This window comes from Ptychodera flava, chromosome 17 (assembly GCF_041260155.1).
Source record: "Ptychodera flava strain L36383 chromosome 17, AS_Pfla_20210202, whole genome shotgun sequence".
Taxonomy (NCBI): domain Eukaryota; kingdom Metazoa; phylum Hemichordata; class Enteropneusta; family Ptychoderidae; genus Ptychodera; species Ptychodera flava.
The window spans coordinates 29,865,465-29,936,309 of NC_091944.1; the positions used below are offsets into that span (position 1 = coordinate 29,865,465).

At 36.3% G+C, this 70,845-nt stretch overlaps 3 long non-coding RNA genes across 4 annotated transcripts; 1 reads left to right on the top strand and 2 right to left on the bottom strand.

Annotated features, from left to right (window-relative positions):
- Positions 1–39,075: 39,075 nt before the first annotated feature.
- Positions 39,076–40,902, bottom strand: LOC139116522 (uncharacterized). Its single transcript, XR_011548326.1, has 2 exons — positions 40,778–40,902; positions 39,076–39,402 (listed from the first exon to the last, which is right to left on the bottom strand). It is a non-coding gene; the product is annotated as an uncharacterized lncRNA (long non-coding RNA).
- Positions 40,903–48,656: 7,754 nt separating this feature from the next.
- On the bottom strand, positions 48,657–58,348 carry LOC139116019 (uncharacterized). Of its 2 annotated transcripts, none has more exons than XR_011548217.1 (7): positions 58,017–58,348; positions 56,030–56,121; positions 55,371–55,489; positions 53,789–53,959; positions 52,119–52,189; positions 49,864–49,947; positions 48,657–48,790 (listed from the first exon to the last, which is right to left on the bottom strand). It is a non-coding gene; the product is annotated as an uncharacterized lncRNA (long non-coding RNA). The 2 variants fall into 2 exon arrangements; XR_011548218.1 differs by lacking the exon at positions 58,017–58,348 and adding an exon at positions 57,704–57,938.
- LOC139116020 (uncharacterized) lies at positions 48,790–53,945 on the top strand. The gene is made up of 5 exons (XR_011548219.1): positions 48,790–49,047; positions 50,004–50,211; positions 50,658–50,738; positions 52,153–52,268; positions 53,807–53,945. It is a non-coding gene; the product is annotated as an uncharacterized lncRNA (long non-coding RNA).
- Positions 58,349–70,845: the final 12,497 nt, after the last annotated feature.

Genomic DNA, 70,845 nt, shown 5'->3' on the forward strand with positions numbered 1-70,845 from the left:
AAAAACGTGTTCGACTTGTACAACGCCACTTGAAAGAATTAATGATAGCCATAACTAGCGAAACTATGTTCCTTCAAGAGTATAAATCTCTGCTCAAGTGTCACGATAAACGGTATATTCTTTCCTTCCTCTTCAGTGTATCTGCTATCGAACGTACTCCGTTACCGATATTTAAGTTTTAAAAGGTACATCCAGCCATCAATGCTTTAGATGAATGACAATTTGTAAGGGATACGTAAAACAAATTGCGGTCTCAAGCAAACTCTGACACTATTCAAACAAATCATTGATAAAATATTTGAAGGAATTATTGCCTAGAATATATAAATATCAAGTTTCAAAGTAAATTCGTTCATCCTGATGCTTCATGAATTAATGCTAGCCTAATCGACAAAATTGAATTATAGTGTGAGTTTCCTTGAGACCGTCTTTCTTCTTGTTGAATTTGTGTTTCCGTACGCGTGTTATTGTCGTGTTGAATGATGTACTTTGTATTCGATAGTGCGATGTCCCTCGAAGATATAGGCTTAGTGCCCCAACAACATCACGTGCCAAGGAGTTCCCGATTGTCAAGCAATTCCAGTGCTGTGTTTAGATGAAATCACGATCGACTACCTTGCAATTCCAGAGCTGCAAGATCGCATGTACAAGTAGTGTAATGCACGGTAAGTTACTCTTGTTTGTGTTATGGTAAGTGTTTCAATACATTAATCCATGTATTGCTATTCTGTGACCCTCCCCCCCCCGCTATAGCTATTGCCACCATCCTCAATACGGCGAACCTCTAGCTATTTTCTCTAACTTCTCCTGAAATCTTTACAGGCTTCTTTTAAGCTATGTTTATGCGACGTGTTGCCAGCACTGATCAGAATTTGTATTTCAATACACTTTTGGACGTAGAATAAGACAGTGTATTTGATTTAGAGAACACATATTAAAAACACATTTTTACATAATATAGCACCAGCACGTAGATCAGATTTACTCGCAGCATAATACACGTCAAAACATTTATAACAACCAATGGGTATGAACACACGCTTAATGCACCTGTTATGCTGAAATGTACAGGACCAAAATGATGGATGAAGGTCTTTTAGCCCCTATGATGGGTAAAGTTACTTCATTAGAAGGATTGCGGACGTACTGTTCAACGGACTTAAATAGCTAGTGGCTATATATCTCAACCAAAGGAGTTCAATTATCGACCATGCATTGGTATCATTAAACGGTACAGGTGCAGCCAACTGGTAAATTTGGTCAGTTTTACAAAATCATATCACAAAACATGTTGTGGAGGACTACAATTTTAGAGCTGTTCGTAACTTCCCTCCAACTGGCATATGTGGAAAATATGCCCTCTCACGAAATTATGGTGCCTACTGCCCTCCAGTATCTATGGTCTACCCGCTTCTCGCTGCCCAAAACTGCTCGAGCTCCCAACTACCTTTACAACACCACTGAAATACCCCATTGCCCACTAAATGTACATATTCCAACGTAAAAAATCATTTTACGCAACTATGAGCGCAGCTGTATCTTTTGATCAGACGTACGTGTGTGACAACCAAGATAAACGCAAAAGTGTGCGAGCAAAAATCCATCATTTCAATCTTTGGACTTTTCTCCCTTCTACGTTAGGCGCTAAATCTTCCCTAAAGTTCTATCAGCCACTGCATTCCCATTCCTCCATTACCGGTACAAACTACCAGAAATTTTCTCCTATTGTAAAAACTTAAATTTCCTGCCTGCCAACTGTAAATATTGACTTTCCCCGCCTGCTGATCATTTTCATTTCATTTGTTCGCCCACTGAAAAACTGCGCACGAACACCTTTCGAACGAACAGCTTCGTTGGCGGCACCTGATAGTAACTGCATTGGTTTTGTCGAAGCTTTTATTGTTTGCCGACTTGCGTTGTTTACGATAGTTTGAGAGCACAAACCTGCTGGCCTCTCACACAAATCATTTGGGGGGATGGGTTAGGGAACCAAAGATGTACGATATCACCACAATATCCAGGTGCTGTGTGTATACCTGAGATAGACAGAGAGATAGAGACAGAGACGTACTGATACGAAGACTGATAAAAAGAGGTTCAATTCTACTTTGAATCAATGTGCTTTACTCAGCCTTACGAAGTAGCTTCTATTTATCAGCCTCTTTTAACGGTCAGTAAGCCTGATCGCCCACCATCATGGAAGCAAACTACTTTACGACATGTTCATGTCATTTGATGGAAAGCAGTCAAACCCTTTCGCTTTAACGCACACACCTTGGGTTTATGTACAGTCAACGCCAAGGAGACCGCAGTCATGTAATTCTAGTATCCAAATGATGGAGTTCGTTGCGGTATATCATTATGTCAAATAAGTAAAGCATTAAATGAATTATCCCCTAGAATAAAGCACATATTGGTATGGCTTACGGCTAAATATCTTCGACCGTTGTAGCTTACTATGATCATCCCTTAAATTTCTTTGACGTGTGAAAACAAATATAAGGTATCTTTCGGTGCGATTATATAATTATCCATAATGGGTTTGCAGTTACGTTTAGACCCTGATAGTTTGTTTCAGAAGAGTAGTATTGATGATAATTAGTTGCATCGCTTAACAAAGTCCTTGGCAATCGATACGTACTAACAGTGTGGTTAAATCAATTTTGTCTCTTGAGTAGACATTCAATACATGCTGATGAAAATAAAATTTGTAAAACAAATAGTCAAAAAGAAACAAACCATCTTGAAGAGTAAGGACAGTTGTAAATTGATTGCTTATCGCCATCACTTTTTATTAGTCGCTGCGAATGACAAACTAGTCACAGTGCATTGTGAAAACACCCAGTGACATACTTCTGCGCTTGGGCGCAATTTACACGTAAGTGGTCGGGTGTTCGTGACGATATCTAAATGGTACGAGTCCACCAATTGGTCATTTCTTGCTCGTGATGTTTAGTATGGACTTGAATATTTTCCATTATATACAAACTTTTCAATCAACAAATGCATTATTTAAGAAAGACTGTTGAGTAAAATCATCCATTGGTACAATGGAGAATCGACTAATCGTCGTTTAACTACGCTTCATTGGTAACCAACTGAACAATACTGATGTATTTCGTGCCGTAACGTAAGATATTGAGTTCAGTTAACGTTCGTGTTCAATAAAATAGGGCTTTCCAGCCCTTACGGACATTTTTGACAAAAACAGCGTTTCTCTTGTTTTCCGAAGTTGTGAAGTGAGATGCTTTCTTTGTAGTCCTCTTCTGAAAATGGTATTTACAGGTTTGCAATGATTTTATCATATCTCAAATAGATCTTTTTCATGAAATATTTCGTCGTGGAGTTTCTTCATCTTGCCTGTCAAGGCTAGTCGCTTCGTGTCTTTTCAGAATCTACGTAAACTTCTGTGATGTTACACGCAGGTAACATTTGAGATAGATCCATTTGGTAGTTGCACTTCTAGTTTGGTTTAGCATTTTACTCTATATGAAGTGAACTTTTGTAGGAGCAAAGGATAGAAAAATAACCCGCTAAAATTTCACTCGTTAGTAATATGACTTAAAGATAAATTTGATAAAATATACATTTAATTCTCATGAATATTAACATAAATATATGAGTGAATACGTTCGCCGGTTGTTTTGATTTAAGTGACTGAAGTTAAATGTGGAGACACTGACACTCAACTGTAGTCAATTTTACAATAGACATGTTGCCAATTTAATTATGCATTTCACGCAAATTGCTGCTTTTCGAAAACTAATGAAAAGACTCACTCTCAAGGTTTATCCTGATAGAACAGCTTTTCTGACAAATTTCAGTCATTAAAGTGAAAAGGACGACATTACATTGAAGAGTGAGCGGAGCTACTTTTTGTTGTCTACTGTTAGCATGCGCCGGTACCTGCATAGTGTTAGTTTAGTCTATTCTACCACTGTCAACGTCAATAACCACTCTCAAAGCGTTTGACTTATCAATCCAAGATAACGACAAATGGAAAGTATTGTGCACTCCGTCAGTATTTATTAAATTATGTACGTTGCATTGCAGTTATGGCATTTTACTATGGAAGGAAACTTTGTCATTAGGTACCGTTCAGTTTTACGGCCGGGGGGGGGGGCCGGCAAAATCCCGGGGGGGGGGGGGTCATCATAATTTTGGAATCCGCAAAGGGGGGGGGTCATCGCTTTTTCACTGGTAGGAAAGGGGGGTCACCACATTTTCAAAAACATAATACCAACAATAAAGTTCACTTTATGCCATGGCCATGATCGACCCTCTTTACCGGCGGGCCGCCTTCGGCGGCCCACTACAATAAATATACATTATGTATTACCCATGACCCTCTTAACGGGCAGACGCCTTTGGCGGCCCACTTCAATTAGGTTTACTTCATGCAATGGCCATGATTGACCCTCTTTACCGGCGGGCCGCCTGTGGCGGCCCACTACAATAAATTGACTTTATGTAATACCCCATGGCAATCTTACCGTAAAATTCCCAATTGAAGCCGCGGCTTGTATTAGAAACATTTTTGAGGGACCCCTGGGATCACGCACTGAATAATGGTAATGGCCGCGCGCCTTCAGCGGCCCTGTCCAGTAAAGTCTACTTTATGCAATAGCCATGATCGACCCTCTTTACCGGCGTGCCACCTTTGGTGGCCCACTAGAATAAAGTTGACTTTACGTAATGGCCCATGACCCTCTTAACCGGAGGACTGCCTTTGGCGAACCACTCCAATAAAGTTTACTTTATACAATGTCCATGGACATGAGTTGTCTATGGAAATGAAGTTAAAAATTGCCTTACAGTCGTCCTAATTAACAGACGTTTCAATGGATGTGGCTGAGAAGTTTGTGCACTGGCATCGAATAAAGTGCGCTGCGTACCGGAGTTCAAATCCAAACCATGCGGGTAAATTTGACATATGGGTTTTGGTTATTTTTCAGGGGGGGGGGGTCATAAATTTACTGACAAAGGGGGGGTCATCTTTTTTTCACAAAAAATGCAGGGGGGTCTATATTTTTTTGAACACCGGCGACAAGATTTTGCCGCCCCCCAGGCCGTAAAAACTGAACGCTCCCTTAATGTACTTCTAATGATTTCCTTGCCTTCAAAAAATATAGTCCACTTATATTCTTCTTACCAGCTGTACTTGAAGAGCATTACTAAGGTAATAATAATTTGGGATTTTTAGAGGTGCATTAGTAAAACATCATTGCTCTGGTGTATTTTCAAATATTTTCACCGACGAGGGAGTACACCAACCAATTTACTTTTAATCGTGTTGTCTATACCCGAGTTCTAGTTCCCTGACAAATGTATGGAATAAGAACAAAGCACAATGCATTGTGGTTATTTTAATCACTGCGTTTCAAACAAATCACCGTGTCATGCTGCATGGCATTGTGCAGCAATGAGCGGGAAACTTTATTCATGATGAATATGTTTCGTGCATTATTGATGGTGATGAATATGGACTATATTTTTTGAACGAGGCGGATATGATTCAAAACGGTACTTTCTCGTAGATTCGTTCACCTCACGTAGATTACGGCGATTTCTCCTTATCTCCAGTTTGAATAATCCTTACTCAATTCTAACGAGATGCTTCGTGTTAGAATAGTATACTCGTAACAAACAGATATTACGACATGTTGTACGGCACAAGGAACAGTGCTTGATATCGAGTGTATTGCATTTCCAATCACTGAATGATTTGAACCTTTATTTGTTTATCACTCATCCATACGGAAAAGAGTTATCCGGACAAATTATGAAATTCTGCTGTCCCTACACTGTAAAAATAGCGGACGCTAGACGCGTCTTTACGCGTTCAAAATGTACGTGTCGGTGTTCAAATTTGAACGGCTAGTGTTCATATTGTTAACACTAGTGTTCATATTATTAACAATGGTGTTCTTAACCTGAACACGTAGTGTTAACAACCGTCTCCTTAAAGTGTTCAAAAACTCAGCATCACAGAAATTTTACAATACTGTAAAACAATTAACAATCTTTTGGGGTTTTTTTACTTTACAATGGCTATATTAAATTTACTACAGCCTCGCTGTCTGCAAACGTACACGGATTTAGGTGTGACGAATTTCCCACTAAGTGCAAAATATTTCCGGTCTACAATTGCTGAAAGCATGATTTTTCTAAAAAAGGAAGTATACAAAATAATTTTATACGTTTATTACATGTTGAAATTTTGAAAATTATGAAAAGAAAATCAGAAAATCATCATGAACGTTTTAATTTTAACATCGGCGTGCAAGAGGCGTTCTATTTCTAAACACTTGGTGTTCAAGTTTGGTGCTTTTTCCTATCCCATGATGCATCAAAACGGAAGTTGCGACATTTTTCTTGTAAGCGCACCCTGAAGTCGTGATCGTGCGGAAGCAAGACCAGAAAGGGTAAGTTTTCTCTCCAAAATAGTAAAAGGTATTAGATTTTGAAGCATCTATATTAATATCCTTCGAAATTAATCGTATTATACTTTGAAATAGCTTAACTACGTGAAGAAACCTTTTTTCTTTTAGTGGCTGGTATACCAACAAGAAGCTGTGAATACGCAGTGGTATTTGGCCATGGCCTATCGATCGATCTCACTCGGGTCAAGGGTCATTGCAACACAATTGTATCAATAACCCTTGACCTGAGCGCGATCGATACGCCTTGCATAGTATCGCTGCGTAATCACAGCTAACACATGTCTTTTAGTAGAGACAATCGCATGTAAAAAATCAATTAAACATTGTAGAGTATACAATGTATTGTTTCAGCATATGAGAGTTTGGCTTTTTTATTTTAATCAGTTAATGACAAGAAGAAGCCAATATTTTGTACCAGTATTGAAAAGAGGCACTGTTGTATATGAAAGTCTCCCCTATTCCTTAACTAATCAGCTCTTGTCTTTCATTTAAAGTCTCATCTCGCCATATTACCTATTGTTGCATTATTTTCAGGATGTAAAAAGTTGGATATAACTGAAAATCGAAGAGTTGTTACAGAAGCTGGTGGTACGTACAGATAATGAAGAAGATGAGTATACAGGTAGCTGTCTGGAAACAAGCTTGAGAACCTCAGTTCATCTCTAATGTAGATTTAAACTTCCGAGGGTCAGTAACTGAATTTTGATAAGTTTCTGTATTTTCTTCTGAATTAATCTAAGCTTTGGTAGCATGCTATGATCAACTAAATGTTGCCGGAAAATAAGATTTCACAGACGAGTAGTCTCCCTTATAAGATGCAAGGGTGGAAGGGAAAATAAGAGCTGAAAGCGACGGAAAATTCAGAGTAAAAATGTCCACTCTGAATTACTGAATTTTCTGAAATTTTCACTCTGAATTTTCTGTCACTTCCAGCTTCAATGTTTCATTCCCCCTTGCATCTGATAAGGAGACTTAACGTCTTTGAAGCTTATGCCCTTCTAACATTTAGTTGATCATAGCATGCTACCAAACCTAAGAGAATTTTGTATTGTAGATCAACACGTCTCTTGTTCTAAGCGAGTGGTTTTAGCTTTGCCGTCAGCTAAATAGGTGGATGTGTAGCATTGTTCTCAAATTTGTACATCCAAGGTTTTTCTTCAAAACAGCCTGTACGAATCCTTTAATATTTGGATTACAGGTCCCCAGGGATTACCCTAATCACATATGTTCAAATTATGATGAACTATGCAAATTTATATTTTTGAGGCTAATTTCGCTAATTTTGGCAAAAATCTTCTTTTTTTTTTACTGACGTCTTCAATATTGTGGTAAGCATGTCCCTAAGAATGACCCTATCCAAATTTGTGCTAGTTGTTATGAAATATTCAAATTTTTATATTTCATGGCAATTTTCGTCATATTTGGTCAAAAGATCTTTAAAAATCTTCTTCAAAACTGCTAATTGAACAGCTTTGATATTTAGGACATAGATCTCTACTGATAGCCTTTTTCAGATTGTTCAAATTATGCAGAAATTTGGAACTTTGTATTTATAAGAAATTAAAGACATTTCAGACATTTTTAAGATATGAGGGATTACCAGAATGTGATATATATACGTTATGATGAAATCTACATTTTTTTATTTTAAGGGTGATTTTTACCATTTTTGGTAAAAACATTTGTATAAAAATTAATAGCAAGGTACACAAGAATTTGAAAGGTCTTTACCAATATGGTTTTAATTTCTGAGTAGATTTTGAAATGTCACCGATTTATTTCATTGTTTATGTAAAGATATTACAAACAAACAAACCTTTTGTTTATGAAGGACTTTGTTGGACAAGGAAATAGGTTTTACCCTGCCAAGGACCAATTTTCCCCACTTTCTGCATGTTTTGCCTTACTGTGACACTTTGTTAACTTGACATGTTGTGTTTACTTTAATGCGGACAACTATATACCATGTGCACTAGAGAAGCCTTGACTAACTTTTTTCTCTTCAAAATTTACAATTGTCTATATACAAGAGGAAATGTCTCGCCTTAAGAAACCATCTTACAACAATAAAGTATGCATTCCATACATATATGTATTTTCAACACAATAAGTAAGCCAAATTTTGAGCTTTGTCAGATGATTTTTTGTACATTTTAAACAAGTATGAACCTTAAAACGTAATCCACAATATTTAAGTAAAACCTGTTTGTCATTACTTTGTTCATATTTTTAAAACGATCTACAGTGTTCATGGGGATTTTTATTGCTTATGTTTTTGATAGGAGGGTGTTAACACCGTTGGTATGTTCCTCTGACAAACTTTACATACAAATTGGCAATGTTTATTTGCCCAAATTACAGTAACTTATTGTATATTACTCTAGAAATGCTTTGTGTATTTTTAGAATAAAATAATTTTACTGAATATTAGTGGTCTGTAATGTTATTTCAAGGCTTGAACACCCCCTGAACGCCCAAAATTAAAGGTGTTCAACAAGCGCGCATTATGTGTTCTAGCCTTTAACACACTTATCGTTGAACGGCGTCCATGCGTTCAAAAAGTGTTACAGCCCTTTGAACGCGTAAATGCGTTCAATTTTTTGAACACATTTCATGTGCAACGTGTGTTCAGATATGGAACACCATGTGTTCAATATAATGTCTGATGAACACGTACCGTTCAAAATCTGCACACGTGTGTTAAAAATTGAACGTTGTTGAACACGTAGTGTTAAATTTCTGAACGTCTAGACGCGTTCAAAAAGTGTTACAAAAAGGCGTTTAATTGGTGTCTATCCTTGAACACTTAACTTTACAGTGTAGTAATCCAGCTACAGATCTATAATATTAAAGCTTACGATTTACGAGGGCATAAATCCCGGTATTTTTAGTCCAGCTTTACAAGAAAAAATCAAAAATTAAGGCGTTTTTGGAAGCCCGTCGCGCACTGTACTGAGCGATGGCTAGCAGACTTGGAACGCGGTGAGCACGTCCGCTAAGCGCGCAGAACGAAATTTTAACCGCGCTACGCCGTATTGATTTTGTAGGTCAGCAGCATAATTTCACTCAAAATCACAGGGTTTTGACTGACAATGATTTACTTTCGGAAGAACTGAATGTTGAGAAGTATATATTTTTGTAAAAACTGTAAAATTTTCTCTTCTTTTTCCCCGTGTTGACGTAAAGGTGTTTTGAGGTCAAAAGTCAAATAGCGTCCAATAACACCTATAGTTATTGGACTTTGCGTCTACTGATACCGAAACTTACTGTACGACGAAACTCCATAGGTTACGGACGCAGGTGTATATTAGAAAGTACTGGTCTTGTAGTTAAAGGGTACCTAGCTGTGCTGTGTTGAGTCATGACAATTATCTTTTTGATTCCCTAGGGAAACATTGTGTAGTGAAATGAAGTGTAGTGTAGTGTAGTGTGATGCAGTGTAGTGAAAAAAAACACCATTGTGCATCGGGCCAATTTGCAATTTGTACTCCACATATCTTCGGCAAACCTGTTGTATTTCCGTCACACATTTCTCGACTAGATTTACAGCGGTTTAGGTCGAGCTTAAGCGCCGTCAAATTGTTTTATTTTCTACGTAGTCAATGAGCGATCATTGTGTATGTCCTTTGACAAAGCTGGAAGACGGTTTCCCTGGATATGAATCCTTGATTCTCTCCGTCAATTCAAGAAAGTGGTGTTCCTATGACAGGTATCATTCACTGGGTAAACTTGTTCGGTAAACGTAATGAAACTCGTCATGCAAACGTATTAAGTTCATTGTTGTTTGCTTCTGTAGATTGACAAAAGTGTTGTGAGAGACATCGCCTTGGGCATTACTGAACCCGGAACAGGAAGTGTAATTCTGAGATGGTGTGATACTGAAGATGTTTACTATCAGGGTGAGGTCGTCAGAGAAATCAACGGAACTAACGTCACTGTTATCGAGGACATCTATAACTACACAGTATACAACGAAAGATGTGCGTATTTGCTTTTGGCATTGTCCATTTTTTGTACTTAAAGGTTGAATGCGCATTGAGGGGGGTTGGATATTCGGACTCTCAAATATTTACAATTCTTTTCTGAAACACATGTGGGGGCTCATTGTAAAACTCTTGAAGTCACAAGAACATGTTTTTATCCTACTTTTTTTTCAAAAATCGAAAATTTCATTTTTTGGCACAGAATTAACCTAGGGATGAGCGTATTTTGAATTAAAGAGATCGGTATGTTGAGTATTTTGTGTCTTTAGTTCGAAAATTTGTACGGTGACCCTTTTTATATTCTTAATTTGGTGGGAGAATGGTTGAAAGTGTCATTTCGGGAAGTTTGTGGAAAGTTAGTTTTTCACTCTCGAGGCGCATGCCACCTTAATACCTTTTGATTGTCAGTGTAAAGATGACAATCTAGTTATATAACAACTTCTAATGGAGGAAGATCATCAAAGTTGTCAGCTGATTGCTAGCGTTATAAAAGGCTAGCTTGAAAAGAAGCTAGGCCACTTGCAGGCTTGATGGAGTAGAGAACATGGAAAAAAAATCTGGATGCATGGATCGATGGATTGATGGGTTGATTGTTTATCAAGTGACCCGATGACCTGTTGAAAGAATGGACGTTGGCAGGGTATGAGGCATGCCTACGAATAGACCAGTACATAGGGTAGACACAGATGGCGCTCTTGTGAGAGCTTTCTCTCAACATGGGCTCCTGGTTTATCTGCTATTACATGAGTAATCTATTAGACGGTCTATGAAATTTTGGTAGCGTGAAAACGTAAAGGTAGTGTGATTGCATTGGTGAACTGTGGCAGAAATGGGCATAACTGTACAGCAGTGGCGAGGCAAAATTGGTTGCTTTCAACAACCACGGTCACGAGCAGTAGCGGGCCATATTGGTCTCACTTTGAAATCGGTTTAACCTTTCGAGAGATTCCTTGTCCCATTGTTACTTGTCATGTGTGGTGACGTGGAACCGAATCCATGGCCCAAGCACAGTACGGCTAGTAAGCAAGCAAAGTTGACGGACACCGGGATTTTATTATTATTATTATTATTATTATTATTATTATTATTATTATTATTATTATTCATTTCAAGAGGGTAATCTTATTACAATAGATAAATATTGTAAAGTTACATCAGAGCCCTAAATGCGGCGAAACAGTTGAGTCTATGCGACCACGAAGTTCTCGTTCATCTACTAAATGCTGGCAGTAGAGAAAGTGAAACACCGTGGTTACCATTACTTAATAAATTGACAGAACTAAATGGTAAGATGGACAACTTATCAAAAGGCTTGAATACCTAAACAGATGAACTAATTGAAGAAGTACAGAACCAAAGCGGACAGGCGAAGGTATCTAATGAAAGAATCAATAGTTTAGAAGCTGAAAATGCAGGACTGAGGGACAAAATTGATAAACTGCAGCTGGAAATGGAACTTGATAAACAACGAGAACAATCTAAACGAGAAAATCTAATATTTTACGGGATAGCGCAGAGTGATAACGAGTCCTGGGAAGAATCAGAAGAAAAAGTACATGAGTTTATCAAAATAATCTCAATGTAGTAGAAAATATCGAATCTGAGAGAGTTCATAGAATATATGCGTCCCGTGCCAATCTACAGCCAACCATAGTCAAATTTAGTCACTACAAAGATAAAGTGAAAGTAATAAAACAAGCCAGAAGTTTGCAGAATTCTAACAATGCGGATAGTAACGTAAAAGTCGGAGAAAATTTTTCGGAAATGGTTCGCGAAAAGAGGAGGAAACTGTGGCCGATTACGAACCAAGCAATTAAAGATGGCAAACGAGCAATAATGCGCTATGACAGAGTAACCATTGAAGGCAATATCTACGTGTATGACAATAAACCTCAGGAAGTTGTACAGTTGAAGAAAAGATAGCGAGGGGGCCAAGGTCGTAGAAACATCAACTCAAACCAAACAAGACTGCATGACCATTCTCAGAACACAGTCGACATAACGGATGAGAAATTTAGCGATAATTATTTTGGTAATTCTATTAATATTTTATATTGGAATGTCGACAACTTGAAGACGAAATGGTCATTTCCAGATTTTATCAAGTATCTTAAGCAATTCCATATTGTATGCCTAACAGAAACATGGGCTACAGCTTTAGATCAATTTTCATTACATGGATTCAATTCTATTTCTCATGTCTGTGCTAAAAGATTTCACTTTGGTAAATATTCTGGTGACCTGTTACTTTTGTATTCAAATGATTATGTTTTGTCTATTTCAGAATTGTCTAGTCAATCTGATGATGTAATGTGGGTTAGAATGATAACAGTAGATGATATCTTACTTTTAATAGGTGTTGTTTATATCTCAACAGAAGGTTCTTCATCTTATGCTGAAGATTCTACATTTGAGATGATAATGGATAATTATGCTATGTATACACAACGTTTTTCCGATCATCATTAATTTTATTTGTGGGATTTCAATGCACCAACAGCAACTTATATAGATCGTTTATATTTTGATAATATGACCTCTTGCCATGTGATAAATACTATGCAACAGACGATATCTTGCATTTAAGGAATTCATGTGATGCAATTAGCAATCGTTATGGGCGATGTCTGTTACAGTTTTGTAAGACATCTGGATTGAGAATCATGAATGATCGTTTTTCAGATGAGAGTGGTCACTTTACATGCATAAAAAGTGCAGGTGCCAGTGTAGTAGATTACCTACTGTGTAATTCGACTGCCATAAAAGAGATTGTGCATTTTTTATTGATGATAGAATAGAATCTGATCATCAACCATTTAGTTTTTCGATTACGTAAGCATAGTATTGTAACTTTAAATTCTCTCACTAATTCTACAAATGTACATGTTATTAATGAACACAGTGTCTCTGCTTTAACGAAAGTTTGGAGTGACGTAAAAGTTGTCAGTTTTATGATTATTGGAATAGTGCAGGAGCTGACAGATTATATGAAAAATGTTCAGATGCACTTGTAAATAATGATTACGACTCCAGTCTTGCTGTACTTCTTGAAATGCTGTATACAGCGGCATCTAGTATGAAAATGGAATCGCAGACTAACATAAACAGACTTGCTACGGGTATTGTTTACGGCGTGAAGCGGTTACGTAACCCATCCATGTTCGCCTCGCCTTAGGTTGCTCTCGCCTCTCTTTTCCGAAGAGTGCCGACCATGCATCCTTCGGTAATTTTCGGATTTTCGCCGATTGTTAAGCGAAAGTATGTTCGGCAAAGTTTGTGTTGTTGTTGTCGTGTGGTGCTGAGCGGAATTGACGTGTTGGCGAAAAGGGGAATGTTTTGAGCTTCAGGAAAGTGAGTTTTACCGTTTTACAAATGCCTCTCGTATTCGTATGACTATATAATGAGTGTGTTTGAACCAAATTTGAAAGTCTTTTATCGATACTGTCTGGTTTTACTCAATGGTTTACGGTCAGTCATACCGTCTTTTACACGTGCGTCAAGGAAGGATATGTTTATGAAACTGCTGGCGTGTTATGTTTTGATTGGCGTGAAGCAATGTCTCTGGCCTGAGAGCAGTACGAAGCCATCTCGTCGTATTTTTCGCATAATCTCGTGCAATTATCAACCACAAACAAAGCCTCCAAAAATTTTAACACCCTTGAAGCTCATTTTTATATGAAAGCAATAGTCTACCGAGACGACCATCGAACAAAAGGCATACCGCGTTTCCAGTCTGTCTATATTTGTCTGTGATGGAACGTACAGTGTCCGAGTGTAAAGGTTTTAATTTACGTAAAGGTTGGTATGATAACAATGTGTCGACGTCAAAGTCAAAGCGACAAGAGCATTGAATGAGTTCAGACATACTAGATCAAAAGATTCATTGGCTATCGCAAGCTGGTAGATAAATACAATATCTCTCTTCGACAAATGATCACTGATGGCATCGGTGACATTGGGCCTTAGTTAGCGACCACTACCTATCTGACTTATAGATTGATATATGGCGGGTGCCACATGTGGGGGAGGATGCGCTTACTATTTTTGAAACACCTGACATCACTTCTTTGTCTTTTGGCCAGAGGGCCATATATCTTTTTTTTTTGAATTTGACTTTTTTTGTGTACCGTCTATTTTCTTTCTGTTCTTTGCTGTTTTGTGACTTTGTTTGTGTACCGTCTATTTACTGTCTGTTCTGTGCTGTTTTGTGTCTATGTTTACAACTATTGTCTTACAAATTTTGACCTAGTGTTATTGGATTATGGATTGGTATGATTGCGATTATTTTCAAATGTACAACTTAAAAAAGAAAGGACGTGAAAGAAATGAGAAAAAGAAATTAATGAATGCTGCTACTGAGTCTGATTCTAAACAATTCTGGTCCCTCCTGAAAATTAATGGGGGGGGGGGGGGTGGTTCCTTCACCTAATATTTCAACAGATGACTGGTTCTCAAATTTTCAAGGTTTGTTTAACTTCGAGAATAATTCTGGAGAAAGTGATGAGTTTTATACCGAGATTAAAATATTGTAGACGAGTTTGATCCTCTATTTTGTGACAGTGGTTGTGATCATATTGACTGTAGACTGTAGTCTGCTTGATGAAGAAATTACTTTTGATGAAGTTGAAAAAAGTATTTTGAATTTAAAATGTGGAAAAGCACAAGGTTATGGTGGTATTCTAGCGAAATTGCTTAAAATTCTTCTAGAAAGTTCAAAGAACTTCTGGTTAACTTGTTTAACAAATAGTTCTTTGCAGGTTATTGTTCTTCAGAATGGGCTTTGGATTTGATAGTTCCATTGCATAAGAAGGGAGACAGTGACAATGTAAATAATTACTGTGGAATAACCCAGACTTCTTTTTTATCGGGAAAAGCGCTCTCATCATTTTTGTAATAGCCTACAGATATGGGTCACTTTGTCCCCTTTCTGAAAACCAAGAAGCTTTTCGCAAAGGCTACAGTTGTATTAGTAATATTTTTATGCTTGAGACAATTATTGATAGATATTTTTCTTATAGAAGTCATTTGTATTGTGCTTTTGTTGATTTTGAAAAGGCCTGCGATTGTTTAATCACCATTTGTTATATTATGAATTGACGAAGTATGGCCTTCATGGTATAGTATAGAACAATTCAATGTATGAACAAATATATCCGTGCATATGTTCGAACACCTAATGGTGTTACTCAAGCAGTTGACTGCATCTGTTGAGTCCAACAAGGGGCCATATTATCACCTTTGCTTTTTGCACTATTTGTAAATGACTTGAAGCAACACCTCGAACACAAATTTTCTGGAGTTCATGTGAGCGTCTTGAGACTTATACATCTTTTCGCCGATGATCTTATTTTATTTAGTTATAATGTCATCGGCTTGCAGAGATTATCTATTAATTTGTCAACATATACAGCTAAATGAAAATTGAAAGCCCATGTTAATAAAACTAAGATTATGGTATTTAGGAAAGCTGGTGGGTTGAAAAATTATGAGAATTGGTTCTATAACGGTGAAAAATTGTTAGTTGTAACATATTTTAGTTATGTCGGTATTACTTTTTCGTCCAGTGAATTTTGGTATATGGCACAGGAAGTTATAGCTGATCATGCAAGTAAATCAATGTTTGCTTTGAATAATACTTTGTCTTGATTCAATACACTTGATGTAAAGATATCAATGAAGACTTTTGATTATAAAATTTTGCCAATTTTAAGTCTGGATGTGAAATATGGGGCTCCCGCATGGCAGAGAATGTTGAAGGAGTTCATCGAAAATTTTGCAAGTATGTGTTGCAATTGGGTCTCTATAAAATGTATCAAACCCATTTATTGATGGTTAGCTCGGTAGAAAACTCTACACTGTTTGAGATATGAGCGAATTATTAAGTATTGGCTCAAAATTTTAAAAAATGAGCAACAGTCGCTTTGTGTATGAATGTTATAAATATCAATACAAATCACGGGCATTCTGTTGTTCTTAAGTGATGGTGTATAACCGTGTAGCCTAAACATGATTTCGTATTTTAGTTTCCGTTTGCCGCTGGAGAACTTCCATCGTGATTAAAAAAAATAAAAGCCTCAACAAAAATGAGGTATTCTTAATACAAAAGAAACAGTCGCATTCTGCTGGTTCACCCAACTGATTATTCTTTCTCTCACATCCGGTCACTCTGCACCGCGGCATGCACGGCAGAGTTCTTACCAGCGCGTATTTACCGCAATCATCAAGCGCGTAGAATGACGATGGTACGTTGCTATGACTGCCGTGTACATGAGCGCGGTGGCTGGAATGGAACGTGCACGCGATGACAGCTGCGGCACGCGAGCGCCTAGCGCCTCTGATCTGTTAGACTCGTTCCTTGCCCTTTGGCTGGTCCCCGCCTCAGTGACAAGCATAGTCTGGTTCCCTGACCCTTTCCCCGGTAGAGGGCGTGGGGAAATATAGGGTCAGGTACCGGGTAGCCATCTTGAACAGAATTTTGTTCAAGATGGCGGAGGTTAGTCACCTGACAGAATATGCTACAACAAATATGGCTGCTACCAAGAAAACGCCGGTCAAAATTCGACTTGATCAGAATTATGTTCGAACACTGGTATCCGAACCAAAAACATTGGCACACGAGGCGGGAAACATAAACTGAAAGGATTAATCCAGAAGTACGGGGAAATAGAGATGATTGAAGGCTGGCTGTGATATCGCAGCAGTACTTGTTGCGTGTATCGAACGCGCTACTAAGGGTCATTGGGGTCATCGCCGACTGTGGCGATGACCCCAATGACCCGAGCACGTTCGATACACGCCACAAGTACTGCTGCGATATCACAGCTAATTGAAAGCAAACTTTGTTGGAACTGTGAACGACGATTGATTTCGATGGATAGAATGGTGTCCGAATTTCATGAAAAATGCCAGGCATCATGTGGACGTTCTAAAAGTATCAAGAGGTGTGCTAAATCACAGTGGCTAAATCATAGAGGTAAAAAGTCTTTCTTTCTACCTCCACGGCTTTGTGGTACAAACAAGAAGTTGGTGTCTAGTGAGCCTAAAAGTGCGAAACCCAAGAAACATGAGAAAAAGTTACAAGTGTTACTTTCATCCAATCACAGCTTGTTTTATTGTAACCCAATAGCGTCCATGTTTACATTAGCCGGTACCTGACCCTATATTTCCCCACGCCCTCTACCGGGGAAATGGGTCAGGGAACCAGACTATGACAAGCACAAAGAGGCAGGTAACGGGAAATCGCCATGTATCGAATTACGAAATCTGATTGGTTGAATCATGGGGCGCTGTCATTTGCTGTTCAATTTTACTTTGAAGTAAAGCTAAAATTATTACAGCGAACGTGGCTAGAATTTAATCGAGGATTTAATTAACATTCTTGCAAGTTTTGAAATATTGGCAGGTACCAGACTAGACTAAAAAGCACGCGATAAAAAATGATGCACTATGTGCGGGCATGCGCAATCAACAACTTCCGGGAGACCAAAAACTGTCTCATTTCAAAATGGCGGTTTTCCGGTATCTGCCACTCTCGAACCAGAGTTCTTATCGCGCGTACGCTAATAAGTATCTCTGGCACAGGCAGATTAATATTCATGTGACCCCGAGGTCATTCGCACTACTTTCGAACGAGGGCGCTCTGGGTACCATGGTGATGTTTACGGAAGTGACTGCCGTTCAAAGTTTGCATCGTCTACAACCAGCATTTTCCTGATATTGAGTAAAATTCTGTCTTAGAATTCGAATTTTGGTATGAAAACCATTTATACCTTTCAAGTTGGTTATCGTTAGTAAAAAAAAACAATGCGAGAGAAATTTTGAGTATTGCCGTCAGTATTTCTGTCTATGTATCAGTGGTCTTGCGTCAAAGTCATCTTTCGTGAACGAGTTAGTCATTTGCTGTGAAGTTCATGCTCTGAATCAGGAAACGTGTTAACGATGGTTGATATTGATGAGGTTGTTGGTGAGTTGTTCCAAGGAATTAAGCTCAAAGACAAACAGAAGAATGCCTGGAACATTGTGACCCGATATACCAATCTGGTGGCAGTTTTGCCGACGGGATATGGAAAAAGTCTCATATACCAAGTAGGTATCTGTCCGTATGATATATCCTCGATATGCTCTTGGATCATTGTCTGCATAAGCTGTGTGGTGGGAGGCGAAAACTCGGTTGTAAATACATTAAATCATTAATCAATAATTTGACAGAATCTAGGCCTGTCGAACAAATCGTATCAATGATGACTCTATGGGTTCTGTATGGGACTATTATAGTAGAGGCTTGGTAACTGTCAATGTGCAGTGCTGCTGTTTTCATACAGTTGTTTTAGTTGTGACAAGGTTAAAGTCGATACTTTATTGCAGTTACAAATGAAAAAAAAAAAAAAAAAAAAAAAAAAAAAAAAAAATGCAGGCTATATTTTTTATTTCGTGTTTGTTACTTTTACCATGGAGTTATAATCATGTCTTATTCCTAAATCCATACTATATAGTTCTATACATATATATATATATATATATTATATATATATATATATATTATATATATATATATCCTATATTTAAGCCTAACCATTGATGTAACTGGCTGACACCAGCAATACCAATAATAACAATAATAACAATAATAATGTTCACCATGATATTGACAACTGTATCTTTTCAGGGTTAGATTTGTACTAAATCACATCAATATTTATCAATAGACTGTTTATAAATAGTTCATTTCAGTGTTTCATATTTCATATTTTGCTGTAGAGTTGTTTTTCTCATTTTGTTTTTAGGTACTCCCTGAAATATTGAAACAAAAAATTCAACAAAAGCACTGCTTCTGTGCTTGTTGTGAGCCCTTTGAATGTAATCTATATAGATCTAATAAAAAGACTTGCACAGCTTCGTATTAAGGCTTGTAAATTGGATATTGGATGCAACATGGCTGCTGGATTACTGCCTTGTGAAGACGATGACTACCAATTTCAATTGACAACTGATGTAGAACTTGATGACATCATCAAAGGAAATTTTGATATAATATTTTGTCACCCAAAAGCAATCCTGAATACAAAGAGAGGACATTCCTTATTGGATAATGTTCACTTCCAACAGAACGTTCAGGCTGTTGTAATTGATGAGTGCCATACTGTGGAACTATGGTAAGTAAGTTTCAAGGGCTCATTACCTGCAAATCTCTTGCCTCTTTTTTGGCAAAATATTGCCCAGATTGTCAGACGAAATTTTGACTGGGCTTGACATATAAACATAAACTATAATTCAATTGTATTGAAATATTTATTTTATTTTTATGTCACACATTTCTCATTGAATGAAGATTTCAGCATGACAGTCACCATGTTACATGACTGTGTGGTTTGAGTGAGTGCATGTCAAAAATATTTGCCAGGAATTTATATTTGTCTACCTGGGATCACACTACAAAAAAAAGGAACATGTCAAAAATATTATTAAAGCCATTTAACCTTAAAATTGGCCTTCATGTAAATTCCCTTACATTCTAATTTATCAGGATGTTTCTTTTGAAACTAAATATGTTGGCAAGACGTTTCTTAAAAGAATATCGTTGATAATTTTATAACAAGTAGATACAGAGTATTTTTTTGTAGTGCTGTCGGTTAGGCCAAGTAATTAAATTATTTGTTTTGTATCCCCGTCCACTTGGTGTTTTAGTAAAAACACACAGAGTGTATGAAATGTGGAATTTTAGAACATATCCGCAAAGCTTTTCCAAGTTCAAAATTTCATAATATTTTTATTTGAAAAAATCAAATTACACATGTTCAATTTTCCTTTTTTTAGCTGTTTAACTTCATACCTTTCTCCATTTTGAGTGGACGCAAAATAAAGAAATTAATTACTTCGAGTTTTGCCTCATGAGCGTAGGAAAATTTACACTTCAGCAAGCATTTATTGATAGAGCGAAATGGCTGCAAATGGTCTCATACAGACTGGTTTCATTGTAATATGAGAGGAAAGAAATGCTATAACCGGTACATATACTGGCATGATAATGAAGTTAGTATTCAATTTTTTTCAGGGCCAAAGACTTCCTACGGGCTTTTGCTGTACTTCATACTTTACCCACCTTCTTTCGCTGTCCAGTGATTGCCCTCAGTGCAACAATAACAGTGAATGCCTTGGGTTTGATACCAAAGCTCCTAGGGATGGTTGATCCGTACATTATCAAGGAGAATCCATACAAACCAAATATGTTCCTTGATCGACGCAGGAAACAGTCCAATATTGATGTTTATGCATGTGCAGGTTCGGTATTTGAGCCAGAATTAAATCATCTGTTCCATGCTAAGAGAAGCTATCCTGTCACCCTAATATACATGCCAATTTCTTGGATGGCGGAAGCACAAACATATGCAATGGATCTTTTTGCTAACCCGACACTGGAAAATAGTTTCTTTGGTTGTATTTTTTCTACACAAGATATGTATGTGATCAATTATATAACAAATGAACTTAAAAGGGAAGAGCCTAAGATAAGGCTTGTATTTCGTACTTCATGTGTAGGAATGGGGTTTGATTCTCCATCAATTACGAGAATAATACATGCAAAGCCACCTCGCAATCTATTGATTATGTTCAGCAAATTGGAAGGGGGGGGCGGAATGGCCAAAAATCTGAAGCAATACTCCATTTTAACAATAGTGATATTGCAAAAAATTTTGATGGCATGACAGATGAAATGGTTGAATACTGTACAACTACAAAGTGCTTGCGACAGACCTTGTTGAAAGTGTTTGGGTTTCGGGAAGCCTTTAGAGGATGTTGTGCCTTGCCAGTGTTGCTGTAATTGTTCTGTTAGATGTAATTGTTTATTATGTTTACCAAAGCAAATTCAAATGTGTAGTAATTATGACATTTGCCTCTACCGTTTTAGTGTCAACTTAATGTTCCTGTTACACTCGGTAAGGAAGTCGGTTGCTGCTTTTCTATAGTTTGAAATTTGAGATATTCCCAATTTAAAGAGGAAATGATGAATATTTGTGAAAATAAACACAACTATTCTAAAGGTTTTACATGAACATTGAGAAATATGTGCCTTGAACTTTGCATGAATATAGCTACAACGTAGTGAGGCAATTTTTACATTAAAAAAATTCCTTGAGTCAGGAAGACAAAATAAATCGTTCATTAGAATTGTGTCTACTTTTGCAGATTTGGAAATGTTTTGTTTTTTTGAATATTGGTTCGCTAGATGCCCGCCATCTGGTGGATCTGTGTAAGTTATTGTTTGTATTTGCCATTTTTGTGTTGAACACATGTTTATCCTGTTTCACCCCTGTATTAAATTCACTCTGTTATTGAGGATAGTTGTAAAATTGTGACAGGGTTGTCAGTACCAGTGAAACTAGTGGTTTATTTTGCTGGCTTGAAAATAAAATAAAATATTTGCTTGCTGACCAAAGCTTGACCAAACAAAATTTGATGAATAATTGTTTTTCTCTCTGGCTTCAAGGTAGTTAGACTGAAAGATTCCGTTGCGTGTGGGCGCTCCGGCGCACTGCGACCTACGACCCTTACCACGTGGTAAGGGTCGTAGGTTGCAGTGCGCCGGAGCGCTCGCACGCGACGGAATCTTTCAGTCTACAAGGTAGTATACACCTGAAGTGAAGGATTTAATCTTTTGCTCAAACTTTCCTCAAGTAAACTTTCAACCATTGTCTCACCAATTCAAGAATAAAATTTAGGAGTCACCATGTAAATTTTGGTGCAAGAGAAACAACCACCCAACATTTACTGATTTTTAAAATTCATCATGGCCGTCATCCTTATGTTACCTCTATGTGGAATGACAAAATTATCAAAAAAAAATAATTTTCAATAACTAAGCTGGTGAAAAGTTTTCTTATTAAAAGAGCTTTAAAATGAACTCCTACAAGTGGTAAATCTGAAGAGAACTGTGAAAGCTGGATATAATTGTCATCAAAGTAAGTTGAAACAATACAGTACTGAAAGTACTGCCAATACCCAGTGACACCGAAAAAATGCTGTTATCCAAATAAGAATGGTAGAAGTAGAGGGTTGGAAACAAATGAGACAAATACACACATATGATGAATTCAAACCAGACTGAGATCTGTATTAATCATATGAAAAAAAAAACCTTGTATGTCAACCTTTTCAAGACAGGATGAAGTCAAAATGCATGAATTAAATTGACCTACTCTATCACCAAGGATTAGAACAGTAATATTCCAAAGGCATTGTGGCTTATCCTAAATGTCAAGCTCAAGATTTGATTTTTGTTTATGGTGATCAAATAAAAAAAAATAGTGACAATTGAATGACGTGAATGGTCTAAAGAGGTACACACAATAGCACTAGTTACCAGGTGCAGATTTTTTGAAACAAATTTTTTGACTACAAATGCCAGAAATACCATCAAGAACACTATGTGCTCACATTCGGTTTGAATTGGTCCATTCAAGAAATATTTAAAAAGAAAAACAAGAATGACAAAAGCAAATAAGGTCTGCAACTTAGGTACTGGAGGTCATCTTTAAGAAAATGCATATCAACTTCTATAGCAATGGGACAAGCAGATCCTAAATACATAACCAAATGTCAACAACAAAAAATTACCAGAGAAGGTTTCACAAAAAGAAAAAGTGGGAGAGTGGGGAAAAATGTACAAAGGCTTTGGTAAAAAAGTAATGCTACCTCATCAATCTTCTAGACTCTACCCCCTCCTTTCAGAGAAGTTTTTTAAAATAAAAACTGAAAAAAATATCCCCAAATATAAAAACATGCAAATTTCATCCACAGTTAAATACACCTAATGTAGAATACCGAAAGGACCTCCATTCAAAATTTATAGCAAATCTGACCAACGGTTACTGAGATTTAGAAATTTGCAGGATTTTTCCTTTTTTACCTCGTTTGTATGTTTTTGAAACTGACATGTTCATTTGAAGAAAGTCACATCTCCACCCCTGGGTAACCTGTACTCCAAATACTAAGATGGTAGCTTCTGCGGTTTAGGAGATTTTGATCTTAACGGATGTACATACATAAATACGTACATACATACATACATACATACATACATACATACATACATACATACATACATACATACATACAGACATGTAATGAGATGCAATGGAAATGATTCTTCTTATACGATAAGCTGTCTTTGGTATACCTAGTGAGAGCTGATAAACCAATATACCGGTAGTTTATATATCAGAAATTGAAACTGTCTGAAATACATCTTGTCTCAACAGTGATGAGTCAAAAGTGTCAATGATAATCACCTTCATGTGTAGTAATGATTAGAAGACAGTAAAATGTGCTGTATAACAATCAAAGGTAAAATTTAAATGTTATTCTTTACATCCTATGGTGGCATCTACTCTAAACTGCAGTGACATTGCAGTCTGTGTTTTGGGTGTACATATATACACATGTTAATTTTCAGATGTGGCAGTTGAATCCAGTATTATACTGTTTGATGCTGTAGAAGCAATAGAGAGCAGTAATTTACACAATTTTTTTCATTATTTTATGTCAGTGACTTCGATGAGAATATAGACCCTGGAGTGATAGTGAGTGAGAACTGTAGCTAATTCACAAGGAATAAAAGAGCTCTCTATTTGCAACCTTTATTGGAACTTTGGTGAACTAATCCCTTCATTTTCACACATAACACTAGTTTTTATACAGTGTCATTAAAAATCTTTGGATTCAACAAAATATTATCATATGTACCAAAAATACTTCTGTCAATTTAGTCTCAAGCATCAAGACAAGCTCATCAATTTTCCTTGTAACACAGACTTGGCCATGAAAAATGCATGACAAATCTGGTTGCCTAAATGATTTTAGCAATTAAAATTTTTACCTTGTCAAATACGTTGAAGTCAAAGAAGATTAAAGGACTATACAGGGATTATGGCAGGAGTATGATCAGGTAAAATTTATCTTTTTCCATAAGATTACAAAAAGAATTGCAAGAAAACTAAGCTCTATTATTGTCATTTTCATGAAATTTTTGCATATATAGCTAAACCAAAGGAAAAAAGTAAATTCAATGATCACATAAAGTTTGGTCACTGTGCTACATTTTTGGATAAATTTCTTTCAATGATTTTGATCATTTAAAAAAACAAGAAATGCTTACTTAGCACCTTTTACACTCTTGGCCTATAATTCAAAGCTATACTACTACAATAAGCTATATTTAAATCAGATTGTGGTAATGGTTACAAAGGATAATCCAAAAATCCACAGTTAAAAGAAATGACAATACTTCTAACTTGATCAATTTTATATCATCTTTAAAGGTATATGTCAGTTTTCTGTCCTACCTGCTTTGCTGTGTCCATGATGAACATCACAACTTTGCAGTGTAAAAATATGGCTAATGAATATTTTTATTGGAGACAGAAACAAATCTATTGTGTCAAATTTGGTAGGCCTCCCTGCTCAACACTCAGGTTATCTGCATCATCAACATGAACAATCTGTCCTCTACAAAGCTGGTAATGACACGCTTAAGTGACATATTAAACTCCTCCTCATTAACTTGTGAAATTGGTGATGATGGAACATTAGGCATAGATCTATATTTTCTACCAGGACAGAATTCAAATGGTTTCAGTTGCTTAGTGTGGTCTCGATTTTGTTCCTGTCATCTTCTTGAATAAGTTTTGAGTGCCTTCCAGATCTTAGTGCCACCCCAATCGTGTTATCAAGTTTATGTGTTATTGTTGCTACAGTATCTGCAGCAAGAGTGACCCGTTTTATGGCGCTCTCTGTTTTATTTGCCCTAAGATTCCTTATTAAATCTTTCTTGTTTCTGATTGAGTGCTCCATCACCAGATCAATTTCAATATTTTTTCCCGGGCCACCATGACTGTTAATGAAGCATGTGTCAAGTAGATGGAGGCGTGTTTGCGGGGAACAAATATGCTGTGTTTTTAAGAGAAAGTCGATACACTCTACAAAATATTTGCTTAACTTTGAATGTGCATAGAAGTATGGTAAATTACATTTACAGGAAAGAACAGATCGGTCAATGTCGCCCTCTTTAGCCATGTCATTCATGTGCGACAAATGCATGGCCCAGGCACACAAATTGGAAGCATGATTCAGCACCTCATCTACTTGAACATCTTGCTGATCATTGATAGAAACAGTGGCATCAAAGGGAAGCTTTGCATAATTATAATGCTTCAGTATACCAAGTAAGATGTTATTTGCATATGACATCTTAGTTGACTTGTTCAAATGGTTGATGTTTTGAGGGAGACATAGAGGCCATGAGTCATAGCCATCCATATCAAGGTAACTCATGGCTTGCTCCATCATAAAATACTCTCCAACAAGTAGTAGTAGTTGCGCATGCGCCTCATAATTGGACTTTACATTACCATTGACATCTGATAGTCTGAGGATTGTCTTGAAATAATTTAACGTTCCTTGGTCTCGTGTAGTGCCTCCCTTCCATAACTGCTTGTAGGCTTTCTAAAATTTGAGAAATATGAATAAGAAATATTTTGCCTCTTATTTAAAAAACTTGTGATAGGAAGGAAATATTTACATCAATGAGAATGAAAATAATTGGTCATTGTTCTCCTTCTACAATATGTTACGGTATCAATGTATTGTGAAATTTTGATGCATGTTGCTTTCTTATACTGAACTCACATAGAGAAAACAGAAAAGGATCAAGATTTTGATTTGAAGAAACTGATCAGTCCCTAAACAAATTCAGCTTGAAGCCTGAGAGAAAGTGCCGGTCCTAAAATCAACAGAAATTTCTGTAAAACTGCATGAAAATTTGTGACCAAAGTGTCAGCTGCATAACAAGGTTATTACAAAAATACAGCGAAGCATGCATTCAGACATAAGGACATCATATTGTACTAAAAAATATGATATGCTGATGTGTTCATGCATACTTTGCCATACTTTGGTAATAACCTCATAGACACGAATATACTCACATGCACAAAGTCTTGCTTCATGTGCCACAGTATACACAGGAATGGGCCGACATCATCAAATCGGCTACGTCGTGTCGGAGACAAACCACGTAACGTTTTAGCCCCTTGGAGTCTCACACGTGTAAGCTGGTCTCCATAAAAGGGCACTGAGCCTGTATCTTTACTAATACCTGTGGGTATAAAAGTCCATAACACGGGGATTTATCGAAGAATTCATCCATGGATCGTGAACTTCATTTGTTCCTGAGAGATTCCTAAACTGCATTGGCGTTTGATGATGAGTTGTTTCCATGTATACCGGTAGTTACCAATTTGTATGCTTGAGTGTAATATTTAGCAATCAGACACAAAAGAAAAAGTACCTCAGGAATTTGAACAATCTTTCTTTACACTGTTAACACTACTAGGTACTTCTATAGTACTGATTATTAGTCATCCAATGTTATTTTCATTATGAATTTGAGCCTTTTAACCAAACTATGGAGTAATATGTGTGTGTAGCCATAGACCACTAAACAATATTAGGGCAGAAATTTGAATGACTTCAATTTTTACCACAAATTACAAGGTTGCACACCGTGATTATTTAAATAAGCAAGTCCTACACTATTTACTAACCTGCACCATGATAAAAAGCTTGAATCATGTCAACAGACTCCTCAAGTATTGTCACACAGTCTTCGTATTTAGCCTCATTTTTCAGTATGATTTGAAGTGTTATGATGGTGGATTTCTTCTGCGCAGTATCTGAGTATGGATGGGGTATATGCCTTGGCAAAATGGTTTCCAACCATTTAAATGCTTTGAAATTCTGCATCATCATTCGCCCTAACATGACCTTAACATAAAAACATGAAACAGATACAATAAATATTTTGTCAAGGCAGACCAAATGTTTAATTAGTTGCGTTTGTTATGTATCATTGTACATGTACTGCCTGGCCATGAGCCATTTATTACCCTGTATAACAGTGAATAACAGAGAAAACATACTATTTCCTAACAGAAAAGAAAATTGACAAGAAAATCAAATAACAATTTGTCATAATATGGTATGAGGCTCAATTTTATCCTTCGGTCATTATCAGAAATGGACTCAGTTACAATTGAATCAAATTAAGTCATCTAAGAAGATGCATTATACCATGTATATTGATAATCACTGGATTTACAGCAGCAATCTTTGTTTCTATTTGAAACTATCCTAAATGTCAGAACACTACGATTTTGTATTGAGCTATCTCACTCTTTCCCATGTAGACAAGCATGACCGTTAGATATACTAGTTTATGTAATCCTACATACAACACAAACACGCGCATGCCAAATAGTAGAGCGGCATACAACCGTTCTGAGTGTTTGTGTATGTGTGTGTTATATATATAAATATAAATACATACATACATACATATTACATATATATATATATCGGTAACTTAAGTTCCGTGCATCCTGCAATCATCAGACAAATGAAGTTCAAAGTTAAAAGTAATAATATAAGGTTATTCCCAAATCCCAGGATTTATGTCTCAGTACATCTTGTAGCAAAGGTATTGTCCCAGACGCATAGCATCTCAGGACAATACCAAAGCGTACGATGTATGAGGACATAAACCCCAGTATTTCGGGAATAACCTTATTATTATACACCTTTTAGTCCAACTTTAAAGAAAAAAGTCGAAATTGAGGCCTCTTTTGGATACCCGTCACGCACTGTACTGAGCGATCGCGAACAGACTGGGAACACGTTTAGCGCGTCCTCTAAGCTCACAGAACAAAATTTCAACCCGTGCTGTGCAGTGCTCATGGTAGAAATTGTTTGTCAGCAGCAGAATTTCAGCCGAATTCACAGGTTTTGGACTGACCATGATTTAATTTGTGAAGTAAGAAGTTTATATTCTTGTAAAAAATGTAAAACATTTTCTACCTTCTCCCCATGTTGACGTAAAGGTATGATGAGGTCAAAGGTCAAATAGCATCCAATAACACCTAAAGTTATTGTACTCCGCGTCAGAGTTATTGGACTCAATGTCTCCTGATACCGAAACTTACTGTACGACGAAACTCCATAGGTTACAGACGCAGATGTATAATAATATATGTTACTTAAGTTTCATGCATCCTACAATCATTAGACAGATGAAGTTTACAATTCATCTGTCCAATGATTGCAGGATGCATGAAACTTAAGTAACATATTATTACTTTGTACGGAAGTGAGTTGTATTATTATTTATAACGCTCTGCTTCAGCATCAAGCACTAGCCCAAACATGGGACTAAGTTCCAGAGGGTGTGTGACCATTTGCCCGGCGTAAGGAGGGCGAATGGTCTCCAGCCCAGAGGGTATATAGTCCTTTGTTTGGGCTATGTCTTTATTACATGCCTCTCTTCCACAGTTCTCATGCATAAAAAAAAAGTTTTCTTTGGAAAATGATAATCAAATGCTTTATTTAAAGGGACATTAGCTGTAACTTTTGAATAATTTTTCACTACTATGTTTCAATATATCAACTACAGAATTTCACTACAATCCGATCATCGATTCATGATCAATGCCCAGTGTCTTGCTTGCCAACACAGCGTATGTATGAGAAACGACCATTGTTATTGTTGATAAATATCTTCTAGTCCGGACCTGAATACAAAATTTAAACAATAACAATGCAGACTATACTCATATACGGTATATTTTGAGCTAAATATTAGGAATTTCTCCATGGTTCTGGGATTCAAACCAGAAACTGCAGATGATACACAGAACAAACAAAATAAAAAAAATGACCAAAGTTACAGCTAATTGATCTTTAAATCATAGACAAAATCTGTTAACGATGGAACAATTTTGATCGTTGAACGGCGCAATGATATATTTAAACTACTGTTATGCAGTTTTTCAATTTTTTTCTGTGGGACTCGACTCGAACCCACACTCGCCCCGTATACATTACAGATACTCTACCAACAGAGCTAATGGATCAGTTGGCACAATATGGGCGGTACTGTCTCTTAGTTCGGGCTTATTATTCTGTTGTGCATGGAAGGTGAATAAGACAGCTAAACTCATCACCTAACCTTTCAGCCTAAAGATCCCACGGGATTCTACAGGGCCTCGCACACAAGTCACCAACTTAGGAATCGGTTTTTGGTAATGATGATCAATCATATGAAAAAATATATATATCTATATCTATCTATCTATCTATCTATCTATCTATCTATCTATCTATCTATCTATCTATCTATCTATCTATCTATCTATAGATATAGAGATAGATAGATGTATATATATATATATATATATATATATATATATATATATATATATATATATATATATTATATATATATATATATATAAAAACATGAAAATGTTCATACCTTGTAAGACTCCAATAACTTCACCCTTTCAGTGGCAGATAGTGAAGTGACCAATGTCAATATCCTGAGACACTAACAAAGGAGGGATAGCACTCATCTATTGGATTTGAGTTGACATACGAGCAAACACCAATAGAATGGCAAAATAATGACAATCTTGCACCCTGTGATTACTTGTCTGGACATGTGGCTTGATTTGAATATCACAGTTGTCACCAACTAGACTGCAGATACAACAGGACTTCAGTAATTCTTCAGCTTTGGATATTGTCTACTTACCACACTCGTCCAATAGATTTATCTTCGATGTTGGTGACAATGTCAAAGCAAGCTTGTTGCAGGTTACTAAACACTAATAATGATATTTAAACAAGGAAGAGAATTATTGTCTTCAGCACTGCACAGTAATAGATTGAAACATCAGACAAAAACACTAAACAAATAGAGGTACAGCTAATGACTTTTCATGATTTCAGACTAAATCATAATGATTGCTATGATACTGTGTGATGTATATGTGCTTCTTGTATAAGAACACATTTTGAATGCAGGAAAAAAAAACTTTGGATACAACCAAAATTACGATCAGTATAAAATTTGACCAATTCATGCAAAAAAAGGTCATTCATACCTAATAAAATTCATACAAATGTTTTTAAGATATATAAATGTAGTGATCATGCAGTAGTACTGCATTTTTGTTAATTTTGGAAAATACAATCATACGTGAGTGCTGTACAAATGGCACTGGTATGTCTCCATCAATACTTGAGCCCTGTTTATCATGTCTTCACCAACACAGCTTGTGACAAAACTTCAATAAGACATATCTAGATGCATTAAAACACAGCCAAACTACATAAAAATAAAATTTAAAAGAGAGATTTAACAATTCCATTGTATGAAAATCACTTACATGGTCATTGATAGATCCTTTCGTCATTACAAGAGTGAGAGTACGTTGGTAGGCTGAAAGCTGCTGGTTCCGCAAATGCATCAAGATGGCATACACCAATGAAATAGGGCCAATATGACGCTCTGTAGTCGTCTGAAACTGAGGGGTAGCTACTGTGAGAAGCAAATCTAGAAGGAATTGACATCTGAGAGAGAAAGAGAGAGAGACAGAGAGAGACAGAGATAGAGACAGAGAGACACAGAGACAGAGAGATTTTGTATATATTTTTAGTACATATATATTGGGACAACTATAAAATTATTCACAACGCAAGATTGGAATATAATTTTCTAGTCATGCTTCAGCTCATTGAGTCATATTCATACTGGTATTAACAGAAATACATGCACAGACTGACAATATACCCACTTGGCTTGGTCTGTTATAGCATCTTTTGTCCAAAAAATCAAGTTTACAGTATTTATGTTTTCAAAAGCTTTCAAATGTACAGTATTATATTAAAATACACCATATGGAATATGTTGTTTCCATCTTGACCTGATGGTGAAATAAGAACTTGGCAGGAAAAGGGTTAAAGTTTGAAACAAGCGATCTAGAATTAACATACCTCTTATCCATTTCTTCTATGCACTCATATGGCAGATTACCTTCTTTTAGGGCATCAATTGGGCGAATGCTGCGCAACACTGACGGCCTCCTCAATGAGGGTTGATCAGTGCAGGCACACTGAATTTCTTCAAGAATTTTGCGTTTCAGACCAGTCAGTACTGTAGGTACGAGCATACATATGTTGATGATTTTCTCCACGTCACCTGTCCCAGCAGCCATTTTAAGTAGATTTACTTCACTGGAACTGATTGACCCAAGTTTATAATACGCAACATTCCATGTGCCTCTTTCCTTGAGAAAGGGTAACGGCGTATCCCCTAGATCGTCCTCGGGCATCTCTCTCTGATATTCTGGTATATCATGTATATGATAGTTGTGGTGCTCAAGGGCTGGATGAAGTTTAACTTGGGCATCAGTAATTTTAGGTCTATTAGGTAGGAACGACTCAATGGGTTTTGTGGTGGTGAAAGGGCTGACTGGTAGTGGTGAATCAAATAAGTTTCTCGCGACACCAAGCCTGTTCTACACCGCTTAGCATTTTCATCTTCACTATTAACTGGACTGTTAGAAACACGCTTGGACAAAATGGCTGTCTTTACATTGAGTTTCAGTGTCCTAACAAATTCCCAAGAAGCATCTATTCTAACAGCACAGCTGTCGCACAATCCGATACCTCGATGCTGAAGTTTTTCAAGGTCATTGTATCCAGTTAAATCAAAAATTTTCTTGTCAAGGTCAAGAGAGCTCCATTTTCTACTCTCCGTCCCGTAAAACCTCCACTGGTTCGATTTGGAGCATACCAAATAGACAACACTACTTTTATCCATGGCGGACTTACTTACATTCATGTCTTTCAGGAACTAAAAACAGCGATCTTGATAACAGTTTTTCTCGACGGTCTGTGATATTAAAACAACCACTCAGCACAGAGTCAGAGGTATCTGAATTTTGCGACCAGCCGACACAAACTTTGCACGCGCACAAATGCACACAAATTCAATTCGAAAGATCATAATTCCTTTTAAACAACTATTTATTGTACTTACAATTGAATCCCTGTACACACAACTCTAGCTAAGACCAAAAATGACAATAAAAACGATGCTGTAATCTGGTTATCGAAGAGAAATGTTGTCAGACGATTCACTGGAAGCCAAAGCTTTGAGGTCAAGGGTCAGGGCAAAGTTCGAAACCGCGTTTCTTACAGAATAAGTACGCTATAGAGAAGTAATTCCTAAGCTGTATTTACTTTTTCAGAAAAAAATTCTAATTCTTAAATTTCACATTAAATATGATTAGTTAAAATAATTCACCTTTATTTCTGAACAAATTCCCGTCCTTTCATGGTTTTGATGTACTTCCGGTTTGCGGATCGGTATGTGGTGATTTACCACGTAAACAAGACACCTGTGGCAGAGTCATTATCGGCGACAGCGCAAGGAATTGTGGGAAATACACGCCGATAAGAACTCTGCGGTGGAGATTGGGTATCTGCGTCTACTGCGTGCTGCGTCTAGTCAGGTCACGTGAGACGCAGTGATCAGCGAATCCTTGCCCTATGCAGCTTGAGCGGACGTATAGAAATTTGCATAATTCAATAGGCTGCAGAGCCTCGTTCTGAATGTAAACAAGCAATATGTCGGAATACACGTCGTTCGAGTGACTTGGTCGTGAAAATGGGCTCGAAAGCTCACAAATATGATTATTTAATGCGAAATTGAACATGCTATGAGGTAATGTACACTTTTTAGAGTAATTTCATCGTATCTATGCATGATAGAATAAATACTAATGATAATTGACAACTGAATTCGTACGTTGCAATGATGGTTTATACCTCTCAGCTGTGTGCTATTTTTAGACTGTGACCCGAAACACACTGATACAGGTCTTGAACAAAAATAATACTTGTTGTGTCAAACCACTTGCTATTGAACAACGCTTGTGACAAGTTTCGTGAATTTCTGACAGTGCGCCTATATTTTCGGCATGATTTCATGATGCCATGTATGCGCTGTTAGTGTTACCGTACAAGGCCGATCGTACAGCCCAGTGTACGCGTGCGTGTACAGCGTACAACGCTATGGCACTGAAACTCGCCTTTATTTAAATTATGCTATCGGACTTCAGTCAACATTGACGAGTTGAAACATGGTAACTGAACAGTGATATACTACCCGTTACCAGTGAAAAGGAAAACTGTGACAAATCACGGTCACTCAAATCCACTCTTACAACGATATTATTATCTTGAAAGGCTGAGGGGTCAGTAAAATCAGGCGTGGGAATGTCCGACCACCACATCCTGCATCGACTCCAAACAGACAGACACTGACAGTTGACAATGACCGAATACAAGAGAAGTCGGCCAGTACAGTATGCACCCTATTAGAATATATGCTCCATATTAGTGTTTCTTGTTTGAAGTCTCACTTAAGTTATATACGAAAGCGATCTAAATGTCATTCATAAGATGAGCGTAATGTTTGCAAACTTCACAGATCACAGTTCAACGCACGTATGATATACACACATTGGGTAAAATTAAAGATGGCGGTGTATCGCGATCGTGGTAGCGAGTTTTGCAGTCTTCGTCATAGTTACACTTGAAGTTCGTTAAAAAGTCATAGGAGATGGCGAAGCAACTTAGTTAAGGTAAAGGGCGACGAATTCGGACGCGCACACGCTTTAGAACGTTTCTGCGCAGATTTAACTCCAGCCTGCCGCAAATGGGTTATTTTGCAGCGCATGTATTTAACATCACCTGTCATTGTTGAAATTGCGCTTTTACCTAATTTTTTGACCCAGTCTCTTAGAAATACATGTGACCTTTAACCTTGTCATATTTTGACCCCCTAGGAAGCTGGATTTTATTCAATATGAGCGCAAAATTAATATTTCTCTCCCATTTACTTGGCGCATATTACCCATTCACCTGGAGATATTGTAAAAAGTAGCGTGGTGACACCCTTTTATTAAAAGTGTAAACTAAATGGTATTATGTCAGGATTTTATTCGCCAAGTTTGGTCAAAATGACACCATTCAAAGCGACAGGAAGAAAGTTCGAAAATTATGTAGTGACATAATTTCGATATCGTCATTTTGTAATCGATACTTATGTTAAAATTTCTTTACAAACATCATGAAAACTATACATTCGATAGATATTGATCTTAATCCTTGGTATTTATTAAAATTAACTCATTTGCTAAGCGTTTTATAATTGCTTTCTTTAGTTTAAGTGAATTATATCATTTTTATTTATTTCTAACGACGCCATTTTAACGTCCGTTTCCATGGAAACGAGCGTGGTGACCCACATTTTTATTTCATTTTTGCACTTGCACAACTTCAAAGAATATTTGTGCAAAGTTTCAAGAAAATGACACCACAACCTAATTTTGACGTAATTCGTAGCGCTTCACCTTAAGAGTCATCAAGCCATGAATTTTACTGAAGAAATGGCATAATGTTTGCCTGAACTTTAATACGGTACGCGCGCGATCTGCAGAAACACGGAGGCAGACCGTACATGTTTTGCAGGGTGGACGTGGGAGCTCTTCGACTTTGAGTTGTTTTCTGAATGTTCGTAGTACCCGGTAGTATTAAACCGACAAAATAACAAAAACTATGGTAGTAAAAAGTTAAAATTGTTTGGCATATTCAACTGTGGAGAGAATGCGTATGCAATCATATTGCTTTGTTGCGAGTGGCAGACTTCTCCTGGCCGAGTCCCACTGCACTGGCTGAGTTGGTCGGCACCATCGGCGCCAGCGCGCTGGCGATGGCCGAGTTCGCAACTGCCCGACTTCTCCGGTTACCCAATGGTATATTGGTAGCCAATGCCTGCGAGGACTACCGCGAAATTGTAACCCAAGCATCAAATATAAATATAACATAAGTTGGATTGACAACAGTAAAATATGTGATATTGTGCAATCTTTGGGCCTAAAAATTTGTAAACGTGAGCAAGGCGTCAGCGGAGTGCAACACGTTCCTCACTTTAAGCGGCCATCTTGTCTTCTGATGGCGGGACGGTGTACGACCTACGAGGCCAAAGCAGTGATTTGCAGGGCATGAACAAGAATAAAAGTAAGTTAGGGGGCTTAAATAATGATTAGACTGTCTAACTATGTAAAAATATTCACAAGAATCAGCTGTGCATGTAGTTGCGGCAGCCCAAAAGTAGGCCTATGTTTAGCGAGCCATAGATCGACAATACACACATAGCACCAAAAGTAAGCCGTAGAAGTTGATAAAAATTCATAGGCACAAACTTAACTGCTTATATGACCATAGAAACGTCTCTGACATCGTTTGTTGGGAAAAAATGGGCTGAAATTGCCCCCCAAAAAACAGGAAAAATCACACTAACGGTCAAGTAGAACAGCGCCCTCATCACTTCCATTTGAACGAAATTCTAATATAAATATGCAAATAGGGGTATCTCCGCTCAAGCTGTATGGTACGGCAGCGTAGCGCAGTGTAGCGTCCCCATAGGGCAAGGAACGAGTCTACTGATCTGTCGTCTGCTGTTCCGGCCTCAGAAATGTTATAAAAGGGTATTATCATATACCTACATTCACGTACCCATGTAAACCTATAGGAAAATGCGCTCTTACAGGTGTGTAATAAGTTGCCGTATCACGCCCAGGCACACTTTGCCCAAATAAGGTAGTGTGCGCGCTTTTTCGAACTTTTACGTTGTCGTTGCTACGCGCGTTTCAATCCACGTACATTCCATTCGAAAGCACGTCAGCGCGAGATTCGAACCGTTTCTATCAGTTTCTATGCGCTTCGCTCGTAGTTTTGAAGCAAATTGTAGACAGATCGAATCTTATTCCGATCAATATTGGTTTAAAACAAGTGCTTGATAGAAAGTGTATTTTAACGAGCAGGATCAACTACTCATCTGTGCTCATTCTGTAGTGACATTGGCGTTCGCATAGAACAAGCTCGTGACGCGTTCCACAACAGAACAAATGACAACATCGTACATATTAATCCGCAAAGTTGCGTGGCGCATGTTTGTTTTTTAATTTACGCCCATAACTTAATAAAATTTTATTGATAAATACTGAAATATATCACAACCGTTCAATAAGGTATATGATAAAACCTTTACGGCCCAGATACGGGTTTTGCGGACCTCGGTCGTACGGCGTACGGGCCCTCGCACGCTCGGACCCTTCCGCCGTACAACCTCGGTCCGCAAAACCGTATCAGGGCCGTAAAGATTATGCCCATATGAACATGGAACCTGACGATGTGCGTTACAAAAAAGGGGGGACCGGGGGGGACAGATACTATTACCCTCTAAAACGTCCGTAAAAGGTAAAAAAAAAAATTATTTTTGAAATGTTACTCACTAACGATAGAAAGTAAAATATAGAATGAAAACAAAGGAAAAAATGTGAAAACGAACCCTTGACCTGCAAGGCTTGTTCACGTTCCGTATGACCAAAACAGACAGAGTAAAAAGAAATGCACATTTGAAAAAATCTTTCGGGTTCTATTGAAAGGCTTTCACTAAAACTGAAAAAAAACTTAAATGTTCTTCTTTGGAATATTATATTGGAAGGTTTTTACTACGAAGAGAAATAAAAAAATATTCTCGGTCATATTTCGAATATCTACAACATGTCTGTCATTTTCATAACTTGATGTGTGCTACGATGCCATTTGAAATTTCATACGTCGTTTTCGCAACGAAATTCGACTCACATCATCGGTAAATAATATCGTCTAGAAATGGTTTGCATACCCTTGTGTATATATATCATTATATTATAGCTTTGTCAATACCAGTGAATTTTGTGACGTCATATCCATACATTATTACTGATAATGTATTCCATTATTCAGCACTGCGGCCCCAAAGTGAGCAAGTTTTTTTTTGAAAACGAAAATAGGACTGCGCATTTAAAAGGAGGGGAAATATCGGATAAACCATGTAATACACAAAACTATAAATCTTGACAATGGTTCACAATATTGATAATAATGTCTTACTGTACGATTTATTACATTTTTTGAGTCCTCAAGCACGCACTTGCCCTCTGTCTGGCTGGCGCTCAGCATGCAGTCCCCGTCCGATACGCTGTGTACTACTACGTTAAAACTTTGTTTACAACATGGTTTGCTTCGTTGCCGTATAAGTGAAACAGAACTCAGTACGTTTGCAAACTCCTAGACGATACTGGGTTTGACACATGGCATATTATGTATGTCAGTGGCCATGTAAACGATGCAAGCGTGAAAGGCTACCCGAACCAGCCGTAAACGGGCCAACAACGGCAGCTTGCTGTCATCAACCTTGACCGGAAGTGTCTACGGAAATTACTACGGAGCCATTCAAAGTCTCGGTCCAAGGTCAGCTACTACCAACAATCATGACGACCGTGGACTCTCCGTTGATCTAACATCTCGGCCACCTAATTCTGATGCACTGACTGTAATCGGAGACAACTTTCATTCATCGTTTTTTTCTCCATGTCTGTGATTTTACCTTGCCTTGTTCTCGATATCGCGACGGTACCGAAACCCTCTACACACGCGATTGTGCAATACCTTAGTCCAAGCTTAGTCAAAGCTTATATGAAGCTTGGCGCCGAAGCTCAGAACAATGTTTTGCGTGCCAACCTTAGTCAAAGCTTAGGAGTACTGACCTTTGCTGAAGGGTTGTTTCTAATCTTTGACGAAGCTTGTTTTAATTAAGTCGATTCTAAGCTTAGTAGATTACGGATTCGAGACAGGTCGGGTCATGACCTTTAGTTGACCCTTTTCCTGGTGAGCTTTGATTGGTTACTAGCCCTGAAGCTTCCTCATTTTCGTATTCATATTTGTTTTCATGTTGAAGTCGTTGTTTTGATATTTGTAGCACTGGTTTCAGACAAAAGTAATTTTTGAAAGGGTTTGAAAGTGTACATAGATCTTTAATTTTTCCAAATTCGTATATATGCAGAATTCCATTAATTTGAGACTTTGTCTTTTGTTACTTTCTGTATTAGAAAATATTTGGGTTTTTTGGTTAATTTGTGGAGATGACCCGGATAACAAACATTTAAATCTTTTTATCCTGGTAGAGGATAATTTTTTTTCTACACTTGTACGCCTAAAAATACATACATGTCTTAGTTATGGAATTTTCAACATATATACGCATTTGAATACATAGAAGATGGATGTACAATTTAAAACTCTGAAAAATTACAGGATATATTTGACTGAATTCTGTGCTATAAATATCAATGATAGCAGCGACATCCTTACAAAAACTAATGTGAATGCAAAAATGAGGAAAACTTCATCAGTTTTTAATCAGGTTTCGTATCGACAAGCCACATGTATGAAAAAAGACATAAGGTAGGTGTGATAATTGCCCAGTTTAGGGGTCAATTCTACTGTCACTTTTAATGTAAAAAAAGTTATATAGTCAAATTGACCCCTGCACTTCTGCTTTTAGTCAGGAATCTTCATGTTTTTTCTATTCGTATAAGTCTGCATCCTGAAGCCTGGAGCAACAATGGGAATTCCTCTGAATGAACAAATGTTAAATTTCAAATCATGTTTGATGTTGGCACAAACAGGTAAGTGTTGTCAATTTGACAGATGAACATATTCATCATTGTTTTTTTTTTAATTTTGAATAATTTTCCTGCAGACATTAATGTTGGTGAAATAGAAAAATCAAAGCAGAAGTACATTAATAAACTGAGCTTACCTTTGTGGGTATGCTGATCTAAAGACACACAGCCATGAACTGTATTTTAAATATTTTAATAAATTCTTTTTTTCAAAACCTGCAAAGATAACAAGTAAAAATAATTTCTATTTGCAAATAGTAAATATATAATTTAAAGAACAACAAACATTATAACTTCCCAATTCAACGTATTTTTTTACTCTTCCCCCAAAAACGCTAGTCTTCTCCTCTCATCTCTCTGGAACCAAGTTTCCCATTTACCCTCTCTCCCATCCTCTATACATCTTTGAAAGAACGAATCAAAGTTGGCCCAAAAGTCGTTCCCAGCCTGGTCTTGTCTTGATCCTATTCGACCAAATAGGTCCTTTGAGTGAGCAAATGCTCGCTGTAATAAAGATATATGTAAATGTACCGGTAAGTATGATATTGAATTTGAAATTTTTCCTAATGTTTGCCAATTGTTAAATAGCACACCCAGCGATGGTATACCACAAGATTTTGACCAGTTTACAACATATTCATGAGCGATAGTGATTGTATATATGAAGTGAACTTGTCAAAGTTGAGTGGTGTACCGTTGCTGGGTGTGCTTTATTGGTATTATATAATAACAGTATATTGAATTTCTGGCGTGGAAAGACAACATATTTATTTTTCTCTTGCAGAGAGCTTGCGCGTGTGCCATCCTTGCTATATCGCCAATATACCAAGGTTCTTTTCTCGTCTTGACCGATCAGATCGCTTCATTGGAGCCATCAATATACTGGTATGATATAATATTATTTATGTCATACCAGTATATTGATGGAGAAAATACAGCAATCTTATTGGTCGAGACGTGAAAAGAACATTGGTATATTGGCGATATACTACAGCTGGCATATGCGAGCTAAACTCAGTTTATGTTGTCCCACACCAGAATTTCAATATACTGTTATGATATAATAGAAATAAATCACACCCAACGACGGTATATAACTTGATTTTGACCACTCACTTTATTTATGCATTCGCTATCGCTCGTGCATATATGTCATGAACTGGTCAAATTCTTGTGGTATACCATCGTTGGGTGTGCTCTATTGCTTAATTAGAGGATACTTATGAATAGAAATATTGATTCAGGTAAGATAATTAACCTCAAAATTTCATGTGCTCCATTTTTCATTTCAGACTTTAATGGATATATTGTGTTGTACATGCATTATTTATCTGGACCCATGAGCATGTAGAACATAAAGGCAAAAAACGTTAAGGCACGTCAACCCAGCTGATGAAAAATATGACTTTAGCCTCTGAAGGAACCTTATTTTTGTTGACATTACTATTAAGAACATCAACAAATATTTGGTTCATATTGAGGTTTTCAGTTACATACATCAATTAGAAGAAGCAGATGGATAAATTACCTGGCATACCTTTCATTATTTTAACAAGTTTATATCTGTGTCTCAAACCATAATGTTACTTATAGTCATTATCATCTATGAAATGTATTTAAAGAGGACACAACTAAATTTTAACACATCAGTAGTGTATTTTATTGTAGTGGAAATATTGATTATTCATTTAGTTATTATTTTCTCAATATTGAGTATATCCACGTTATACTTTTTGTCTTACATAAATATATCTGCATTTGCAATTTATCATCTCGAAGTTTATATATGCCCAATGTAATAGTGCGCCATCATTTATCAAATATCATAAATCATTTTCTCAAATACAAGCCAATTTAGAAATACAAATAGGCTACTCACCATCATCAATGATTTCTTGAGAGTGATTTCAAGGTTTATACTTTCAATGGGAAAGTATGGCTTCCACAACAATTTGTTAAGCTCTTTAATTTCCAAGCCCCGGTTGGATTGGCTCCTTAGTAGCTGCATGATAGTGAAATATAAAATTGAGATAAATTGCGTTGAATTAAAATAAGGTGCCCTGTGCATCATCAATTTAAATGGTAAATTGCAGCCATGTGACTGCCAACTTATACTCGTCTTCAATCATTTCAATGTGTGTCATCCTAATACACACATGCATTCATTGCAAACTCCACTTAAAAGATAAAGTGATTAATTTACTCTTAATACATGGATGCTGTTTGAGGATTAATGTATGAATGGATGGATGGATGGATGGATGGATCAATAGATGGACAGACGTATGGATGGAAAGTGAAAAATGTTTTTTATACAGACACCTCTCTTATTGTTACACCATATTATTAATGTAAGATTTCTAAACCAAAATAACACTGTGATTAGAATTTTACCTGTCTACCAAGGACACTTCTATAGGATACTTTTTCAAATTCAGAATGTGTCTGTTATAGACAATTGTTTCAATATATGTATGTATGTATGTATGTATGTATGTATGTATGTATGTATGTATGTATGTATGTATGTATGTATGTATGTATGTATGTGTATGTGTGTGTATGTGTGTGTGTGTATGTGTGTGTGCATGTATGTGTGTGTATGTATTTATGTATGTTTGTATGTATGTGTGTATGTATGTATGTATGTGTGTGTATGTGTGTGCATGTATGTGTAGGTAAGTATGTATGTTTGTATATATGTGTGTGTATGTATGTGTGTGTGTATGTATGTATGTATGTATGTATGTATGTATGTATGTATGTATGTATGTATGTATGTATGTATGTATGTATGTATGTATGTATGTGTGTATGTTATGTATTTGTGTATGTATGTATGTATGTGTGTGTATGTGTGTGTGTATGTATGTATGTATGTATATGTACCGTATGTATTTAAGTCTGTATGTATGTATGTAGGTTTGTATATATATATATATCTTTATATATATATGTCTGTATGTATTTATATGTGTGTATGTACCTATGTATTTGTAAAAAAAGTGCATGTGTATTCTTTTGTGTGTATATGATTGTATTTATGTGAAACCTATTAAATTGCATACCTTAGTCCTGATATCACCTCTCCAATCGCTGAATTTCTTGAGTGCATAGCAGACCATTTTTTGTAGATTTGACGAGCTTGTATTTCCCAGTTCAATGGTTAATAGAGACTTCACTTTTCCTTATGAAAGAAATTATATAAATATGACAATGTCAAATTGGAAATGAATCATATTTTTAATCATATAGGGTATGCATGTTCATTTTAGTTCCAAGATATGGTATGATAGTTTTTTAAACGACAACTTCTATAACTGCTATAAATTTCATTATCACGATGACAAAAAGTCTTCATGTGATAGAGTGGTACTTTCAGCATGGTTTGTGTGTTTTGTAAAGTCCTTGACTTGTTGGCAGATGTGTTGAGAAATATGACATTTGACCTGTGCTCCATGCAGTAAATGATGAAATGTTAATTGCATGCTGCATGAATATCATAAAAAATCAATCTAATAAATAGAAACACTTGATGATTCCGTTTGTTCGGTGAAACAGTCTGTATTTTATGCTTCTCTTTGTCAATTCATGAAATGAACAGGTGTATTTCTAATGTCCACAGTTTCAGCTGGTGTTTTACTACTTAATGTAATATACTAGAGTGACTATGTTATGTCCATGCCGTTAATATGTGTTTACTATTTCTTATTGGTAGTTACTGTACGTAACCATTGAAGTAAAATAATTAGGTACTCACAACGAACTCCCGGGGAAGGTCATCATAATATAAATAATGATGTCTTGTGAAGTATGACTTCAAGTAGCACAGATATTCATGCTGAAAAAAAATTGTGTGGGTTAGTATTATTTTACATCATTTCTTATCTAAAGTTTACTTTAAAATTATTTAATTGTCATCTATATATCTGTATTTTTTATGTAAAGTTGGAAAACAAAAACAAGTATTATAAATCAAAATATTTTGTCTGAACAATAAAAATTTTAAAATAAGATTATTTTGATAGACTTGTTTTATTTCTTTGTGTGTTTGTTTATTCCTGATTGGACGGCAGCGTTCAGGAAAATTTCATGAGAGTCAAAAAAGATTGTCATTTTGGCTGCCTGGTTAAGGATTTTGAAATGTAAAGCCTATTGATAAAAATAATTGACACTATAGAGTTTGAACTTTCCTTACAAAAATCTATTGCCTTGGTTACATTATACCTTGCATTTTGCTCTCTCCACTTTCCATTCCATTTGGCTTCTTTCTTCTAATTTATCAACTCTTCGTTTCAGTAATTTCAGTTCTTTCAAAATTTCCTTTAACATAGTGTTGTTTTCTTTTGTCAACTGACCTATTTTTAAAAAAAAATATGACTGTTTTTTATTTTTACCAAATATAAAAAGGTAATTAAAAGGAGATTAAAAGGAGATACTTAATTCTATCAAATTTTACTTTACAGTCTAAACAATGGATAGTTAAGTAAAATAAACTGTGTGTTTTATATATATATATATATATATATATATATATATATATATATATATATATATATATATGTATGTGTGTGTGTATATAAATAATATAAATTGTGTGTGTTTTGTATGTATATATATATATATATATATATACACATGTATATATATATATATATATATATATATATATATATATATATATATATATATATATATATATATATATATATATATATATATATATATATATTGTTATGTAGGTCATTTCCCCCCACACTCATCTCTGCCCTTAATGACCTCACAACCTTGAATTCAATTAGTCATGTTTGGAATGTTCTGGAAAGTTAATTAGTTGTGTAAGAGAGATAATTTTAGGACAGTAATTAGCATGTCAATAAAAGTTCTAGATTGTTCTTATATGTCCTTATGTAAACACATGTGTATAAAAGGGACGTGCACAGCTTCCAGTCAGACTTTTGGGATCGTGTCTCTTGTGTGTTACTAAACTCCAGCCGTAGTAATTTTCAAGACTTCTCAAGACCTTCACTGCCAACTCTGGATTTACTCTGTGGACTTTGTGCAACTTCAAGCCTGCAAGCCAAAGGACTGTTCATTCATCCGACAAACTGTTACAACTCTGAGACTGGAGCTTTGCCGTCCCAGCTGAGATAAGTAGTCTGTACACTTTTAAAGCTTGTACTCTATCCCTGACTTAGCAATTACATTTATTTTCGTAATAAATTTTGTTTAAACGTTAACTGCTGAGTTCACCCTTTTGTTCGTTTTCTCTGCACGTAACAATATATATATATATATATATATATATATATATATATATATATATATATATATATATATATATATATATATATGGCAACTCTGTTTATAAAATGGAGTATATGTATTTTCACTATGTAGGTAAATGTTTGTTGGTTACAAACCTATATCAGTATCATCATCATCACGGTTAATTTCTTCACTGTGGTCTTCAATACTTTCTTGAGAATCCTAATAATAAAAAAAGAATACCAGAAAACAGTCTATTGAAAACAAGAGATAAACATGACCCATGCAGCTGAGGGTGGATATATACATATTCATTAGTTTATCCAACCTCAATCCACACAAAGTGGTTCACCTCACTTCGTTTATTGTTTATTTATTTCTTAAATTTCAATCGTATTAGATTGAAATCATGATTAGAATAATGAAATTGATGATTGTATTTACTTTATGTGGTGTATTGGGTATTTCAATACAGATAAACCGATACGCTCAGATCGTGTTTGCGATCGAGGCTCATCAGCACACTGTACATAATTTTGTTAACCTCCATTCACATGTAAATGACTATTCATGAACGGTTCATTCATAAAAAAAGATATCAACATTGCAGCAAAACGGAGTTCATGAGCTTGTCTAATCGTGTAATATCTTCTTCATAGGTTATAATCATCAAATGTCAGAAATTTAACGCTTCTTCAAATCTCATAAAGCATGGCTTCACGGTTCCTTTACTCGGAGAACCGTGCATACTCACGTAAAATAAATCGTTGTTGCTTTCTGATGTCATCGTCGGATCACGATTCCTCTGAAAGAATTACTGCAACGCCAAATACATAATCAAAACAATGGTGATTAGGTAAAAAGTACAGCGAACTATACAGTTTAACAATCTGTACTACAAGTGTGTTGACGAAATCAATTGATCTAGAGTTTACGAGTCTGAATCTTTGAAGTATATATTGTGCTGAGTTTGTTTACATTGCAGCGCGGAGAGACTTACACACACCTGTCCCGTCCGCGCGCGCGGGCCGAGTGTTTTTCATCAAAGTTGAGATTTTATCAAACCTTATTTTCTGCAGAGTAACAAAAGACGTTATTAAAAGACTAAAGTTCGATATACTGTAATTTATAAACAAAAACTTAATAAAATAACAACATTTTTGAAATATCCTACCTAGAGAATAGCTGCTGTGTACGTGCGTAAGTTTCGTTACCGGTGATTAGACTGTGTATGATTACGTCATCATAATTTGTCGTCTGCAGTATTTTCATTCGTCAATATTGGATGATTACGTATTGAAGATATTAATCGCTGGTTGGTTAATACTCAGAGCAGACGAAATGGCGGATACTTGGAGTCAAAATCGCGAACGTGGCTGTCGATGTTGTGGATATGAATCATTCAAAGAGTCTAACTTTAATAGGCATCTTCAAAGTAAGAAACATCGAACGCTCAGTAAGTTGGTGAACCACACAGCGACACCAACGGCCATTCGTCCTGACCCTCTTTTTTTTGATGCTGATAACGATGATGATGATGGCTTGCCTGATGATTATATTTCTCCACACACGAAGAGACACATATGTATGACCATGACGTGACTGACGAAACCACATCTGAAGGAATGAAGATGAATTTATGGATAATCCCTTTTTTCCCTTCCCAAACAAGACCTTTTTTTATTATATACGTTGTGTCATTCTGGACCCAGACCAATGGTAAGCTCAACATTGATATCATATGTGAGCCAATTTTGTGAATATGTACTTTTGATCTATTTTTTCTCATTATAAACTACGTTTGATATGCCAGATATATTTTCTGTCAACATTACGTTATATCATCAGATCCTGAATCATTGTTCTTAGTGAGCATGTTTGTCTGCGTAATGTTTTTGTTTTTGTTATATTTAACCTTAAAAGAGTTTAAGTGTAGAGGCCTTGCCAATTTATGATCTGAAAAAGTAAATAAGCAGTTGAGTACCCTACAATACCCAGTCTTGTATCATATACTTAAGTGATACCTTGTTGACGTATTCAAAAAATACAATTTTTGTTCACTTCATTTATGATAAAGTTCAACCACTTTAAGACTTCTGACACAAGATAGTTTCCAGGAGTATTCAATTATTGCTTTCGGTTTACAAATAACTAATCGGCAAAGTTCAGTTACTTTTACATTTTTAGCTAAAAAGTAAGAAAAGCCAATTTGTGAGAAAAACAAAACATATACCCAGTGATAATTGTCACTATTTTTATTAATATCTATGTTGTTACAGTCTCGTGAAACAAGGAAATTTGTCTGGTACATTCTTGAAGAACTGAACGTTCCAGATTTACCTTCGATGGAGTCTGTTGTGAACTTCAACGTACCCGGGTTTAATACAGAACTGGTTGGCCAGGTATATAATCAACTCAAATTACTTTTTCGTTGTGCAAACACTTGTACCATGGTACAAATTATGATATCTTAACACTACATACAACTGATATCCAACTGTGATCTATGAAAAACTAACATGCTGTCTGACAATTTATCATGACAAATCTACAGGTGGCAAATAGGCACTCTGAGGATACTGTACATTTCTTATAGAAGTCTCATGTGTGTAAAAAGTAAGTTCAATTTTTCTGTTATTTCTAGGCAACAACATCTGATGGGATCCCTTTCTCCTTCATCAGACCGACTGTTTTAATGAAATTACTGTTGGGAAACCCCAGAATTGCATCATGTGTCAATAGGTAAGAAATTACATCATTTTCATATTGATATTCAGTTAGAATCGCCTTCGGATGTTTTCTTTTTCAGCATCATCAAGTATTTGACATTGATTTCTGTTGTATTATGCAGATTTCCAGTGTTGACCAACGAGATATATGAACAATGCGATGGTGAGAAATGGGCAGCAGACATCCCGGCGCCATACTGGAAAGGAATGTTTGCAGGGGACTCTGTTTTGTTATTGAGTGGAGAGACTGTTATTATCAAATCCTTCAAAAAGAAGGTATATATATTTCATACTTTTCTTCTTTTGCCTAATTGATATTCTCAACTACTATGTTCAAATGAAGATTAACTCCAAAGATTACAACAAATGGGTAATTTTTTAAAACATTTTGAATTACATAACTGGTAAATAATAAATGAAAAATAACATAGCTAACATACAAAATGCTTAAGGATTTTCTTTTTCATAAATAGATTATATATGTACAAATCATATATAAACTACTTCTTTTTGATAGGTTATTCAAAATGAATCAGAAAGGCATACTCAAATGCATGCCATGGTACAGAGTGCATTACCTCCGGATGATGAGCGCCTCCGCCTATTCCTGGATCAGATACATGAAAGGTATTGTTTGGGGCACGTCTCATATTTTCGAAACTTTGTTAAATCCATAATTTGTTTTACAAGATTTCACATCTGTTTATAATTTGTTTCACTTACGTAACGACAAGGTTTAAAATATTGTTTGCTTTTTGTACTCAATGACTGAAAAAATGATGAATGTCATGTAGAAAATATACATACTTATCAGGTATTGAAATCCACATTGGTCTTTGGTCAAATGAGTAACAATTATCATGTTCTACCTATCCAGTTGACAGGACTACTTGTGCAAGAAAAAGACAAGCTTTTGAAAATTCATTTCATTTCCACATCAAACATCATACAACCAAACAATATATTCAGACCCTTAAGTGATGAACTCAAGTCATGCAAAATATTGTTTGTTTTTGTATTGGCTGACTAACTGAGTAAGTGATGAATATCATGTTCAACAACAGTATAAAATATACAATCTTATCCTGTGTATATATGAAATCCACACAGGTCTATAGTTCCAATTCGGAATAGCTGTAAGCTTGTAGACACGTATGAAATAATTGGTGCAAGTAACCATGAGGACTGTATTGTTACTCATATAATGAACATTGAAAATGATCAGTGTAATCTTGAACAAGCTACAACACAGGTAAGAAAGAAAAAGTAGATACAGAGTGACAAAGTATGCAACAAAATTGTAAAAAATACAGCTCGAACTTACTCTATACTGATTTATTTAATCATTTGTCATTTGATGATTGCTCCTATATTACATCTTTCTTAAATTTTCTTTGAAACTAAACGGTAGTTGTTACGACATGCTTCAAGGAGTAGAACATGAATTTGAAATAAACACAAATACAGGTGGTGAAAATTATCTTCATTAGTATTAGTTAATAACCCTTTGAGTATTCATGTATGACATTACAAGCACACATGTTTTCAATGACTCACTTGTTGTCTATATATATTAATTATGTTTACAAAAATGTGACCTAAATAAATAATAACAGTTGTGTCAACTTCATAAGAAAACTGCAGCTGAATCACAGATCAAAACCACTGAAATAAATACATGTCACACAAAGTGTTACAGATAATGTCTTTGCAAATTTTAATCGTCTACACTTTATCTGCAAACCTCATTACAGGAAAAATGGAATTTTCAAAGAACGTCCAAAGACTTCCAGTATACACCTTGCCATTCAACTTGTTTGCCGACGATACTAGTGGCAACAAATCCAAACAATGGAACAGCTATCATGTCCTGTCTATTCAGTTGTCAGGATTACCTGTGCAAGAAAAAGACAAACTGAAGAATATTCATTTCATTTCAACATCAAACATCATACAACCAAATGATCTACTAAGACCCATAATTAATGAACTCAAGTCATGCAATGAAGGTGTGAAACTTCTGGATGCATCTACTGGAGAAGACGTCATCGTCAGGCCACAAGTTAGCATTGGCATTTTTGATAGTGTAATGGCGTCGAAAATGTCAAACCATCTGGGGGCAACTGCTAACCGCCCGTGCAGAGTGTGTAATGTAAGTATTCATTGCAAACTCTGAGCATAGCTATGAATGATTCAAGAAGTAAAATATGAATATCAATAAATATTGTGAATATAGATGTATATACGAACAATATACAGATTTAGCAGGTTTAATGTAAATTATAAGTCACAATAGCAGCTGACACTGCTCCACTGAAGTATTTCACATGATGGGTGATTATGACTTTGTTATCATCATGATAACTGGAGAAAGAGGCATGGAGATCAGAGCCAAGACCACTGACCATGCAGGCTGCAACACATTCACTCACTCTATCACTCACTATATCTATCCTAGATGTAACACAACCCTCGCCTGCTCCCTTCCCTCATTCAGTGCTATCTAATCCACTGATATACAATAGAATTATCATTATAATTTACTGAAGTTATTATTATATTGATTTTAAATGTATAGATTGACAAGACATCCATGAATCAGATAGGTGAACTGCGGACAAAGGATAACGTAAAGGAGATAATAAAACAAATCAATCTGATGGAGACCGAAACGGAAAGAAAAAAACTGCGAACAGAAACTGGAATAAAAGAAAAGAATAACTGTCTTCTCGATGTTGACACATTTTGTCCATACAGGTTTGTATATTTGCTTTGCCTGTCAAAAAAAAAATGATTATTAATTGGTTGAACTGTCTTATGACTGACCACAAGTACAAAACAATGACTGCTTGCCATATTAGCATATTGAAATGGATTGAACTAGAAAGTGCTATCAATGTAGAAAATCATGTTATACATTATAAAATGAGATGTCTGTAAGTTACATCTCCTGTGTAATATAACTTACCACAGTTTATTTTTTTTGCGATCTCACTAGTTCGTCCAAATGTTTACTTTCATTCGGCCCAATATTCACCTCAATCTTTCATAACTGAAAAAAAGAAAGACAAATTTACAGGATATTAAACATATCTATTTCATTTTTAGTGACACACCTCAAGACAGACTGCACACAGTCCTACTCAACCCGAACAAAAACCTGTTAACAGAAATAATGAGGATCATTGATGAAAATGATAGACAAATTCTACAATTGTCAATGGATGAATTTGATTGGTCGTCTTTTGAGAGGAAGTTGACTCCAAAATCAATCAAACAATATAACAGTTTCATTGGGAGACATTGTAAAATCTGGGTAAGTGTAATCATTATCATGAATACAAATAAATAGCATATGCTAATAAATTAAAATAGTTCCCGTTGCAAGTATATGATATACCACTGACCCTGAAACTCACACCCTTATCGTTAAATGATATGTAACATAGCAAGATCTTTTAGAAATTTTGATATGTAAAGGAATGTTAGCAAGCATAAAGTGGATTAGGGGATGTTAAAGAACTAGCTATATTTGGTGCCAATGAACATCATTTCAAATTGTACTTTCTATTTTCTGTTAACATTACTGTGTGACTTTATTTAGCATACTATATGATGAATTTTGATGGTTTGAGATATGTTTTACACTTGTGGAAATGATTTTGGTTCGAAAGTTGCAAACTCTTGTCAGCTAGTGTTGAACTTTGTTTTATTTATGTTGTACAAGGATAGTTATAACATGTATACCAAACTTCAACACAGGTACAAGTTGCCCCATTCCATTTGGCGAGATGCAAATCACTACCTATCGGTTACATAAAGGCATACTGTCTATTATCCGAGGTTAGTCTCAAGTTTTGTGTACGTCATTTGTACCAATGCACAGCTCATTGATACCTTTCCCTTTTCCTTTACCCGTTTCCCTTTTCCTGCCAAGTCCATATTTCACCATCAAGTCAAGATGATTAAAATTAATGAAACACAGCATATTCCATATAATGTATTTTAACATATTATTGAACATTTGAAGGCTGTTGAAAACATAGATACTGTAAACTTGATTTTTATGGACTAAAGATACAATAACAAACCAAGCCAAGCCAAGCCGGTGAAAATACGTAATGTTTTGGCTCAATATCGCTTCTTACTGACTTGGCTGATGGGGAAGTTATACTATCTGACAGAAAAAAGGTTAAAAAGACAAAGTCGCCCATTTTACATTAAGTTTGATTTATACAAGATACTACTTATATTGTTTGATATGTTGAAAGATACTGAATGAATGGGTGACAATGCATATGTTCAACCTCGGTTTTAGACACATTAAATGAAACCAGTTTTTTCACAATGGTTTCATGTATTGTGTCTAAAACCGGGGTAAATTATATGCATGGTCACCCATTCATTCAGTATCTTTCAACATATTAAACAATATAAGTGGTTTCTTGTATCCAAGAAAAATTCATGAAAACGGGCGACTTTGTCCCTTTAATACATGCATGTGATGATAATTACAAACTGGCAAGTCATTATGAGTTGTTTTTTAGCATGAAAATTCATCTGTAGTTGTAGCTGATCAATGTCAATTTTACATAGAAGTAACAGATTGATCTCTAAAAGCTACCATCGTCTTAGTTAAAAGATATCTTGGTTTCCCCATTTATCCACACTGAATCACCAGACGACTTTGTGGATTAGGAAAATGTACAAATTCTTAATAGGGATCCCTGATACCTTGGAAGGGGTGTCAAGGAGGCTATATGTATCTGTGTTAAAGGGATACAGTCATTGCTGCTCTGATGATTTGGTGCATCTAGGTTTCTTTAACAAGCATTGTTTTTAACAAAAAACTTACACAGGTACATTTCCGATAATGGTTTCCCTATAACACCCATCTCTTAATAGAGACATTGGAAGGTATAAATTGCAAAAGTATATGACCCGATTTGATGTCAGGTGTCCAAAGGTTATGAAATTGAGATCAGGTTATTATGCTGACGAACGTTGTAGTACCGAAACCGAAAATTTCAGTGACTAAATTCCATCGTGTTACGGATCAAAAATTCAATTGGTAGTTATTATGATTTGTTGTTTCAGTGCTGTATGACATGGACCCATTCGTAGTTGGACACATGACCACAATCGGTTGAATAATCAATATGAATTTGAAGAGAGAGTAACTCCTCATGGAAATAAGCAACATTCTATATACATTATACTTACCAATACTGACCAATGTATCATACTCAAATTCCAGATAACACACATGATATACAGACAAGGGCCGTACACATCTGAAGATTTAAGAGCAATGGAATCAAGCATACGTCAGTTTATATCACAGTTGAAAAAACTCGGAAGCACAATTATAAAGTGAGTTTGTTACATGTTCGAACCTTTTTATGAGAATTGGAGATTTCCCATTAAAATCATAATCAGTTAAAGCGCCATAAGCTGTATCTTTTTGCTATTTTTTCAGAACTTTTGTTTTGTGCTTTCACTACACTTTCTGCATTGATTCCCTAAACTGTATTTTAAAGCCCAAATAGCTTCTAATTTTATGCATTATTTTCATGATTTTATTTTCAAACCAGAGTTGGTTCGTTTAAATCTACTTGCTGAAGGACGTGTATTGAAGTATCACTGCTCGCTGATTTGGACCATACCCACTCGTTTTAACAGGTTTAATAATAAATGGGTGCCGCACCCATAAAATGGCGCCCCCACGGGAAAATACAAACAACATTATTTTCCTACACATATACATACAAGTATGATGCCACTTGCTTGAATGCATCACACGATGGCTAACATTTTGTTGTTGTAATCTTTATTTTCTCTGTCGTATGACAAGTTTTTGAAAATGGCGGGAAATCTAAAATGACGTTAAAACCTTTGCATTTACATGCCACTCATGACACTCATGGCAGCGTTATACACTTTTTCAGTTTCTAGTGGGTCTTATTCAAAGAAATCTCTTGGGAAACTAAGGATATTTTGAGATCGGTTTATTAAACATTTGCAGCTATTTGGGCTTTAGTATTTGGCATATCAAAACAACCTATATAAGTATAATCTCCATTGTTGTTATTGAAAATCGTATTCAAGTCCAGACTAGAATTCACTTGTAAACAATAAACAATGACCACAACACACATACAAGCTGTGTTGATGATAAGAATACTCAAGATTTCAGAATGACAAACTGATTAGAGTCAGACACAGTAGATGATATACATAAGCAGAATATTGAAAAACTTGCCACAAGATACAGCTTATCTCACTTTAAAATTTTATTGACTAATAACGATATTAGCTATTGGATGTCAGCTATGTGGTTTAAAAATGCACTAGTCACAAAAATTTAGATTTGTAAACAACATTAAAAATTACACAAGACTTTTTAAACAACTCTTGTACTCCTCATGTATATTGACTGACTTAGACATACTAGGATTAAAACCAGATCTTTCAACTCATCACACTAGGAAAAGTGTATGTATCACCTTGTCTAGCACATGAAACATGAATACTTCAGTGACCCACAACCAGGGTATATTGTTAACAATTTAGCAGCAAATACCACTACACCCTGGTTGCGCACTCCATAGACATGTTCAAACATGCATAGATGAAGACACTCAACCAAAATATAAATCTCAGTTTCAGTGACACTTGGTTCAGGTTGGGTACAATGTGACAGGCAAGAGTGAGTGTACATATGATGTCTAATAACTTCTACGGGCTTTGACATGTAATAATCTCAATCAATGTTAGAAAAATTTAGACACAATTGGTTGTTCTATGCGGTAACTACAATCTTATACCCTCCCAAACCACAATTTTTTTTCTAATCTGCATATTTATAAAACAGAAAACAAACAACACACTACCTGCTTCATATTCCCGAGGATATAAGGAAACATGGCCACAGCCAAGGCTTTCAAGCTGAGAAGTTTGAAGAAGAAAATGGCAGAATAAGGATGGTGCAGTCTTTCACAAATAGGCACAATCCTAGTGCCGATACAGTCGTCCATATGGCAAAGCAAGAAGTACTGCGTTTCCTGATAGATGGAGGCAAATGGAGAGACAAAGATGAAGCAATGTAAGTATATCAGTTTGTCAACAAAATAATGCAAACAATTTTCATTCATTCTTTGACCCATACACTCAATCATTCAATATTGCTACTTTTTTTAAAAATGCAATTATACGGTGTCGCTCAAATTTGATCAGAATTGGTACATACCAGTATGGGTACCAAAGATCAACAATAAATGTTGTTTCTATCTGTTCAGTGCAGGAAAATTCTGCGTTGATGTTATGACAATTATTTCTGCACAGTACAACCAGAAAAACAACAAGAAATATTTAAACCAGAAAAACAAGAATGACAAAAGTAATTAAGGTCTGAAACTTTAGGTACCGGAGGTCAACTTTAGCAACATAGAGAGTAGAAAGGCAGCTAGCCCCCTTACTGCCTTAGTTTGACCATAAACGGTCTTCCTCCCCTCTACTGTCTATGGTTTGAGCAGGTCTGTCAATATGTAACATTTCAATGACAATGACAGGAAATGACTCAAGTCAGTGGAGTAAGCCTGTATCAAGCCTGTTTCAGAATTTTGCTTTTTCTTACCTCATTTGCACATTTTTGACACTGATGTGTTCATTTGAACAAATTCACATCTCAACCCCTACACCTACCTGTACACCAAATACTGAGACGGTAGCTTTTGCGGTATGGGAGCCTTTGTGTGTGACGGACATACATCCGCACATACCCACAAATATACAGACATTTAGACTCATCATATAAGCTCTTTTTGGTATTTATATATAAAACCAAATATGAGCTAAAAAAAAGTAGAAAAAGGTCATGCATACATACATAAAGATTGCATTGCACTTTCTATCATACGAATTCATGTTATGGACATCAAACTAAGAAATTGTGAAAGAAATAAATTTCAGGTCATTGACCCTTTAAGAAAGCACCGCATGTTACCTGTATGACATTGTTTAAAATGATATACTTCATCAAAGATTCGTGAGCTTATCAGAAATCATACATTTTCATTTAGCTTAATATCTGAAATATACAATCAAGTCTAAGGCTTTCACGTCCTGTCTTTTTTTTTAACAAGGGTTTTCTGCGGCAATATGTATCATAATAAGTCAATGAAATAAATTTGAAAATGTGAAATTAAACCACCCTGGAATGTAAAGTTTAGCACCACCTTATATTATAAAAAACCAAATCAACTACAAGTACCCCGTTAATTATTGCAGATGTCAAGGTGGAATTGCAATGAGGACACTTGGTCAGTCTGCTTCAATACAGAACTATATATATGGACGGGAGACACAAGCATCAAGGCAGCCGGGTACTCACCAACCCAGTCCGGGATAACAACCGTCACATAGTTAAAAAAAATCACAGACTTAACAATAACAAACACTGCCATCACTACCTACCTTCATCGACTGCTTGGTGACAGAGTGATCACAAGTGACACAACACAAGGAGTGTTCATCCCATACAGGTCAATGACAGCCAGGTCATTGGAAACAGTGGTTGAGGGGTCATCAGTGCTCTATCAAGACGATGAGAATAAAGTGAGTGGCATATAATGTACACGGGAAAAGAATTACAAACAAAATATTTTCATTACTTCATTTGATCCATACTCCAACAAGGGCCAATGCAAATTACTGTGAACATGAGACAAATTAGGCTATATCCAATTAAGATCAAAGGATGATTTTAATTTCTTTCAGAATTTTGTTTTGGCAAGAAAATTATTATGTTGCTTTTTACAAGTGTTGTGACAGAATTTGTTTTTTGTGTTAATCCTTTGAGTGCCATAATCAATTTTTTGTGGCCTTTATAAAATATATCCTTTTTTTCCCTGATATTCACCAAAATTTTGATAAAAAATGCAGCCAATGAAATTTCATTTCCATTTGGTCAAAAATTATCAAACAAATTACAGAAAATTCATAAAATTGGTAAAATGTTGCACTAAAGTTTTGGTTGGAAAAAAATACAGCGCTCAAAGGGTTAATACTGTTCTTCATTCTCCATTTATTTTGAGTAGTTAATAAGTATTATAATTGGAATATTAAGAACTTACCTGTTAACGTTGTTGTTTTGTGGCACCTTTGCATGCCATAATATTCATCAGTCAAACATTAATGGGAAAAATGTCTTCTTAATTTTTTTTAACTGTATAAAAGAAGGAAAGGGAAAGTGTAGAATAATACATTTATATATATTACCATTCACACAGATACAGACTGGATTGATAAAGTGTCTCATCAATGTTAAACTACACATGCTACCATCAGTAGATGTGGTTGAGATCCAAGAATATCAAGCAGAACTGATAGCAGGACAAAGACCACTGACAGATGAATTGTTTGGCTGCCCAGTGATACATAAAACAGAACGACATACATTTATTAAGCCCCAAAACATCATTCGATTAGTCAGTGTTATCCATGATTGTGAGGGAGGTAAATGCAACCTTAAACTGGTAAATAAACGATATAAAATTGAAAGAAGTGAGGTCAGGAAAATAACAAGTGTTTTTAAGTGCAACAACCACCACAATACATTCTTTATAAACCGTTTTAGATTTACCCACAATTGAAAATACGTTGATATATAGCAAGATTGGCACAGACAGCAAACAATACCAACAAATAGTAACAGATTTGTGTAAACATTGGTAGATACATTACGTGTTGACACAAGCGATCCATCCAACCTAGCATCCATACATGTACTCTTCTATAATTGTCTTTGAGATTAGAGACAAATTCCATGTGTTTTCTGAAGGTTTTACATTAAACATATGATTTATGTTTAAATAGAAAGTGATGATATAAATAGTAAATGTTAGTTAAGTATTAAAAGATTCCATCAAATATGACAAATAAAATGATAAATATTTACCATTACTTAGATATTTTACTTCAAATTGTTCCACATTGGATTTATTTACTCTGTTCGAAATTATAGTCTCAGATAGCAAAAAATGAAACATTGTTTAAATGATATACTTAATCAAAGATTCGTGAGCTTATCAGAAATCATACATTTTCATTTAGCTTAATATCTGAAATATACAATCAAGTCTAAGGCTTTCACGTCCTGTCTTTTTTTTAACAAGGGTTTTCTGCGAGTTTGTGATGTCATCCGAGATCATAAGCCCGTGTGCAGCTCATCGATGGCAGCCATATTTGCATGGCTCTCAAGCCGTAACGTTAGCCAAGGTGCTCCATAGGGACCATGCATTAGGTAACCGACTTAGCTGAGTAAACATGCCAAGGAGCTTGAGCAGAGTACACTCAAGTTTTTATAGGTTACAATTTCGCTCGTGTATTCATTCCCGAAGCAAAACGACCTATTTTTAGGTTCGGCCGGACGTGTTTCACTCACTATCAGGCTGAGAACACGCGAGTGAGTGTTATGGTAATAATTTGACATGGATGAATAAATGTATGTCTGTCGCTATGTTTTCATTTACAAAAAATGTTATCTTCATTGAAATCAGTGAACTTAGAATAAAACTTATGGAACACTGTCTCAGATTTCTTTTCCTTTGAGTTTTTTATACGCAGCTATCTGTTGGCAGGGTAGCGTGCGTCACTCTGCGGGTCATCAAAAGGTTTATCCCACCACGAATAGCAGGGGCCAACTGGGAGCGAAATTGGGTCTATTACGACGACACAACTTGTGTCATGACATTGAACGGTAAAATAAACCAAAGTGAATGTAATTCAATAAAATGACCTATACCTACCTGAACTCTGATTATTGCTCATTCCCTAACTTCTTTTGTGAACAAAATATCTGGTTTGTTTACGTAGTTCGGTTGATTTTCCAAGGAGTACTCGAGATTTTCTCTCTGACCAGCTGCCACGTTATTCACGTTCAAACGCAAGACATCCTTATTAGCATATCAATAGAAGACAAAGTACGCTGCTGGAGTGAAAATCTTGAGTAGTCCTTGGAAAATTAACTGAATTACATAATTAAACCAGAGATTTTCTTCAGAAAAAGAGTTAGGGAATGAGCAGATTGTACATTCTTTAAGAAAATTAAATATATACTACCTGGCTTTATTTCAGTGGCTGTCATATATATGGCTGTCATATACTAGTTGTATCAACCAGTCTCACATCTTTCCTGTAATATAAAAAGAACAAGTAATATTTAGTATAGTTATTATTCTCACCAACGGGGATCACAGACATAGTTGCAGCACTGTAGCTATATGTTTTTATCAGAGTATTTGGGACAGCCCATCAGACTTAAAGACTACCATAAATACTCTGACAAAACCTCAAGGTACAATGCTGTGACTATTAATTAGGCACAACAAGCAAAATCAACCATAGCTGCAGGTGCTTTATACTGAGATTTTGCCTGGGTATTCATTTAGATTGTACGGCAAACCTGAAGCTTATCCCATCCAACAAAAACATACCCATGCAAAACTTCAAGCTACAGTACTGCAGCACCCCTATCTGCACCATTTTACGAGCGGTATAGCCACAAACTGATGATGTCAAATCGCCGTACACAATACACAGTGCCATATTTACAAGCCGTTTGTGTTTTGTGTACAGCGATTTGAAGACATCAATTTATGGCTATACCACTTGTGAAATGGTGCCCCCTATTACAATATATACCTCTGATTAGGAAAAGTTGTATAACTCAGCTAATGCATAAGCTACTGCAAATGTACCAGTTGAATAGTATGCCTGTTTCTAGGGATCGTCCTACTCTTGGTTCAAGTCGGTGAATATCTAAAAAGTCATTTATACTTGTTTCTCTTGTGTCTCTCCTATTTCATACAAATCTATTTGGAATTTGGCAGCATAGGCTAGGTTTTCCTAGCGATTGAACACGTTACCTTTGAGTCTGCCCAGTTGTAATGGGCCGTTCACAGTTTACGTCACTGTTCTCTCATTAATGCAAAAATAAATATTTGTCCGCATTTTTAGATTACGCTTTTGAAAATTACGCATGCAAGAACGACGAAAATACATCTCAGTGGGCGACTGCTAGTGTAACAGTGAATACTAAAAAAACATAATCACGACTCAGAGTACAAGCTGCAAAAACAGCCACGCATGCAACATTGATAAAATTTGTCCGCATTAATTCAAGCTGCGTGTCCGATGTCGCGCGCGTACAGCTATATTTAGTAACAAACCTGTAACCGTGAACGGCGCTATTGAGAGAGAGTTCACCCACAGTCCCTCTATAGAGGGACTGTGGTTCACCCCATCGCGTTCGCCACTCAAACAATCACAAACTCGAACCAAGTCCACATAGGATCGTCATAATGTAGCATTTGTCATTCACTAAATAAAATAATGAAGGAAACACAGTATCGTCAGTAAGCTTACAAGCACGCAGTCACAAACACCATCAGCTAAAATATACGAAAATTGAGTCCATGTGCTGAATCATGTGCATGCACACTTGACGTGTCGTCTCCTTTAACATGAAGGGATTCATAGAATATAGAACCGCTTGCACACATTACAAATAGACATACATTAGAACGTATTACCTCATTATCCAACCATGGTATGTGGGTCGTCTGCGTCCGCCCCCTCCCCCCCCCCTCTTCCCTGACCCACGGCCCACCTACTCAGACACTTAAGCGCTAGCTAGCATGCTACAAGCACGTGACTCGCGCTAAACAGTCTGGGTAACAGGTAACGGAGACCTTCAAGTAAGTACACATATATACATTTATCTAAAGAGGAAAAATACTATTGATCATTTTTGACAGTTGAATTTAATTTTGTACTCTTTGAATTTCAATATGTATAATGTAACTTCTTATGAATAACACAGGGTATTTGGTCGTACATAGTGACCCCAATTGACCCTACCAAAACCTGAAACACGGTCCTGGAGGGACCGACCGTGCCTGAAACATACGACCCAACGTTCATAAATTGACAAAAGATTAAAGGGAAATTTAAAAAAATCTAAGTTAAAGATACATTGGTAAATTTAAAAATAACCAGGAAATGTGAAATAGTAGAAAAATTCTTGGCAAGCAAAGACATAATGACAAAAACAAGCGCGTTATGTGGTCCGCAACAACGCTTATTATCCCTAAGCCAACGGAAATTAACATCGAGTTGTGAAAAACGTCAGATGTTTTGTACGTATAAATATCGCAAGGTTTATCAAAGCTTTGAAACAAAGCTTCATTGAAGCTTAGTGATTGGTAAGCTTACTTAAAGATTTGACCGTAACCTTTCCCCAAGCTTTGCTCCATAACCTTGGCACAAGATTTGTAAGTAAGCTTGGAGTAACCTTATCTATAGATAAGCTTGGCCAAACCTACAGACGAGTACCTTTGCACAAGCTTATAGTACTGCCAAGCTTTGGCAAAGGTACTGCACAATCGCGTGTGTAGTATGCTTGTCAACTGTACCTTTCAAGCACCCATTTCGTCGAGTTCTGTCGTTCGCCGAAATAAAATAGCTCTTCTCAAGAAGCCATCGAAAATTAAATTTATAGACACAGTTATATTGAAATATAAACATTTGAATAACAATGTTGAACTCTGTTGATATCGTTTGCAATGAATGCTGTACTACTAGCGACATAATAATGATCGTATTGATCAGCTGATACCATGGCATGCAGCTCGCTGATCATGCTGATGTCGATGCATGAACATTCCGTTTTCTTCATCTCTGGCATTTCACCGTGTCGATTTTTGAATGGCATGACATTTAAAGGTGATGTTTCAAGTTTGATATAGACGGTACGGATGCAGTTACTTTTCATTTCCCTCGAAAATACATCGTTTTTCAATTCAAAATGAACCGTGAAAGTGCTGGTCATTTTTTGTGCTGAACGTGCGTGTTCAGTGCAGTGTACTGTGTTGTGTGGAGTGCATGTAATATGTACAGAGTCAGGGCCGATCATGCTGGACGACGCTCACTGGCTTCAAACTCAGTTAAAATTTCCTTTTTTATTCGTTTTCTACAACTACAAATTCACTGGCATTGCCAAAACTATAAAATAATAGCAATAATGCACCCCCTCCCGGCCCATAATGGACTCAAGCAAACTTTGCACTCCATAATGTACTCGGCTTCGCCTCGTACATTATGTCGTGCAAAGTTTGTTTTCGTCCATTATGGGCCGGGAGGGGGTGCATTATTGCTTATTATGTGAAACGACACGTACACAGCGCAGGTCGCACGAGCGTACGTATAGTGCGCGTATTTATATGCGTGCGTCGTTCCGCCGCGGCGTTTTAGCATCGAAAGAATGCGGTCGATGTGATCGCTTGTGACGTTCACGTAGACACGTCCGACCTTGATCTGGTTTTGTAGCTAAGTCGGCATTTCAATCTGAACGGCATTCTGTTATAAATGTCTTACACAATTCTCATCAAAGTTCATATTTACATATAAGCCGCTTAGTTTATTCAGACTATCAATTCAGAACAACAGAGTGCCCGTGTACAAATAAGCCAAAAATAGTCATAAATGTTGGGCTTTGAATGTAAAAGCATTATTGTTCTCTTATGGTTTTGGTTTTGTGTGGTTAAAGGTGTAGAAGAACGAATCTTCATTTTTTGAGTATTTTTAAGCTGAGAATTCACGATAATTTTATACAGTCATGGAACTTTGATATGTCAAGGTACACAAAGCTAGATAACTTCAGTCTGTGCTTTAAAGTTACTTAGTTACTTTCAATTGTGAATTTTACCTCACAAGTTTTGAGGGCAGCAAGCTGAGATCAGCATTGTGTCGTTTGAGATCCTCAACACATCAGTAGAGGATAGAAACTGATCGTTCTAAATACGGCTAGTTTTCAATCGGGTTCGAACCCACAACATACGGCATCAGTCGCCTAGCGGAGAGGCCACAGAGAGAACCGCTCGGCTAAATCTCCACTCCCAAAAAAGAGCGGGTCAATAGCTGGCTAAGTTGTTATATTTTTCTGACTGAGACCACTCCACACGTTGTAGAGTTCGTGAAGCACTCACGCACGCATGCTCACTATCACACATCGCACATACAAACTTTATCGAAGCGAAGCAACGAATACATCGCTTTAACTGGGCGAACGATAACCTCGGGAACAATTCTGTCCACAAGCAGAGCTACCGACCCAGGGTAGAAAATACGCCTTGTTTTCAATCGGTTCGAACCCAAAACATACGGCATCAGTCGCCTAGCGGAGAGGCCACAGAGAGAACCGCTCGGTTAAATCTCCACTCCCAAAAAAGAGTGGGAAAATCGAAAGTGCGTTTACTGTGAATATGACGGAGTAGACGATGAATATCATTTTTGTCTAGTGTGCCCGTTTTATAATGATTTACAAGAAAAGTATTTACTAAGATACTTTTATCGAGACTGTAATCATCAGAAATTTATCATGTTAATGCAGTCAGAGTCTGGAGAGATAGAATGTTTAACAAATTTGTATTTTTTGCTTTCAAGCGTAGAGAGAGACGTAAACCTAAGTTAGACAAGTGATTGCTTTATTTGTGATTGTCTTTTTTATTTTGTATTCCTCATGTGTCCAGGTAGAGCTTTTGTATGTTACTTTGTACTATAGGCTGGAGGCCAAAGTATTAAAATAAATGGTAATAATATAGACCAGTACATAGGTTGGCGTGCGTGGACATATACGAATACTCTTTGCTAATATGTCCACTGGCACACACTTTAGCATTGTCACTTGACACCACTCCCTGTATATTAATCTTTCAGGCAAATGTCTGTTTTCCATGGAGTGGACAGATGACCCCAGCGATGCTCTGCTCGGACCCTTATGGAAAGCTAAAGTCCACAGTAGACAAAAGTAGATCTTCGGACGGTCTGCAGAAGACTTTATGTCGATCTACATAAGGTTTTTTATATGAAGACGCCAAAGCAATTTGTCTAAATGAAGCCTTGTCTACAGATATTGTCCACACCAGACATGACTATGTCTACAATTTGCACTAACTTCATCTACGCTAGATCTACACTTGATCTACCATCCAATCTAAGGGAGTTGCATCTACAAAATTCAATTTTTTAGGCCAACAAAGACTCATCTACTTCAACTTCAAAAGCACAATCTTGTCTACATTTTAACTAAATCTTAAATTATATCTAATACAGCACTGTTGCTTGCTGTACGTACTATGTCAAACAATCCAACCCCTTCGAAGTCTATCAAAGTGCAGGCTCCATGCCAGAAGGCATCAGTTAAAACACGATTGGAACTAATTTGGGATAATTGGATAGGCGCAATTTCTCAAGAATTTTAGAAATTTGTCTAATATTACCCCATATTTGCTTATCATCTTTAAAATTTTATTCAAAATTTATGATGCTGTTAAAATGTTATGGGTAAGAATCAGCGCATGATAGTATCTAATGCAATATTTTTCAAAACATATGAACAATATTTATATTTGAATGAAAATGTGTGAGCTTGTCTATGGTTTCCTCATTTCTAAAACACTAGTACTAATCTCAGTTTGTCACTTTGCCTCGACCAAAATGAAGTCTTTTGATTGATTTACAGTTAAGTCAGTCAGGGTCATTTAAAATGTGCCCTGACTCAATTTAATGTTTATGAAGCCTTAAATTCACGAAAAAGTCAGGGGCATTTCAAAAGTGCCCTGACTCAAAAGTCGTCAATTCGAGAAATTTTAAGCATTTTGTCTCGTTTCTTCGGTACATTTACACAAAAATCAACATGTTTTCATAAAAATGAATCCGATGAAAGAGGTATGCAATAATCATTGTGTTTTCGTTGTTTTGTTCGATGAGAACAATATTTCAAATTTTACACTATTCTATCATTTTGTAAAATTCGGCTGTAAAAATTTCGATTTCGTTGCATTTTCCTAATAATTACTCTTATCCAATTTTCCCAAAATAGTTCCAATCGTGTTAGTAAAATACTAGACGTGTACCTTACATTTGGATACATACTGTACAACAATAGAGAGAAGAATTAGTGAATTATTTTTTTTTCACCAAAATTAAGTCACTCCTGTTTAACGCCAGTAACACACATGCAAATATCACAGGGAAACTACAGTTTTGTGTTAAATTGGAAAATATCAAGATTTACCAGTAATTAATCTCTGCAAAAAGTGACTTTAAAGTTAATCACAAATTTAAAAGGAATAAAAATCAACATGTTTTCATTGATACTTTCTTCATATGGGTCAATACAGTTGCATCTAATTCATAAGTTTAATAACTGATTAACTTCTAATTTTCTCGGCTTGATAACCAACAAACAATCAAACAAACCTGGTAGTGTTTGATATCCCAGCTGCTTTTAATAACAATTTTTGTTGTAAAATATAAAATCAAAACCATCCTCATATAAACTTTTAAGTATCATTAAGCATACTGTTTTTTAGGTCCATGCATTAAAGCCCATGGTCGTTTTCTCGCAGTCAAATTACAAATAATTGTATTGTTATCATTGCCAACGTAACATGTACACTCCACATAAGACTATAGTGTTATCTTAGCAATGGTATTTCAGTACATGCATATCACGAGTCAGCTTTAAAAATTACCAATACTGTTAATATAGAAGTAATTTCTTCACCTGGATTATGTATTCCGTTGCATTTTTATGAAGAGTTCACGTATTAGACTGATCTCCCCACGCGCCCACGTCTAGCTCTTGTTACATGTTGTGAGCAAATGGCTTTGATTTCTAGGTCAACTGTGAGAATTGACCTTGTGCGCATGCGCAATCAGAAGGCGCCAGGTTTTCAACGGTTCAGTATATCGGAGGTATATGTTCATTGCAAAGGTTCATTGATAGCAAGTTGCCACCAAATTGCATCAAGGTCAAGAGGGTGTAGTTGAATATGTTGTATTGTCAACTCTTCGAATTGCGGTCATAAAAGTCAATTGAAAAATAAAACTGTATTTAGATAAGCGACATAACGACGTTCGAACAGAAAGCAGGTTCAGTTAATAGGAAAGACGTGACAAGAAGAGAAAAACAGAGCGATTGAGCACGTTTTAATTTTTCCAACAAAGAAACTAACAAATTTTAGGGATTTTGGAGGGGGGCATTTGAAATTTTAGGGTATTGAGGGGGGATCTGAAAAAAAATAAGCTTTGAGTCGCGATTTCTCCAGACCCCGCCCCCCCCCGCCCCCCGATTCGTTATTTGTGAACGCAGTCTAAGGAATTTAGTTTCAGCCATAATATTGGACACATACTCCTTGGGCTTAACTGAAAGGTTTAACATGCATCATTACGACGACGCAATCTTTCGCGCAGATAATTAGTAAGAACAAAAGTAGTTGAAAAGACAAAAAACTGCTAAATTAATGCTGTTGTACTTGAATATTAAATTTGTCTTCTTTCAAAACTGATGAGAATGATAGTTAAAGCTTTCATTACATGCAAAAATTGACCTGGTCTTCGCACAGCTTGCCTGTGTACATTTTAGGTGGCGTTGCACACAACACAGTGTGCTTTGCCAAAAACTTCATTTTTGCAAATATTCAATTTTCATCACTTTATTGACTCAAAATTAAAATATTCGTTGGGTTCACATGTTAGCATCACAAGCAGTCGTAAGTTTGGTGACAGAAAAGCATAAATTTTTGCAAATCACCCGATATCCTGGCTTCTTCCTCAGTTTACAACATTTGAAAAATTTAACTCAATTCTGGCTGGGTCAAATTTGGTGACATTTTCACATTATTCTTTCAGATAAGCATTATATAACGAAACGACAATATCGTTAGGCTGTTAAATACTTTCATATTGATTAAAGGTCATTTCAATTTTACTTATCATGATTTTAATCATTCTTTTGAATGCTTTTAATTTAATCATTTTAAGAATGACAATAGATAATGCTGTTTTTTGAACATTCAAAATGATATATTGTTTTTACATAATAGTATCAAGTTGCCCATGAATTTGTCATCATTATTTGCAAAATTGAATTTTGCTATCCGAAAATTACACCCCACTTCATCCTTCGAATACTGAGACACTGCTGATAAACTAAACGATGGATTCTCTGCACGGTGAAAATGCATAGCTTGAAGATGTTTTCATATAATCTTTGATAAGAAATTTTGCCTTGAAAAACGTTCGATTTTGTGAAACGCTGTCTACGCGTAACTAGACAAATGATTAGATTACCTTAAAATGTATAAATCTATGCTTAAGCGTCTTTATATACAGTATATTCTTTCTTTCCTTTTCAGTGTAGTCTACTATCAAGCAATACCCGTTACAAAGGTACATCCAATCATCTATACAATAGACGAATGACAATTTACAAGGGCTACATAAAAACAAATTGCGCTCTCAAGCGAACTCTAACACAATTCGGACAAATCATCAATAACATATTTGAACGAATTACTGCCTGTATTATGTATAGGATAAAGCCCGAGTACGAGGGCTCTTCTGGTATATAAAGTCCAACCCAATGATAAAATGTCGAGGCCGCAGGCCGAGACATTTTATCGTAGGGTTGGACTTTATAAACCAGAAGAGCCCGAGTATGAGGGTTTTATCCGACTTAAAAACTATCGCCCCTAAGTGATATATTTTCGTTTTCAATGTGTCTACGTCAACCGTCCCCTTTGTCAATGTAACATGTTTAGGATATGAATTAAAACTTTTATTTGTGAATAGCCTTCTAATGTAATGGAACATCCTATATATGCCCTAGGGCACATTATATAAATGCCCTAGGGCACAGCAGATTTTGTGTTGCAGCTGGTTTCCGCTGTGTTACCAAATTTGAATATTAAAACGTACCAGATGTCTACAGAATATGACATGTTCACTTTTGATTGGACAGTACTTTACTACGACGCTGTCATTCGTTTCTGGAATTTGGTGACCAAGGCTTTATGAGTAGATAAAACACCCTGAATTGAGCACTCTGATTGGTCAATCAACAGTAGATGGTTTTTTAAATTTCATTATCAGTTTTTAAACCAAATTTAATTCGTTCATCCGTCTGCTGTATGTCAGCTTGTCTCAATCAGCGAATTGAATAGTATGAGTTCCTTGACACCGCACCTTTTTCTGGTGTAATCTGTGTTTCCGTGCTTGCTATTGTGGAGTTTGAATAATGTGCTTTGTATCTAGTGTGATGCCTGCTTGAAGATACGATGGCCTGCCATGATAACATCCTATGCGCCGTGGAGTTCCAACTTGTCCGGCAATTCTACTGCTGTGTTCAGAGGACATCATGATCGATCTTACCTTTAGTTATCAGCTGCATGCATGCGATTGGTGAACAATTCCAGAGTTGCAAGATTACATGTACAAACTGTGTAATGCACTGTAAGTTACTCTTTTTAAGGCCTGGTAAGTGTTTATAAACATTAAAGCAGGCATTACAATTCGTTACTCCCTCTCTTAGCTATTGCCACCACCCTCAAATCGGCAAACCCCGTAGCTATTGCCGTCTCCTCTCCCGAATGTTTAAAAGCTTTGTTAACGTTATGTTTCGGCGACGTCAGAATATACTGGTGAGCGTCTCATTAAAGTATGTTTTTCACTGTTAGCGATGACTTCGTTGTATTTGAATGTGTCTTTAAGAAAAATTCCTGTTTTACTCCATAATCATGCTGAAGTGCTCAGCAAGTTCAACTTTTCAATACGGCATATGTGTCAAATGTCCAATATTACTGTTTACTAGTATTGAGTTTTAGGTACCCATCATACATTTGACAACATTACCATTGCATATTTAATACAATGCATTGTGTTGCCAGGGCTGATCAGAATTTGTATTTCAACAGACAGAGAACAAACACAATTTTATCAACAGTTACAGCTTTTGCTCTCTCCCCCCCCCCCCCCCGCAGAAAATATTAAGCCAACACGTTTGACAACGCCCACTATCATGTATAATCCACTGGTAGTGTCAATTTGACACGCCCTCTCTAATTCTAGAAGTCATCCAGTAATTATTCATTTTGCAATGATTAAGACAAACCATTACAGCTTTTCAGGTCAGTGAAAAGCAGTGTTTCTTAGCTTAGTTGCTCGTCAATAATACTTTATTTAAATACTCAAAATTCAATGTTAAACTCCAGAAAATCAAACACACGTAAATAAGAATTTGAATTTGTCTTCAACGTAGTGACTATGTCGGACGTCCAGTAAGGACCATTCTCTACGCTCATGAACCTAATAGCGCCATAAAAATATATATACGGGTAAGAGGGACACATATTAGTGAAGTTTGATACGCAAAGCACGGGAAGGTGGTTGTTACACAACAATAAATGGCTAGTAATAACCTGGGAGGATGTCTCCAGATCTCAAATATTTACCAGTTTTCTAGACCTGCTTTGTTTTTGAGCCATTCGTAGCGCACATGACGTGTATGTCTCTCGGCGCTTCGATTCGAAGTTTTTACAGCCTCTTCTAGAGACACCAGTGTCGGTCTTAGATGTGCCCACGAACCTGTCCTTGTGTGTGAGCCAAATTTTACATTGGATATGAAAATAGTGAAGCGTACATCTGTAGGGTAACAATGTGTATCAATACAATCCCAAATAGACCAAGACAAGTGTCACAGCAATATTTAATACTGGTTTAGGCATCAAGTATAATAACTATAATCTATCTCTAAATTGAAATATCGCATACGTTGCACATTGAGTACATTTTTAACCAACTTACCTCACGTCTTATGCAATCCCAAATAGACCAAGACAAGTGTCACAGCAATATTTAATACTGGTTTAGGCATCAAGCATAATAACTATAATCTATCTCTAAATTGAAATATCGCATACGTTGCACTTTGAGTACATTTTTAACCAACTTACCTCGCGTCTTATGCCTCATTTTCATCATGTTCAGGAAAGAAGTCAGCGATTATATGAGTAAACTCAAATCAAGCTTTCCAGAAGTATAAGAAAGACAAACGTACGCGAATCTTTGAAAGAATGTCCCCTGTTTCATTATCTTTTACGAAAATGATGTCATTTGGAAGTCAAATGTCCTCGGATTCATCATATTGTTTAAAACTTCATTGTATTGCCAGAAGACTAATCTTTCGATTATTCAATTGCTCATGCATATTGTTTCAACAAATGAACAAAGTCCCCCAAAGTCGATCCCCTTTCTGTGTACCTTTAGCTTGATATACAGAAATCATTTTTGCCCACTTAGCCGTTTACATTAGATGCGAAATCCAATGACGAAATAATGATCAAATCTGAAAGGTAACTGAGTAGCAGGCATTTACCCTTTTTAGTGGCGTTTCAGTAATACATACATGTAGTTGGAGAGAGATCCCTATTAAAGATTGCTCTGCAAATAATGCTTCAGAACAAAGGATTGTCTCTGTCTATTAAATACTACTACAGGAGTTCCTCCATGAATTTAGAAACCTTTAGAAACCTTAGCATATCATTTCAAGCGTACGCATATACTAAGTTCCAACAAATTATCACTTTTACTTAATGACAAATCTGTAGATAATGGTTATATTGCGTTATCCTGCATAGTTTTTGCCATATATGCATAGTGAGATTATAAACAATATTTCGGTAATTAAAAGAGCCCCTTGACCTTTGGTTTTCCAAATGTCATTAAATCTTTCATATCTGTTTTATAATATGGGGTCCAAGCCCACATAGGCATTGCCCCCTATTGTTTTACTGAGTGTTTTATGAGTTTCTTTTTCTTCTTCTTCCGCCATATTGGATAGACGTACAGAAGAAGGGCTCCTACTTGTTTTGATTTTCTACCAGTGAGAAGTGCCACACTTCGTCAATTGTCATCAGTTTGCGTTGTGAGTAGTGTTTAGTTCATTTTGGTCTTGTTTCCAGTCCGCTTTCATCTTCGACTAGGTGGATTTCCTTCGATATTATTTTTGTCATTTGTTATCCCGTGGTCGGCAATATGGCCGCCCGGGAGGACAAGCCATTTCGGAATCTGACACGCAAGCATGCTGTCAGATGTACTAATATCACAATATTGTTTAAGGCATGAAGCAGTTACGTAACCCATCAATGTTCGCCTCGCCTCAGGTTGCTCTCGCCTCTCTTTTCCGAAAAGTACCGATCATGCATCCTTCGGTAATTTTCGGATTTTCGCCAATTGTTAAGCAAAAGTATGTTCGACAAAGTTTGTGATGTTGTTGTCGTGTGGTGCTGAGCGGAATTGACGTGCTGGCGAAAAGGTGAGTGTTTTGAGCTTCAGGAAAGTGAGTTTTACCGTTTTAAAAATTCCTCTCATATTTTTATGAATATATAATGAGTGTGTTTGAACCAAATTTGAAAGTCTTTTATCGATACTGTCTGGTTTTACTCAATTGTTTACGGTCAGTCAAACCGTCTTTTATAATTTACACGTGCGTCAAGGAAGAACATGTTTATGAAACTGCTGGCGTGTTATGTTTTGATTGGCGTTAAGCGGTGTTTCTGGCCTGAGAGCTCACAAAGTAACTATGGTTGCTACGCGACTGGCAGTACGATGCCATCTCGTCGTATTTTTTCGCATAATCTCGTGGCAATTATCAACCACCAACAAAGCCTCCAAAAAGTTTAACACCTTGAAGCTCATTTTGATATGAAAAGCCAATAGTCTACCGAGACGACTATGGAACAAAAGGCATGCCGCGTTACAAGTCTGTCTATATTTGTCTGTGCTAATATTGAAGGTGTTCCCGTTGAAAGCTATGTCGAAGAGATTGCAAAGAAAGTCGGAAGTGAAAATGTTATTGCTGCATCTAGAATGAATAAGTCCGTTGTGGTGTTCTTCGCAACAATCGGTAATGTTTAAAGCATTGTTGAATCGAAGTTCGCTTGTTTGATGAATTAGTCGATGTGGAACACATGGTGAAACCGGCTTCAAAATTTATTCTGTCAAATAATCCTCCTAACATTCCTGATGAAGTTTTGGAGGAATATTT